The 70,947-nt window shown below is 39.7% G+C and overlaps 6 protein-coding genes, 1 long non-coding RNA gene and 2 pseudogenes across 7 annotated transcripts; 2 read left to right on the forward strand and 7 right to left on the reverse strand.

Annotated features, from left to right (window-relative positions):
* Positions 1-5,691: 5,691 nt before the first annotated feature.
* Positions 5,692-6,364, reverse strand: LOC149098082 (uncharacterized). The gene has a single exon (XM_089278794.1). It carries the CDS (start codon positions 6,296-6,298, stop codon positions 5,789-5,791), a length of 510 nt encoding a protein of 169 aa, XP_089134920.1. The 5' UTR covers positions 6,299-6,364; the 3' UTR covers positions 5,692-5,788.
* A 1,123-nt stretch (positions 6,365-7,487) lies between these two features.
* Positions 7,488-9,061, reverse strand: LOC149098083 (uncharacterized). Its single transcript, XM_089276639.1, has 2 exons — positions 7,830-9,061; positions 7,488-7,705 (listed from the first exon to the last, which is right to left on the reverse strand). Exons 1-2 carry the CDS (start codon positions 8,704-8,706, stop codon positions 7,488-7,490), a joined length of 1,095 nt encoding a protein of 364 aa, XP_089132765.1. The 5' UTR covers positions 8,707-9,061.
* A 658-nt stretch (positions 9,062-9,719) lies between these two features.
* On the reverse strand, positions 9,720-11,872 carry LOC149098084 (uncharacterized; annotated as a pseudogene).
* A 2,441-nt stretch (positions 11,873-14,313) lies between these two features.
* On the forward strand, positions 14,314-30,277 carry LOC149098085 (uncharacterized). The gene is made up of 3 exons (XM_089278154.1): positions 14,314-14,407; positions 17,492-17,807; positions 29,473-30,277. Exons 2-3 carry the CDS (start codon positions 17,514-17,516, stop codon positions 30,097-30,099), a joined length of 921 nt encoding a protein of 306 aa, XP_089134280.1. The 5' UTR covers positions 14,314-14,407; positions 17,492-17,513; the 3' UTR covers positions 30,100-30,277.
* LOC149098086 (uncharacterized) lies at positions 19,452-20,210 on the reverse strand. The gene has a single exon (XM_089278155.1). The coding sequence runs from the start codon at positions 20,208-20,210 to the stop codon at positions 19,452-19,454; it is 759 nt and encodes a 252-aa protein (XP_089134281.1).
* Positions 30,278-33,783: 3,506 nt separating the features above from the next.
* LOC149098087 (uncharacterized) lies at positions 33,784-38,907 on the reverse strand. Its single transcript, XR_016203818.1, has 2 exons — positions 38,581-38,907; positions 33,784-35,714 (listed from the first exon to the last, which is right to left on the reverse strand). It is a non-coding gene; the product is annotated as an uncharacterized LOC149098087 (long non-coding RNA).
* A 2,133-nt stretch (positions 38,908-41,040) lies between these two features.
* Positions 41,041-46,054, forward strand: LOC149098088 (GPI alpha-1,6-mannosyltransferase 2-like). The gene is made up of 4 exons (XM_089278513.1): positions 41,041-41,506; positions 41,576-42,600; positions 44,411-44,543; positions 45,691-46,054. The coding sequence occupies exons 1-4, from the start codon at positions 41,438-41,440 to the stop codon at positions 45,883-45,885; spliced, it is 1,422 nt and encodes a 473-aa protein (XP_089134639.1). The 5' UTR covers positions 41,041-41,437; the 3' UTR covers positions 45,886-46,054.
* A 679-nt stretch (positions 46,055-46,733) lies between these two features.
* Positions 46,734-47,132, reverse strand: LOC149098089 (uncharacterized). Its single transcript, XM_089276640.1, has one exon. The coding sequence runs from the start codon at positions 47,130-47,132 to the stop codon at positions 46,734-46,736; it is 399 nt and encodes a 132-aa protein (XP_089132766.1).
* A 929-nt stretch (positions 47,133-48,061) lies between these two features.
* LOC149098090 (uncharacterized) lies at positions 48,062-49,777 on the reverse strand (annotated as a pseudogene).
* Positions 49,778-70,947: the final 21,170 nt, after the last annotated feature.

Genomic DNA, 70,947 nt, shown 5'->3' on the forward strand with positions numbered 1-70,947 from the left:
CTGTTAACGATCTAAACCAATTTCCAGTGAAATTTATTTCAACATAATGCTATTAATATCTTTAACCAAGAGATTATGATCCAGATCATATTCTGTTGTTTTAATTTTATCAGTTTCGTTATTATCGATATCACATGCCAGTAATGGTTCCCTTTTTCTTTCCAAAAAAAAAAATAATAATTAGTAGTAGAGAGGGGATTAATCAAATACCGTTTCGCAGAGGGAGAAGCATTTCCCCGTTCTACAACCCCCAGCTTTAATTCCGAAGTTCGCAAGCTCGCTTCGGTTGAACCAGGGGGTTGTAAAACGGGGAAATGCTGGGTCCCTCTGCGAAACAGTATTTGATTAATCCCCTCTCTACTACTTGGGAATCGTGAAACTGGGAGGGATTCCAATTAGAAACAAACGACCCCGCTGTTATACCGTTCGAACATAAGCGATGATTCGAGCAACAAACAAGTGTGCGTGGTTGATGCGTAGCCGGAAAGAAAGCTGCGGAAAGAGCTGTGTCGGCGCTTATTGCAGGCAGCACAAATACCAACTAAAGAAAGGAATGAAAATGCCAGCTCCGTGTAGAGGCTGCGGAGTCGGGGTTTTGTGTGATTACCGTCTATGCATTCCATGCGGCGGAAGCGCGCTAAAACAGCGACTTATTCGCAAGCGCAAAAAAGCGAAGAAAACTATTGAACTTGTTTTGCTCGAGCTGAGGTCAGCCCAATTAGAGAAATAAAACCTTCCGTTATACAACAAGTCACTATGACTTCCGTTGACCAAAGGTTTGAAGAAATTCTGAAAGAAGAGTTTGCAAAATTTTGATCCAGCAGCGTTGCAGTATTTAGAGCAATTACTTGCAGAAAACGAGCCCGCTGTTAGAAAGATTGTTCAGAACGTGCTGGATGAACCTATTTCCCAAAACCTTTAATTCCAAAACCTTACCAACCAAGACCCCCTCCCCGACAAAGAAAGGCGAGAAAAGAGCAAGAGCTTCTGAGAGAGTACGACCCTTTTCCTGCGCAGAACATCCGAACAGTGACAGACTACCAGAATGAGATTCTGGATCTGTTCGATGATGCAACGCATGAGGGGAAAGAGAGTAAAGGACGGCGTTATATTCGATGGCGGTTCATCAGAGGTCTGGAAAATACCTAACAACAAACTTTATGGAAAAAATTCGAGGAAATGTTGACACATCGTTTTACCTGAGGCATCTTTTCTCGTACCAGTTGCGCAACATTGAAGATGGAACGGTCATTCTGTACTACACAAACCACGGCTCACCTTGGATAAACAGACTGGCAGAGGCAGAAGAATGGCTGAGTGAAGAAGAGACGAAACGCCTGGACCATGACAAAATCGAAAGACCATCAACAAAGTCGGAGTTTGTAAGCTTTTTTAATGTTGACCTGAAGGTTGTGATCGACCGTCAGCCGTTGTTGGGCGCAGGCTCTTTGCCGGACTGGCTGCGCAACTTTGCCCATGGCGGGGCGATGGCGGCGTTGGATACGTATAAAGACAACTTGTGCCTTTGGCCTGGGCGTGCGAAGTTGGGAAAATCGACGCTGATCCACCGCGAGCCGAAACAAAAAGCTACCCGCACGCGATCTTGTACGATTTCGAGGCGTATGGCGATAATAATCATCGGAAGGAAGCGGCGCCCGCGCTCACGATAGAAAACACGCACGTGCCAATTTCGGTGAGCGTTGGCGACACCCTTGAAAGAGAGCCCACCCACATCTGTGAAAGAGACCCCGCGGAGTTGGTCCGCAAGTTTATGGAAGAGCTGGAGAGGCGCGGAAAAAACATTCGGGACCGCGTTAGAGCGGAGTTTTTGACAGAATGCGTGGGCACGCTTCCAAAAGCGCAGCAACAAAAAATCAACGAATGGTGCGACCAGGTTCCTGTCGTCGGGTTCAACTCAGGCAGTTACGATCTTAATCTGATCAAAAACCACTCCCCCGGGCCAGCTTGCTGACGCAACAAGCAAAGTCAGAGTGGCAAAAAAGGGGAATAAAATCATGTTCTTGCTCACTTGGGGCTTCCGTTTCCTTGACATCTCAACTACCTTGGCCCGGGGACCAGCTACGAGAAATGGGTGAAAGCCTACGGATGCAAGACCGTGAAATCATGGTTTCCGTACGAGTGGTTTGACAATCCAGGAAAGCTTGATTATCCTGGGCTTCCAGACTATCCAGAGTGGTATTAGAAGCTAAAGGGGGAATATTTTCTCACGCTGGATGAGTGGGAGGGGTGCAAGAGACTGTTCAAAGAAATGGACATGCGTACCTTCGCAGACTGGCTGTGTTACTACAACAATGTCGATGTGGCTCCCGGTCTTGAGGCTCTGGAAAAGATGAAAACTTTCTACAGTGAGAAGGGGATCGACATCCTGAAAGACGCTGTCAGCATCTCAGGTGTGAGTTTACATTACTTGCTCCAAGGCGTGGTTGAGAGGGGCGCGGAGCTTTACGGCCCGTGCAAAGAAGAGTATGAGATTTTGAAAGAAGCTGTTGTAGGGGGGCTGAGCCTCGTTTTCACAAGGCGCCACGAAGTTGATGTAACGTGGATCAGGTCTCATCGAGTTAAAGAGCCGCGTCTTTGCAAAAAAGTCGTTGGTTCGACGCCAACGCTCTTTATCTTTCGACCATGCTCAGAGAAATGCTTTGCGGGAAGGGAAGGGTTGTGCACTACAGCGACGAGCTCCAAGCGGAGGCGGGCCCTGTACTAATAAACTGGCTCAAAGAAGGAAACTGGTTCGGATTTGCTGAGGTCGGCGTTGAGATTCCAAAGCTCTTATACGCAAAGTTCGAGGAGATGTGTCCTTTCGTTTACAACAAAGAAGTGCCTATCGAAGCTGTACCGAGACAAATGCTCGATTACTTGAGACGAACCGGCAGAAACCGTGGAGACAGAAAAAAACTTGTGGCGGCGCTGTCTGCAGAACGGGTGTTGGTGTACGCCCCTCTGCTGCTCTGGTATGTGAACCACGGGGCGGTGGTCACGAAGGTTTACAGAACAATCGACTACCAACCGGCCAAGATCTTTCCCTGGTTCGTGGAGCAGGTGACGGAGGCGCGCCGGACAGGAGACGTGGATAAAAGAAAAGCGCCGCTCGCTGAAGTGTTCAAACTGCTGGGAAACAGCGCGTATGGGAAGCCAATCGAAGCCTTGGAGCGGCAAACATACGTCATTTACACCAAAGACGAGAAGATAGTCGACAGGGCCTTGCGAAGCGCGTGTTTCTCCGATCTTGAAGAGCTCGGGCAGGCGTGTGAGTTGGAAAGCCGGAAGCCTCGGATCACAATCAGGCGGCCGTTTCAGGTTGGAATCGCTGTCTACCAGCTGGCAAAGCTGCGGATGCTGGAATTTTATTACGACTTTCTCGACAGGTATGTCGATAGAAGAGATTTTGAGCTGATCCAGATGAACACTGACAGCTTATACATGGCTATCTCTGGCGAACGGCTCGAAGACATTGTTCGGCCAGAGTTGAAGCAAGAATATGAGGCGCAAAAAAATCAGTGACTGTCTTGGGACAAGTGGAGCGGTCGGACCCCAGGTCTCTTCAAGCTTGAGTGTGAGGGCAGCCGGATGATTGCGCTCTGCTCGAAGTGTTATTTCGTTGACGAAGCAGAGGGCGAAAAAAAGAAGTTTAGCACGAAGGGGATGTCCAAGAAGCAGAACGAGATCACGTGGCAGCGTTTTGAGGAAACGCTGGAAGGCGGCAAGGTTTCAGGATGCGGGACGGGCAAATGGTCACTTACGAGCAGCGGAAGCTGGGGCTGAGCGCTTATTACGACAAGCGGTGGGTGCTGCCCGATGGGATTCACACCGAACCAATCGAATTTCACATTTAGTTCACGTCAGCCGGAGGAAGAGTGGTGTTTGGAGGGACAACCAGCAGTTCTTCACGCACGAAGCCGCGCTTGGGGCCGTCGTGCAAATAGTAGAGAACGGGTTGATCCGGTTTGGTGAAATATCTTTCAATGTTGTAAACTTTCAAAGACCAGATTGGATCCGTGGCTCTTTTAACACCGCCTTCAAGCTCTCCGGGTTGGTAGAGATAACGAACTTGGACAAGGGAGGGGAGTATTTTTTCGCTTTTTCGAACAGGCCTTGAATAAGATGTCGATGGCCTTGCATAAACAGCTTTTTCTTTGATAGCAACGGCGGGTTCCTTGCTGACAAGGCTTGTTACCTCGTTGTTCAAAGCCGAAACAACTTCTGGAAGTCTTTTCACCCAGGCAGTGGACCGCTGGCCCTCAGGAAGTCGCATTTCCACGGCGTACTGGTGCTCGAACAAGCGCTCAGCCAGGGTGCGGTTGAAACGTTCAACAATGGCCTGGTCACGGTAAATGTCAACGCGCCCGCGCCGGATATATGTTTTGTGCTTTTCCATCTCTTTTGTTACAGCTCCCATGAATTCGCGACCGGGGTCAACCTGCAGCATTTGTGGCCATTTCAGAGGCGAGCGCTTGTAAATCTTTTGAAAGGCCTGGGCGACCTCATCAGAATTTTTCGAAGTCAAGGATTCGGCCTCTTTGTAGCGGCTGGCCACGTCGACAACGGTCAGCGCGTATTTGAAAACTTTGTGCCCGCGGGGCAGTTTGTCGTGCGGCAGGAAAAGAAGGTCCGCCTGGTGGACCGCGTTGGGTAAGGGAACATCGAATTTCGGCCGAGGAATTCGCCTCGGCACGGGGAGGAATATCTGCCAGAGCGCTTGCTTGATCAGCCACCTTTTTGCGGTTTCTTCAGGTACCTTGGGGGCTTCGGCTAATTTTTTGATCGCGGCGATACCTTTCCAGTAGCCCCCGGGGCCGTAGTATATCTTTGCGAATTTGTCGTCCATAGTGTTCTATAAGAAAGAGTTAAAAAAAGTTTAAAGGAACCGGAAGGCTGCGTAGCCCAGAGCGAGCGTCCCGGCGCCCACGAACATGAGTTCACCATTTTTCTGCTGCTCGCTTGGCTGATAGAAATCTGAGAACTTGGGCTCTTTGGGGGGTATCATTCGTTCTTCAGGATGCGCCTGGTTGTAGAGTTTGAAGGCATAGTCAGTGTTGGTGAAGTTCTGCTTGGCCTCCGCCTTTATTTGCGCGTTGGTCGCAATCCAGTCGAGAAGATGGGTGCGGTCGCGCGTGTATTTGGCGTAAGCCGCTTGGTACGCCTCGAGAGCTTTGTCATGGCGCTCTTTTTCTTCAAGTGCAGCTTTGTCGCCCCCGCCAAGCGCCTTTGCCAGATAATTGCCACCGATAAAAGCCGTGGCGTTCAATACAGTCCCACCAACCATAATCGCGATGCTCGCCATGGTGTTATATAACAGAGTCTTTTTTTAAATCATTAATTTCAGACGCTGGTAGGAAGGATTTTTTGGTCCTCGAGGTACTGTTTGAGCGCAATGCTACCTGCCATGACGGCGGTGAACTTCACGTAATTCATCGCACTGCTGCTGGGATCAGAGGTAAAATTCTCTTTTACAACCTTTTTTGCGGCCAGGCCGATGCCAGTGGCTAAGTCAGTGATAGTAGCGGCGTCCATGATGGTCTTAACAAGCTTGTTGTCGGACATAGTAGCGTTTGATTGTATAGAAATATACAAAAGTTTAAAACAAAATTTAATCTGTATTTTCTGCGTCCTTGTCACACATGTTGCACTGAAAAGATCGCGGCCTGTATGAAAAACCTTTACGTTGAAGTCGTACCATACCAGCGCGATGCCAAAAATGGCGGAGAAAGAGATAAGAATTTGGGGAACGTCAACTTTCTTCATGTTAATCTACTACAGGTGAAAATGTTTAATCCATTTGTCTTAAAACTTTTGGCTGTGTCGCGCGAGCAGGTTGTGGCTCAACACGCGCGGGCTCAGGCGTATTTTTTTTTTTTTTGCCGAGTACGGCCTTGAGCTCTTCACGTTTGTAATAAATCCCGACCAGTGAAAGGACTAAGCTGCCAACAGCAAGCCATTGGGTGGTGCTGAGGCTGCTATTTTTTTCTCCGCTGCACTTTGGGCTTTCGCCTTCTGTAGTCGGGGCTGGCTCAGGGGCCGCTGTGGTGGCTTTCGTCTTGTTGTTTGCGATATAAGCCTCAGCTGCTTTTTTCTGTTGTTCCCGGGCCAGCCGCGTTCTTTCAGCAACCATTTTTCCAGCAGCCACACGCTTGGGATTTTTTACGCGCTGCGTTGTCGTAGTTGTCGCTTGCTGTGTGATATCGACCTGCGAATTCGCCGTGACGGCAGGTGCTGTCTGTGTCTCGCCCTGCGAATGCGCCGTGACGGCAGGTGCACTCTCGGATTGTTCGGTAGACATTCTGAAACAAATGTGTATGCTTAGCAAATATTTACTTCGGCGTTTCTCTCTAAATGCGAGTTAAAATCAATATGTTTTGTGGTGTTCAGCGCCGCGTTGGCCGCAGCAAGAAACCAGCCGCACTTCAAAGCAAGGATGCCGGCCAGGTTCGAGCTGTTTGTTTAAGATGTAGTCGTTTCTGAGTTCTTTTTGATAAGCGTCGATGTGTTTGATTTTAAGTTTAATTCCGACCGCTTTGGTTACAAGAAAAATAAAGTTGTCGATCAAACTTTCTGTTGTCTTTGAGCCCACCTATGTCTCGTAGCGTTTGGTGTATTTCTCGACATTTTTGTCGCTCAGGCGCTTCACCTGCTCGTGGGTTAACTGCACTCCGACGGCGTCTTTAGCTTTTCCTGTGGATACCAGCACGGCCAGCCGCTCACGAAGAGCAGGAATGTCAGGTCCGGTGGCGGTTGGCACTATACCACCAGCTGGCCCACTCGACAGCTCGGCTTCCAGCTCGGATTCCACTGGTTTTAAAACATCTTCTGTCACGACGATCTCTTCTCCAGCCATTGTGCAACAATATATACAGCTTTCATTTTTTTTATTCAAAATAACTTTACCTCGTAGGGGTGGCGAAGCGAGAACACAAGATAAGAGAACTTCCGCTCTTTCAGCTTTGAAACCAGACCTTTGTACTCATCCAGGGAGAGTTCGCCAGCGTAATCATCAAAAATGGCTTTCGTGGTCTTGGCCGAGGGGGTGTAAAAGAGAACGATCGCCGCCACGTTCTCCCGGAAGAAAGCTGTTATGCTTGTCATCTTCTGGGTCAGCACCCAAACGCTGATGCCGATATGCCGAGTAGAAAAGGCGAGATTCACCAGCTGGCCGGTGCGCCCTTTCACATCTTTGGAGGCTGCACAGTCATCGAGTATTATGAGCGTGTTGGTGCCGTCGAAAAGCCATCTCACTATCTTCAACCACTTTTCCACGTCGTGCTGCTCGTATGTTACCACATTCATTCTTGGATCATTTTCACCAATTCGGTAGTAGGTCTTGTTGTGCGCGAATGTCGGGCAGATGAGCACGATGTAGTCGAACTTGAAGCGGAAAGGGCCGTAGATCTGGTCAACCACAAACCTCGATTTGCCTGAGTTCGTCGGCCCCACGATGAGAGCGTTGAAGGGAATCTTGCTGGGGTCCATGTTCATTTTCTATACTGCACAGATTCCAGCTGTCTGTGCAAAATGTTGAACTGGGAGTCGGAGATGACGAATATGTGGCAGTTCACGTTTGCTGAGCCTTCGGCTTTCCGCTCGATTTCCAGCTGAACCCCGTCTGTAGTGTTCACAAGGCGCTTTCCGCTGCCGTGCATTGACTGATCCGCCATGGAGCGCATATCGATCACAAGCCCGAACTTATCACCTGTGTAAAAACTTTGTCAAATTCATGTGCTCGGTTTTATTTTTTTCTTTCACAAAGAAGCTGCGGGCCTCTTCCCACATGTCCTTGCCTTCGATGCCGTTGTTGTAAAGCATGTTGGGCGAGCCGTTGACCGCGACGCTGACTTTCGTCAGATTCGGGAAGATGTATTTTTCTGAATCTCTGCCCCCCCCCCCCCCCCCCCCCCCATCATACGGCTCCATGAACAGGAGGAGGATGGCTTTGAGTGACCTTCTTTGGTGGTCGACTTTGATGTTGATCCTCGTATCAGTTTCTTTTTTGAAAGGCACCACTTTGGAACGCATCACGTGGTCATAAGTGAACTCTTTGCCGGGGTAGTAAACGCTGTCTGCCTCGTCTGCCAGAGTCTTGCTGCGGATCATTTGGTACTCGAGCTGGATGTTGGTCAGCTTGTATTTCAGCTGGGTTGGTTCAGAACTTCTGAGCACTTGTGAAGCTGGTGCAAGGGTTGCTTGGAACATGAGGTCGTTGTAAAGGGCCTGGGGGTAGAGAACGCCGTGGTCAGTTACGATCTGATGGTCAAGCCTGATCCGGTACTTGCTTCCGTATATCTCGTTCAGTTTGTTTTCAGCGTCGACGCCCGAGGTTTTCTTGTCTCCCGCGCCTGAGCGGATCTTGCATAAATCCTCGCTCTGGATCCCTTCGAGAATCATGCCGTCTCGCTTTTCCCGCGAAAGGAAAAAGTCTTCAAAGATTTTGTAGATGTCATATCCAACCGTGTCTTGCAGGATAGCGCCTGCAAACTTCACGACCAGCCTGTCAACGAGCGCTCGCGTGACGTTCTGGACAAGGAAGTTGTTGGCGTGCCCTCCAGAAAGGTCGATGTTAAAGACAAGCGCTAGCGAGCCTGGCACCAGAACCTCGTTCTCGTTCAGCTTGGGCACTGAAACATACAGCGTCTCGCCGGGGATGGCTTCAGAGCGTTCAAAGGTGATTCGCTTGACCTCTCGCTCGGCCTTCATGGCGTTTAATGTCTTTTCGTTGTACGTTGGGCGGAGGTTCTCTGACACTCACATTTCGTATAATATACCGGCTAATATTTTTCTAATTTAAAAAATAACAGGATTGAAATATATTGCAATGGCGGAAGGCGGCGGCGAATTTGATTACGAAGAAGGCGATAATCTCCTGGGTCATACAGATGACCAAGACGACGATGACGAACAAGAGGCTGAAAGAACCCAGCCTTTTCAGCCAGGCGCGGCGTCCACTCCTTACCATGGCGGGGAGACAATAGAAATGCAAACGTGGCAACACGAGCAGACAGGGCTGCCTGAAACCTACGTAAAAGTTACAGACGAAGAGCTTCGAAGAAGGCTGGATACTTTGAGAAACCCCGTACACGGGATTCCTGGATGATTGTGGAATCACTCTGTTGCCCCCCGATTTACGACAAAAAGAAATCGAAAGAGTCAAAAAAATTATCTAAGCTCGGTACCCCAACGCCGAAGTTGACAAGCTGGTCATCAAATTCTCTGATAAAAACCAGATAGTGGTTCTTGGCCCGAAGCAAGGTGAGACCAAAATTGTTTTAGACGATGGGAGCGGTTTCCGGAAAGACTTCTTAAACAAGACGTTCGTCAAAAAAATTCTGGGAGATAGTGCTGAAGAAACTATCCGCGAAAACACTGCTTCAATTCGAAAAAAGCAAAAAGAATTTGAGGAATTAAGAAAGCTAAAGGCAGAAGCAGAACAAAGATTGCGTGAAAAGAATAAATTGGTGATGTCTATTAATGAGCGGTTAAATAAAGAAAATGCCAAGATTGATCAACTCAAAGACCTGCCAGAATATGAAGAAGAAATTAAAAGGAAGAAACAACTGGCAAATAATTTAGAAAAAGATTTAAACGCCGCAAAAAAAAGAAAGAAAAGAGTTCGAAAAAAAAAGTAAAAAAACTGGACGATCAAGAACAAAAGAACGCCCGCCTTGAAGAAAGTATTGCAGAAGAGATAAAAAATAGAAATGCGCTGGAAGAAAGGCTGAACAGCACAAAGCCTTTGGATGATCTAAAAGAGCAGGAAAGCGAGCTGCAGCGCCAAAACGAGGAAGACCAGGCAATCATCCAAGATGAGAATGCCTCGCCCTCCGACATAGAAGCCGCAAGAGAGAGAGTGGAAGAAAGAAACAACGAGCTCGCGCGTTTGCAAACTGAGATTGGGGAAAGGGAAAGGACGCGGCCTCTCTCGGAAAGGGTCAAAGATATCTTCAAAAAATATGGCGTGGCGGTCACTGCTATTCTTCTCGCCGCGGGGGTTTCAATAGGGGTTGTCGTCGGTTCAATCACAAACGCTTTGAAAGCCACCGGAAAAGCTTTGGGAAAAGGCCTAAAAGATATTGGCGCGAAACTTGGTTCTCTGCTGCCCGGGCTGATTGGATCGATTGCGACTTTTCTATTCAAAGCTGCGGGCCAAGCCGTCAGGTTTCTGGCCGAGCACACCTGGCTGCTGATTCTTGCCGCGGTGGCCTTTTTGTTCGAAAAATATTTTAAGAAGCAGCGGTAGCTTACCGCCAAGCCGTGAACAGCAAAGCCGATAATCCTACTACACCGACAATTACCGATGTTTTGTTTATTTCATGTTGCGGTGTTTTATCTGGAGCCTTGGGCTCTATTTTTTGCGCCGTTGGCTGTGCTTGCTGAGTTTCGGTCGAAGCTGATTTCCTTGATTCGGATGTTGAAGCTTTGTGAATCGGGTTGGAAGGATGGCTGTTGGGAGGGTTAATTTTTGACGGGCCGCCTGCCATTAGTTTGAGCGCAGCTTTTTTTTTGTCTGGATTTACCTCGTTGTTAACGCCAAGCTGCATTCCAGGAACCGCCTGTTTCAGCTTGTTGTTGCAACCGACCGTGTTTTCGGTGTTGATTATCATTTGCGCGGGCATAAGCCAGGCCATGGGGGCTACAGCAAGATTGAGCCTAACCTTCGCTTGATCCACCGAGAGCTGGTACCTTAGCACGCTCTTGGCCAGGTCAGGCTCTCTGATCGCGTCTTCCACCAAAACAAGAAACTCGCTTTGGGCTTCTTTTGCTCTCCCTCCTTCGCCAAGAATACTGCTGCGCACATTAACCTGCGCGCCCAGAACGCAGTAAACAAAGGCTTCGATTGACTGATTTATTCTCGACAATCCGGCCTGCGTCAAACCAGATGCTGTGTTTGGCGCGAACCAGTCCGATTGAGTATCAGAAGGGGCGCCCGGCTCGATGTAATAAATCAGGTTTCCTTGAATCGCTTTCCCACCTTCATCACTGAATTTGTTCCATCCCGGGTATAGGTAGGTTAGTTTTCGACGCGCCGCCCGCATAGACGTAAACGCTTCTAAGCCCGTGGTTTGCCCCGTGTGTGAAGCGAAAATCGCTCGAGGGGTCTAAGCCGAACTCGTTGCATAGCCTTTTGTACGAAGCAACGTCATAATGATTATTGAATTGGTTGAAAGGCGGATCTCCGAGCAAAGCGCTCATGCTCTGAATTCCTCCTAGCTGGTACAAAATGCGCCTGACGGTGAAATACACGTGGAAGGTGTAAAAAGCTCTTATCTGCGGGGGGAGATTTATTCCATTGTCAAAGATGTCGCGAGAAATTCCGCACCCCTGTGTCGCGCAGAAAACCGCGAAGTTGAGCTGTTGCGGCCAATATTTCATGTCAGGCCCTCCTAACCAGTGTTTTGATTCGGCTCCAGAAGTGTGCCTGAGTTTGGTTTTTTGGAATATTTCTCTGAATTTTGCTGTGAAATATTGGTCAGGCGTGACGTAGATTTTGATTTCGGCGTTGAATATTTTCTTCAAGCTTGGCGCTTTTCCGTCGAAAGGTTCCGCAGGGATGGGTAAAGAAACTTTTGAACCAAGTGGCGACAATTGATAAGGAAAACCTCGCTGTCTCCCAAACCGAGCGCCTGTTTCATTTCCGCACTCCAATACCGCCTGTCTGAACCGAAGACGCTTTGTAACGAGCCTTCGCTTTCTTTGAAAAACACCTCTGCGGTTGCGTTATTTTTCTCGTCGATGCTTTCTTGTGAAACGAACCGGCTTTTTTCCGCTTTTGGAAAGTGGTTTAAAAAGTTTGTCCACGCCTTTTCCTTTGCGATTGCCGCTTTTTTCACAAACTCAGGATCTTCCCACATATTCGCCATTGTATTTGAACACAATTTTGTTTGTTAAATATAAAATGGTTGTTCTCACTATTGCCACACAAGAGAACGGAGAGACTATCTATTTTGAAGACCCGATACCGAAAGTACATTTCATGAAACTCATATCTTGTAGTTTATTCAACAGCTGGGACACTTTGAAAAAAGAAGGTTCAGCCTCCTTGGGAGATAAAGACAAAGATAAAGCTTTATCAATTAGTAAATTACTCCCAGGGCATTACAATTTAGAAAGCTTGGCAAAAGAAATAGACGGTCTGTTCGACAAATATGGCTATGAACAGTTGGAAACAGAAATAAATCAACCTGTTGGCCAGCTTGTAATAAAAAATTTTGGGACAAAACCGATTGAATTGATCGCGATTTAACCAATTTGCTTGGTATTGTGCGAAAGTTGAATCTTATAACATTCGTAAAAAGGCTTAGATATCCAACTACATATTTTATTCATTGTGATTTGATCGACAAAGAACGGAATCTGTTCAATGGCAAAAATTCAGATGTCTTAGCCCTGTTTGATATAAAAGGGAAGCCTTTTGAAAAGGTAAGCTACCAGGGTTCTCCGCAACAGGTTTTGCGTGACTGCTCTACGGACAAGTTTATAAATAGCATCACTATTAGCGTCAAAGATAAAAATGGCGAACTCTTTGATTTCAAGGGCTTCCCGCTTCTTTTTGAATTAGAGTTAAATTAGATTTCTTTTATATACACGATGTCTTCAGCGAATGTGTTACCTTCCGCTCCTCCTGCCGAGCCTCTTTATCCAGTACTGGCGGCGCCTTCTGAAAATTTCCGCTTGCAAAAGATCAACGAGATTTCCAACACTTTGGACCGTGAGGTCGGCCACTATCGCCTCGTTGCTAAAAAATACAAACGGGCAAGAAAATTAGTTAATTGGAGCGCTGCCGGCTCCAGTGTTCTCTCGGCAGCGTTTTCCAGCGCTAGTTTTGGCTCCGCTCTGTCTTTGGTTGGCCTACCGGCAACAGTTCCTTTAGGCGGCGCTGGGGGGTATTTCGCTCTCGTTTCTTCGAGGCTGATAATCGCCAGCAAAAAACTTGATTCTAAAATAAAAAAACATCAAGAGATTACCACGCTCGCCGTTGCCAAGCGGGATACAATCAACAGATTGCTTTCCAAAGCTTTGTGTCTTCCCACGAGTTTGACACCATCCTTTCCGAGTTTCAACAGTATAACGCACTGAAGGAACAAGTCCGAGCAAAGATGCTTCGCCAACCATCAAATAGAAAGCTTGCTGATGTTGATGTTCAGAAATGGAGAAAAGACATCCGCGACAGACTTAAAGCTGAACTGATAAAAAAAATAACAGACCCCTCCACTTCGAACTGACTTTTAGAAACAGACGGTTTAATTTGCATATTATAAAAAACATGCTCGTCAGTTTCCACTTGATTGCGTTTCTCGTCCACGAATATTTCACATCTGAGTGGCAAAAAAATGTTCCTGATATTACGCGCGAGATTGTTTCTGCTATGCTTGATGCCGATGAGGTTTTTTACTTGGAAACACCCGCCTTTTTTTTCACACTTGTGATGTTTGCTTTTCGCTAACGCTCCCTGCCAAAAAGGAACCATTCATGCCAATCATAACCATCACAGGAGCATACTTTTAAAAAATTCTTGTACTTAGCGCTGTTTTCTATGAGAGGCGGGATTAGCGATACTTTATGAAGAGTTCCCTCACTTTCGAAACATGGGAAACAACAACCCTCGAAATAGCAGTTCGGAAATTCAAAGCAAATTATCGTTGGTACAATCTGCTGCATGTATTGACAGAAAGGCAGTTTTGAAATATGCTCCTGTACCTTTTCCCAGCCCAAATCCGCTCGCCGCCTAAGTTTTGTGGCGATATACGCCCTCAGGATTTTCTCACGAAGCTCTGGAGTGAGGTTTTGAATGGCCTCGGAAAGTTGGCAGTTGTTTGTTCCACGAACCATGGCCGCCTCTCGAACGATATAACGCTGGTGTCGTTGTGTCTAAATTGTGAAACCCCTCTCTAGCGGTATATCAGTAGTATATCCGGAATTAAACAAATAATGTTTTGAATCAATTAGCCTCTTTTTCTTATTTTAAGCCCCCCACCGACCCAACAACCGAGCTTGTGAGGTTATTGGCCGCACACCTCAATCTGATTTCTCTGGGAGTTCCCCGCGGTTTATACCTCCGCTTAGTTTAGATAAAACTAAAACTTCTTCATTATTAAAGAAAAGCCACCCGAGAATTCGTTACTCACAATAAAATATTTTGTGTGTAAGCCAGTATTCAATGTTAACATTTAAAATTACAAGCCATGCAAGGTAAAGACAAAAAGTTAAACACAATAGTTTATTGTGACTTTAAATGTCAAAATCATGCAAATTGGTTGGTTACACGGCATGTTTAGGGATCTATTTTTAGTAAGCTAATTCTACCATTACTGTGCCGGTGACTACGACGGCTAACAAAGTGAGCCAAGCTAAGAAAGGCTTAGTATCAACAGACTGCGATACCGTTCAATCAGCGACTGAGGTATAGTAGCTATGGATTTCCACTACATCCTAAATACACTTAGCCTGCGAAAACAGCCGTGTTTTCTATTCGAATGTTGTTTTTAATTTCCGGCCCAGGCTGAATATTCTTATTCTTCTGACGATTTTAGGCTGAAATTATCCTTATGAATATTCTTAGATTATAGTCACATTGGAGCCAGACTGCAGGCAACAGAGCCTGATATCATAGTTAGTAGAGGGGACTACGCTGATATGCAACTCGTAACGTCTCGTCGAGATCTTTTTGGCATCGAACATCGTCTAGTGCTGTTTTAGTTGTGTTTTGGCTAGTTTTGCTGTTTAGAGTTAGAAAGAATTTTGTACGGTTTAGTTAAAAATATATAATTTTATTGTATTTTACAAATTTTCAACACACCAAATTACATTCTTTTCAAAATCTCAGCCTTTGGGTTTGTTCTAAAGACTTCGCAAATCTCAGCTTCGTTACTCTTATAAAATTAATTGCTGTAAAAAAAATTAAAAAGAGTGCAGCTGCTTCAATTTGACTTCAAGTAATTTCGGTCAATATTCAGATGAAATGACAGACAATTTCATGCAGAGAGCTTTGTTTTTGATAAGTTAAACAAAGGAGATCAAATAAACTCTTCGTCTTCGGAGATCGTAGCTTGATTAGAAATATAACACGAACAGCGGTGATAAAATTTTTAAAAATATGCATTTTATGAACTTGACGTTTCGTATGCTAGTCAATATACCTTTTCAAAAATATAACCCCTTAAAATGTTTTGGAAAGCTATTTATACCGTATCAATGGGGGTCTGGAACCTAGACAGAGAACATCTGCACTAGAAATTTAAGACGTTTCAAACGGAAACTGTCTGTAAATTGACACTATGGAAAAGCTTTCTTAATTGACGTCATTCCTCAGAATTGCATTTTGGTTCTTGCCAGCGTAAGGTGAATGGTTCAAATATAAACGTTTCTCAAAGCAGATAATTTCTGGAATTATGGGGTTTATTGAAGGTCTTCGTGCTCCTAAACGAGTACGGGGACCCCCCTTTTTTATTTCAAATTTTAAGTTCTTTTGATATAAGAGGCCAACAGGTAAAGTTTGAAAAAAAATCTATTGTGAGCTCTATTTCGATGGAATTACCTTAAGTAAAAGCTTTTCACTGCTGACGTTGCATGGCATTCAATGGATTATGCTGGCCGCAACTCCTGAATAAACAAGGTCTCCTTAACATCACAATATGGTAGTCAGTCTTGCCGGTCGCCAAAATGTCAAAATGGTCCCATTTGATGTTGTGACCAGTTGTTTTAACGTGATCAGCAATAGCAGAAGAGTGATCATGTTTCAAAACGGCCTTGAAATGTTCCGTTTTTCGGTGGTGAAGTCTTCGCTTCGTTTTCCCAAAGTAAAAGTCATTGCAGTTTTGTATTCATCATCATCATCATCATCATCATCATCATCATCATTTCTCTTCGCGCCAGTAGGCGCATAAGGCCGTCACGCTTTCCGACCATTATTCCCTGTTCCGTGCCACCGCTTTGGCTACTTCCCAGCTCTTCCACCCCGCCTTGTTTAGTTTTGTATTCGCATGGTGTAAATGAATCCCATTTGGTGTAGAGTCTAGTAAACGCTGCCCAAACAACACTTTCATCACGTCTCTTTACCGGAAGAAGACATTTACAGGACTCTGTACCAATGGGATTCATTTACACCGCGCAAATACAAAATCAACTTTATCCGCACGCTAACCTGTCGATGCTTCCGTATTTGCTCTTCCACTTCATTGTTACAATCCGCTGTCGAGGATCTCAAAAGGCTTTTGGTGCAAAATGGCTACCCTCAGGGCATCTCACTTTTAATATCAATGATGTCCTGAACAAGAACAAGAACAAGCCAAATGAACCCGTAGCAACAGTCCCCAAGAAAGATTTTGTTATTTTATTACCTTATGTTGGTCTCCATAGCAATCATATTACTAAGCGTCTAAAATCTTGTGTTAATCGTTTCTACTGTTCAGTACGTGTTAATGTCAGAGTTATTTTTCAAAACACCCAGCGCATCAAATCCTTCTTCCCATACAAGGACCGTTTCAACCGATCACAATTGTCCAAAGTCATTTATAAAGCTAGTTGCTGGGGCTGTAAAGATGTTTACATTGAGAAAACGAAGCGAAGACTTCACGACCGGAAAACGGAACATTTCAAGGCTTTTTTGAAACTTGGCACGAGGCACGAGCAAAGCCTTCAGCGAATACGCCGGCTCTAAGCCAATCAAACTGAAGCAATTTTACCCGTCATACTACAAGAATCAGATGTCAATGCGATATGTAAAAGCCAACCCCATATGTTGACATTTTGCCGCCAAAATTATCACTAATCTGCCCAATAAAAATTGCCCCTATCAGATATGTGTATTTAACTGGAGTTAAGAACAATTTGATCAGTCTTGCTTGTCAATTTTGCGTGAATCAGATGTCAATGCGATAGGTAAAAGGCAGCCCCATATGTTGACATTTTGCCGCCAAAATTATCACTAATCTGCTAAAGAAAAATGGCCCCTATCAGATATGTGTATTTAACTGGAGTTAAGAACATTTTGATCAGTCTTGCTTGTCATTTTTGCGTGAGTTTTAATGATTTTAACTGAAGTGAAATTTTAAGAGAGCGAATGTGCCACTGCGGAAAAAGTTGAACCACCTCTAACTTGTAAGAGGGATTTGTTAGACCCGGGTGGGAGAAGGAAAGACGGTCTAGGATAATTGTATGCACATGCTCATTGTGAATGTTGTTTGTTTGCGAAGGGGGGAATTTAAAAAAAGGAGAAGCCAGAGATGAACAACTGGGGCAAGGAAGAGACCTAGACAAAATGCTGGGTCCAGGATTTGGACCGACCAGGCCGCATTTGGATGGGTTTGTCGGGGGGGGGGGGGGGGAAGGGGATGGTGGGGAAGCGGTGGTTGGAGCTCTGACCACTGCTCCACCTCTTGTAAGAACGGAAGCTTATCGGGGATTTCGAAACGACGACTTTCCACAAAATGGACAGAATATAAGATATATTTCTCAGCATTGAATATGTTTCCCTGTTTTTTGCCAGGTGTTTTGGAGACAAAGCTAAAATGGTGGGCTTGATGTTCTTGCTTGTCATGTTTGTAACACCAAGTGTCCCTCAACAATGCAGCGAACCTGTACGTTCCATAAAAGGAAAGTACTTGTCTGGCCACGTGATATTAAACGGAAGCGCAGATGGTTTTGGCGACTGCTTGGTCAACTGTTCGCTTAACCCACGATGTAAAAGCGTCAACTTCCGGTTTAAAGACCTGCTCTGTGAACTGAACGAGGCCGATAGATTCACGCACCCATGGGATTATGGGTCGAAAGATGGGCATGCGTACAGCGACTACCCTTTTAAGGTTATATCACTACTCAGGGCCGTTGCCAGAAACAAATTATAACTGAGGCAATTTCCATGAAAAAATTATGACTGGGCAATGTCCATGGTTAAATTCCCTTCCTAGGTATTTAGAGTGTATATGATGACTATAACCAAAAACAGGAAAAAATGACTGAGGCAAATGCCTCTGTTTGTCTGTTACTGTCTACAGCCCTGATGACTATCTTATACTTCATTAGCTCACTCCACTAGCTTAAGGTCTCGTAATAGAAATCTAATACTGTTACTTCAGCCAGGTATAGTCTATTAATAAAGGAGGGAACATAACGATTTATGGTAGAATATAACTGTAACCAGTTTAACACGTTCAATTTTGTGCGGTTTTACACCCGTTGAAAGGAGAACGACAGAAATTCCTTTGCGCGTTTCGGAGAGAAATTTACGTTTAACCATCATGTGGGAGAAATGAGAAATTATAACTATGCCTTAATTAGAATTAATTTTCTTTAATTATTTATGCATTTATGTACGTTTTTATTTATTTATTTATTTATTTAGTTAGTTAGTTAGTTATGTAATTGCATCTATCTACTGTTGGAAATCTCTCTATCGTCTAAACGAGGAGGTGCAGAGAATCTGTTTATGAGGTTTTCATTTCTTGTACTTGTCTTGCACGTTCTCTGTCTAACTTCTACTGCTTCTACTAAATTACTTGACCAACAAATGCACACGCACTTAAATAGCCTATCGGTAGCCATGTGTAGGCCACACGAGACGAATTGACCATGGAGGATTAAACATCCTTTTTAAAATACTAACCTAGGCGGCTCTCAGAAGTGTACTACAAAGTTCTTGAAACAACCAATAGAAACTTAAGTTTAGAGAACAAGAAACCTGAACAGGATCTTTGTGGGAGATTCAGAGCAAGGCCAGTAGACAAAGCCAAACATGACCATTGATGGGGTATTGTCCGGAGCTTAAGTGTTCTCGATAAAACAAGATAGACAACTTTAAGTCACAAGACTCACTGTGTGGGCGGTCGGGCCCTCGAATCAGAGACTAACGCCGGTGGTAACTACAAAATAATAAATAATCGGTGATCAAGAACCAAAATTGAATAAAGATTATTGAGCTTCATAACCTATCTATATTTATGTATTTATTTAATCTTTGTTTATCAAGTTTCAATGTAGTTTTAGCCCATTTTATATTATTGTACCTTTTTAGTTTTTAACACTTTAATTTTGTATGATCGTATATTCATGTAACCTGTGCAATATTGTCAGAGATCGTACGATCGAAAACCTCGACGGCTCTGGATACGACCAGAACAAATGCCTGGTGGGACAACATGATAGACAACAATTGCGAGGTCAGCGAACGGAAAGGAAACTTCAGACTGTCTCAGTCTACCCCTAGCCTTCTTTTTGGAGGCATTTTGTTTCTCGTTGTCGAGGGAACGAATAGCTTGTTAACCATTCCATCATAAATGTTCCCAGAGTTAACGCCAGTGCAAACGGTGAGGAATCCGAATATCCTTTCGTTGTAATCGCCTACGAATCCGAATACTCTAAAACTAATGAATCCGGAAACATTTTCGAATTCGGGAAAAAGGCTCTCCTCTGGTGTGAACGTAGCCTTACTGTGTGGAATATTTTTTACATTACAAACCAGAAAATGGTGACAAGTAAAGGATTCTTTTTTCTTCCTTGATGTGAAGATAGTCATCAAGTCGTTGGCCTTGAATACTTCGCTCTGTCATGTTTCTTTCTTTGCTGCAATGGTGATGGACAATATAAAGGATTTTACACGGGTTCTTTATATTAAATTGTACATACTTTGTAAAGTAATGTATCAGCCCCTGTTCTATCCCCATAATGTTCGGCCGGTTGTCAATGCTATCCAACAGTTGTGAGGGAAGTGGCACGAAATCCCTGAACAAAAATGCATCGTGGGAACCCATGTAGTGTGATGTCGGTCCACAGAAGTCTCCGGTGTTGCAGAGACGCACGTTTTTGGAAGTTTCATGCCTGGTCAATGCGTGCATTCTTTTCCTGTTCAAAATGCTTACGTTTAGTTGCTCAAACCCTTTATCCACATAACAGTCTGCGTTCATTATCATTACATTTCTACGTAGCAAGTTGTCCGAAGCGTACTGGAAGGCGTCTTTGTAGTGCATGCGCCGACCAAGAAAATGAAAATTTAATTTTCTGTCCTCGCGCAAATTCTTGATGTCGTCAGGATCCGTGTCACTTTCACAGAAGATATGGATTTTCTCAACCTGGAAAAAATCAAGGAAATTTACGCTCCATAAGCCACGTGCAGATGGTCTCCATATAAGAATACATAACTCATTTACACCAAAGTTGGAATGCCTGCTGTGATTTCTAATTTCAACATCACAGTTTACCCAGCAGATCATTAGACTCCCCAGAGAAGAGGTCGCATTCTTATTGTAGGTTTTCGACTCGACCTAGCTTGCAACTGGGGATAATACGGAGTAGTCTTTGCAAATGCAAATCACATAAAGAAGGATTCCACCAAAAGAACGAGCAACAATGCAAGTGGACAAAAACCTCGTACTGAAATTTCTGAACAACTCCAAATGTCGAAAACAAAGTTTGAAGTTCATGTGAAACACTTTACCTGTGTTTGCACAATTTCTCGGAACTTTGCAATTTATTTTCTCGAGTTCTCATGGGAAATTGTGTTTGGTGCTATTTCAGGCAACTATAGTAGGCACGACGAAGGCGCCGGAGTCGCGCAAGATGGCGGCCCTACTCCAGCTAATAGGCTGACAGAGACATGCAGCGTTGGTTTACAGCGTCCTCCTTTGAAATTGGACATCCCTGTTGTGGTTAAATGACACCTGTCAAATCAAGGTATCCGCTGACCAGTATCACGTAAAAATATGGCGGGCTCAAGTTTAAAGCTCATCGAGGACGCGTGTTTTTGAAGTTGACCGCTGACCGAGTGCTGGTTTTTGATTGGATCGTAGGCTATTCGGAAGCCAGTAACTCTAACCCAGGGTTAAAGGTTAACCAAAGTATAATTGCTTAATATACAAATGCTTTTCACTTCTTCTGTTTGAGCTCGAGTGTATTTTGAGATTATTCAAACTCAGAACAGAAGGCCAAGCAATATACAGAAAACTTCACCGCAAATTTACAAACTCACTTCAAAATTCTCGCTTATCCTAAAAAATGTAAAAAGAACTGTAATATGCGTAACATTATTCTGATACCAGATTTTTGTCCACAAGGCTGCAGTTGTTTGAGAGAAGTCCAAAAAACAGAATACATTGACCCATGGCGAGTTTAAACCTTGAATTCTCTCACTCGATTCAGCATCGAACATGCTGACATCCGGCTGACACCATTATCTAGACAAAGACAGTGCTCTGTGTGAGCTGTTACGAGAAAGGAAAAACAAGTCAAGATGAATTCGAAAACTGGAGAGTCCACAAAGTTCTTAGACAGCTTTGGGATTTTGTTGACGATCAAAACCACGTTTAGAAACTAAGGGACTTGTGACTGTCTATTTTTTAAGTTAAAATGTCAAATAGTTGAAGATCGACATAAACTTACGTGTGGACTAATCAGGTTTCTTCTGAAGCAATAGCTGTACTCCTTTTGTCTCGAGACATATTCGCCATTTTCTGGTTCGTTTATGCTATTTAACACTGGAATCCGCACAATGAGGTGAAGTCGAGCTCCGGACGGAAGCTTTTCGGAAATAGTTTGTGAGGTAGTTCTGTTTGATAAAGAATGACTGTCTAACCTCTCTGAGATGGAGCATCAAATAAGGAAAAAAAAATTTAAAAAAAGTATAATTACAATTGGCGTTGAGAGACAGTTGTACTTAAAATTATAAGAACCCGTACATTAAATCAGGAATAAATACTTGAACAAAACATGAAAAATCCTAAAACCTCGAATTAAATGCAAAAAAGGTTGTGTTACGACCGCGCTAAGGATGGTGAACATGACTGACAGAAAGGGATACCGTTATCAAGTCCCTTCCCTCTCCAATGAGTTCCTCCCGCATTCTTAAGAACTTTGCCTTTTTTAAACACGTACTCCACCCTGTTAAGCCTCCATCCCATATTCAAGGCAACAATGAAGCCAAGTCAAATTATTAGAAAGAATGATTTTGAGGTACGAATACGTTGTTTGAGCTGTCTTCTCACAACATTTCCGTTGTTTTATTGGAGGTAGCTAGCGTGGCGGCGTGGTTAGGGTGTCAGAGGCCTCACTACAAGATGTGTTTTCTCTAGTCCCGAGTACTACTTCATATTATAATTGGTCAAAATTTCAACTGTCACCTAAGAAATGAATTTTTTAGGTCTGTAAAATTCGCTGATAAATGAAATATTTAATTGATGAGCTTAGAAATCGCCGAAAAACTCAGTGATATCTGAGATTCCAGGACCTATATCGAGATAATCTTCTAGCCAGTCAATTAAAATTCTCATAAAACGTGAGATATACTTTCCCTCTTACCGTCAAGTTTTCTGTTTGGCATCAACGCAAATCCAGCCAAAAGAAGGAAAATTGTTGCCTCGATCATTAGAGGCCGACTTCGGAATGACCCGCACTAAAGAGAATATAGAAAAAGACATGAGATTTCAAATAAATATGTACCTTAACTTAAGGCGAAAGAACCTTCTGTTGTTACGGCAAACTCAAAGAGGTCACCGGCCAAATTTATAATTATTTTTACTAGGGAACGAAAAGAAGCAAGAGGACATGGGGGGAGTAGTAGACGAGGAGTAGCTGATTAGTCAACTCAGTTTAGTGGTTCGCTTGCACCAGACACTCTCCGACGGCCGAGATTTGCATTTTAAGTTTTTCATTTCCGTTGTATAAATACGCCAGACAATACGTCAGATATGCTTAAAGTTATGCCTAAAATAGGACGGTTGAGTAAAGCCCTGGTCAAACGGCGCACGATAGTCAATGATAGTTGATTCTCTCCTAGCTATCATAAAATATCACCAAATATAATTCACATGGTCAAAGGGCCAAAGAAGTTCGTGATAGTTGACGATAGTTCACGTTTTTGAGTCCATTGCGTTAGGCATTAGCCTACTTGTCAAAGTACCGGAGATGTTATTTTTGTGGCTTGAGTGGCGAAGACTTGATCAAATTCTTCGGTTTTAACGGTAAAAACATTCCTACGCCCACAACAATCATTCGATCGGCTCGAAAACGCTAGTAAACCTAGAAAAGGGATTTCTCTATCTACAGTATAGGTATCCAATCCAAATGTGAAATCAGAACAGAAATATAAAGAAAAATGTAAGTTTTACGGCTTTGCTTTCTTTGTAAATTTGCCCTGATTACCTATGATGCAACTAAGAGCGTGAAGCCGTCTATCCGAATGAAATTTCAACCGCTCTTAGATTGACTTAGGCCCGGTTCAGACGCCGTACTTCACTTGAGCCGAATCGAATTCAATGAATTAAGTTCATGTGAAGTTCGGAGTCTGAATCAATTCGAAACGGCTTATTAAATTCGGATCGGTTGAGCCGTTCTTCAGGCCTGGCTCAGCCTGGAATAACGGCAGTGGACCGGCTTTGATTCAGGTCCAGTTCAGACGCCGTACTTCACATGAGCCGAATCGAATTCAATGAATTAAGTTCATGTGAAGTACGGCGTCTGAATCAATTCGAAACGGATGATTGAACTCGGATCGGCTCAGCCGTTCTTCAGGCCTGGCTCAGCCGGGAATAACGGTTGTGGACAGGCTTTGATTCAGACGCCGATCTTCTCATGAGCCGAACCAAATGCATAAATTAATTTAACGTATTTTTAATGTATTTTGAAGACCTGAGTATGCGCAAAAGTATAAATTGTGTGAAGCGCATCAAAATGGTGGGTTTTGCCCGTCAGAGAAGAAGCCGATATATTGAGTTTGTCTTTTCCTTTTTTCGTGTACAGACTAGCTGCTACCGTGTTAAACAGCATCAAAATTAAATGTGCATTCATCATAGTTTTCGTGCTTGTGCTTGAATTACGTGTGAACATTGCATTTGTGAATTAACTTGAATATTGCAGTTGGGCTTTTTGCGCAAATTGTGTATTTCATGCAATACAAAAAGGTTGAAAGTTGAAATTGTATGTTGAAATAAAGTTAATGTGAAGTACGACATCTGAACCAATTTATCAGTCGTCTTCTTGAAGTTGTATGTAAATAGATTGATGTAGTTTGCCTCATTCTGCTCTTTTTTGTCGACTTTTCTTACATTTTTCACAGGACGGCTTTGGACTACGCCTGGTTGTAGTTAACTATGTTTATGGGAGTTCAGCACGTATCTGCGCTGATGCACTGTTATACCCTGTTGAATTTAGTTCGGCTGGAATTGAGATCGGCGTCTGAATCAATTTAGCCGGTCTAAATTGATTTGGGTCGGTCTAAATTCGAATTCGATGATTCGGCTCATGTGAAGTACGGGGTCTGAACCGGGCCTTAGACTTGAACTAAACAGAAAAACATGGAACTCGAACCTTCAGCGGTAAAAACACATTTCTTGGGTAGAGTTAGATTACAGCTTTCAAGACGACTTTAGCTTTCCACTGCTGCTTTTTCTCTCAAAAGAAAGTTCCACCGCTCAAAAAAATTCACTAAACCTCAACCGATCCTCCAGAAACCTTAAGTTCGTAGCCGAAATTACAGCACTTTGATCTGTGACTAACACCGAAAATGATCTGAACAAAGGCAAAAGAAACAATCTTACCTTCTTTGGCAATTAACAGCATTTTTTGAGAAAGAATTCTGTAAAGACCTAAACTTTTCCTCTTGATGTTTTTCTCAACTTGTGTCGCACACAGCCTAAGAATATTAATTTTTCTATGTCTTTTCTTAGCAAAAAACAATCGCCAGGTGATTTGACCAAACTCAACAAACATTCAAATATCTGTTTGCTGCTAGGGATATTAAAAGATGCAGCAATATTAAATCTTGCCCCAGCTAAAACCTGATTTTTCAATTATCAGTCTATACTCGCCCGTCCACTTCCTTATGAGTAGTTACTAAATGAGAACGTAGATCGAACGTTAGAAGTTTAAGCATTTTTAAAAACTGTGGTTAATGAGCTTTCTGCTCTACATATCAATGCAATTAACGCCTTGAGGGCGCAATCTTGCCATCTCCAGACAGTTATTATGCAGTAGGCTGGGGTTAATGTCTTGTAATGTATTATTATGTTGCTTTTCACGACGTTGACTACCTGTCTAGTGGATCAAAACAGTTTTCAACCAGGTCCATCTGGCTCTTTTAACAGTTATCTTGACGAAAATGAGGGGCGCTATTATATAAAGTTTTATGATTCGTACCTCATTAATTTCGAGAACAGATGGCCTCAGCGAGACAAGTATTTTTTGGAGCGCAAGTATTGAAACAGGACAATGTTCTTCGATCGCAAATATAGAAGCCAGCGCAAGTGGCATCCCCCCCAACGACAAAGAAAAGAAAGAATAAAAGAAGGCGAAGTAACCATTCTTGCTTAATTTGCGCCCGAGATCATTCTTATCTCATGTGAAGAACGCTTTTAGAAAGATTTGTGACTAACGTATATGTCAGTCAGCAAATTTTTTGGTTAAGCCATGTTGGCTTGATGCAACCACTGCCAAAATGTAGAACTTGCGAAATTTTTGCCAATATTTTTCTCGCCCAAAATTAGAAAATATTCGAATTCACTCTAGTGCTAGGGTACGAGACACAAACAGAAACCACATCGGGGACTCGAGTGGCGTACTTTCCGTATCCTCACTAGTGAAGATATCGATGATTTCACTGATATCAAGTTTGTCTTTAAATTGTACTTAAATTCGTTGGTGTATGATCGAAACATCTTCGGGTCTTACTCGAAAGTCTTCGGTAATCTTCGGAAATCTTCGGAAAATGTTCGGCAACGTTCCTGTGGCCTTCGGACAAGGTTTGAAGAATTTTCGGAAATCTTCGGAAAGTGGTCGGAAATCGTCCACAAATCGTCAAAATGCCGTCATCAGCAAGTCTATGTAATAAAAAGAACACTCTACCTTAGCTCGAAAAATATCTTCTCACCACTGTGTACTATCCTCTATATATAAAGCCAGAGAGATAGAGAGTTGTCAAACTTTTTACACTCTTAGACAAAATCAGTTTTTAAACTAGGTAAATCTGACTCTTTTTAGTGTGTTTTCCAGTAAAACCCTCGTGTCTATATAATAAGTCAAATTATTAGTCAACCGAGATTAAGTACGAACATGACAGCAGGCTTTTAGTTACAGTACGCTATGGATCGTGCTTTGATTGACTAGAGTGGACGGGAGGCTTGTCCGTAGAAATAAATCTGCGTTTTCAATGTTTTACAGAAACGACGACGGCGACGCCGAAATATAAGCCAAGTAAACAATGAATTCATATTTTACCAGGGAAATTCGCAATTGTTTAGATCTATTCAGAACCCCAATGGCTCTAAAAACGTGCTCAGGCTAAAAATACATTAATGACAGCGTTCAATTCCAAATAGTTATACGAAAACTTAGCCGTCGTTGTTCGCGTCCCTCAGACTACACCGAGAATTTGGTTATTTCACGTTGTTAATTTTCAGAAGAAGGCTAATTAAACGTAGAAAGATTTATAACGCACGCTGTGTACAGGTCTGAAACCTTTTGTTGGGAGACGTTTTCGTTGCCGTTGCCGTCCTAGTCTTCTTAAGCTCTCTAATAACCGTTGTTAAAAGTCGACTCTGACTGCCCATCAACCCAAAATGCTCGACAGAATTTATGGTGTACACATTAGGTGCGTTTTCGCAACGACTGTTTTACACCCGTTGAATTTAGGAGAACGACAGAAATACTGTTGAGGGTCGTGGAGTGAAATTTAAGTTCATAATATCCATCATGCGAGAGAAATGATCGAAAACAAACCGGCACAAACGTTTAAACGATTTAACATGCTAAAAACGCTCACAAGAAAAATAAATGGCTTGTTCTGAAAACTCCCATACTACAAATCTACGAAGTCTTTTTTGGCCGTTTACACACAAGTGGACGAATCGGAATAAAAACTCCCCGGTTTGGTCATGTTTCCAGGTATTTTAAATCCGGACTTTCAAGTGGAAACTTTGAATTTGAAAACTTTGGAATCCGGAGAGTTTTGCTTTGTAAACGATTTTCTCTTGAATCCGGATATTTTCCTCGATCCTGCATGCGAACTTTTGAGTTTGCGGTAGAACCAAAATGGCGTATCGAGTAATGTAGTCAGGCCATGTAGTCACAATCATAAGGGACTTTCAGAAAACCACGACGGCGACGGCAACGGGAACGTCGCTAGACAAAAGGTTTAATGAGCAGAACAGTGGCTGTACGCGTACATAATAATTCTTGGTACGTATACATTTCTTTGCCGTCCTCTGCAAAACCACAACGTGAAATGACCAAAATCTGCGTTGTATGCAGAACGTGAGCCACAAAGCATGATTTTTAAAATTTTACGCTGTGTTCCATATTCAGTTTCGAGATACTATAAATCGTTTTCACGTGACGTCATCAAATTCCAAAATCCAAAACTAAAGAGCCAAAAAAGTTTTTATCCACGTCAGGCATAATTTGATCTAAATTTATATTCGTTTACAACTTTTCAACTCCATAGCTTGCTTGGTTTGGAAACCAGCAAAGTTTGAAGTTCAGAATTATGGCGGTGCGTGACATGCTGCTCCGATTGCGTTTGTGGAAAAAATATCTACACTTATCTAGTGATTTTTAGCCGTTTTAAGAGTTAAAGTGTTAGGAAAAGGGCTTGTGTAAATGTTTGTTGATTTAGTCCAGGTAATCAGTTGCCTAGATAGCCAAAGTTATTTCCAGATGTTTGCACTATTTTCCGGCCGCCATGTTGGTGGAACACAAAGCTCCACCAACATGGCGGCTCCATACTGGGCTCTGTGAATTTGCGCAAACCATTTTGACGAATATCTGAAGTTTGGAAAAACGCAGAGACCCGAAACTTGGAGAAGTGTCTTCTTTAAATATCTCTTGTAACATTAAAATTTCTTGACTTTATCCACTGACTAGTTTTCGATTAATTTCTTCGTTGCGTGACAGTGGAAACAAACTAAATGACTTTAGATTATTGGGAGATTCGTAGGTAAAATATAACTGTAAGCAAGTTCCACCCATGTTGAGTACATTATTACTTGCTGTTATTCTACGCTTTCAATTCCTGCACTGGGCACCGTACGTGTCCAAGACATAAATGACCATTGAAATGTAAAGAAGAAGTCCATTGATCTTATTCGGGCTAAACTGAAGCATTGCATCTCACTAACATTCTGAGAAAGTTCTGCCATAGATTTTCGATAAGCTATTTTTCTCTAAAGCCAAAGAAACGTTTTATAATAAGATAAGTCTCAGGGCGTTTTTGCAAAAAAAACAAAAAAACAAAAAAAAAAAACAGACGAATTATCTAGCTAGTTCTTCTCACAATGGCCTCCATTTGGCCCGAAGATATGCTCGAATATTTGTCCTTGTACATTGTACGTTCTTCAAAGCTCACAGTTTCCTCGGAATCTTTAAGCAGAAATGGGAACAGTTTGCAAAAAGAAGGCTTCAACAGAACTGGTACGGGATAAGTCCTAATGACAACAGCAAAGGAACTGTGCTTGGCAATTGTTGAATAGTTCATTATTTCTGGAAATAAACGGTTTCTTCTACTAGTACCCAGTCCCCCACTAAAAGTGATTTGTCTTTTTAAAAGTTCCTATTTACGTATCTTAACTTTTCCAAGCGCAGAAACGATGTATCTAATGACCCTAAACTCATGAAACTAACATCAAAGTTTAAGGACATAAGAAAAGTGTTCCCATTTAACAAAAGAGATTATTTGGCTTGAAGAGACCACGTGACCTAATTTGCATATTTTCGACATTCCAAATTGATACAAACTGTCAACCTTTTGACCTGGCAAAGTTTCATGCTGCTACAACTAAAGCTTCAAAAGATACACTACCCCCTAACTTTCCGGGTGAATAACTGGAGGCCCTTGCCTTAATTTACTTGAGTATTCGTCGAAATGTTTCGCTGATATTTACAGAGCCCAGTATGAAAACGCCATGTTGGTGTACCTCCGTGGTACACCAATATGGCGGCCGGAAAATAGTCTAAACATCTGGAACTTACTTTGGCTATCTAGGCGACTGATTATCAGTACTGATCAAACAAGCATTTACATAAGCACTTTTCCTAATGCGTTAACTTCTAAAAAGCTCAAAATCATGGGATAAGTATATATTTTTCGACAAACTCGATCATAGCCTTGTGTCACGCACCTCCATAACCCTGAAATTCCAAATGCTCTGGATTCCAAACGAAGAACGCTATTGAGCTGTAAAATTGTAAACGGATATAAATATACCGCCCCTTGTGCCTGATGAGGACAAAAACTTTGGTGGCTCTTTTGTTTTGGATTTTAGAAAGTGATGACGTCACGTGAAACCGATCTATTGTTTATATAATGACTGGAATATTCAAGGATTTACACTATTTATGATATTTGACAATTATTTTAAATTGCACTCGTCTGAAGGCTCCTGCAATTTTGAGAGAATTTTCAAATATCACTCGTAGTGTAAATCCTTATTTGCACTCGCATTCATTCGATTACCTGTACTAATGCTGACATTCTCTGTCTATTCAAAACAGGAGACGTTTAAAGAGTTTTACATGACGCCATTATGGCTCGAGACACATGCGTCTTACATCGATAACTCGAGTGTTATAGCCGCTGACCAAATAACGTTCAACGCAGGATCAACAGACCACGCTCTCCTTTTAAGAATTCCCTTAGTGGAAGCTGGTCTCTTGGAAGATGGAACTCCGCTGAACGTTGAGATAACAGTAGCTAATGACGTCAGTATCGGCCAAAGAAGTGATAGCGATCCTCGTTATGGTGTGTCGGACGGAACCAATTTCATCGGATTTCACACAGTAGACCAAGGTAATTATGACGGCAAACACTTTTTTTATCCTTGTCATGGACTGCAAGCCACGTCCGGGAAGGCTTTGACTGGCAGAGAGGTTTTTGACCGGACATCCCCTACTCAAGTTGCGAAATTCTACCCCGATCAATTTGTCTTCACCTTTAAACTGGACAAGTCTTGGGGCTCGTGTTTCACAGCGCATGGTGGAGGCTTCATCAAGACGGTAAACTATACGAAACAACTTTTTCTCAGCCAAGGTACTTTTCTGGAGGTTTATAAACAGCACAAAAAAGAGAAAGTTGGTATCAAGTATATCGAGGTCACCGTAAGGAAAACTGGTAGTTACTAAGCCATGTTGTTAAGAGTCATATTTGTGTATTAAGATTGTGTCAGCGGTTTTTTTCTCTCATTATGAGCTGTGATACTTATTAAAGTTAACGATGACAGGTCTGCAAGTGATTGTGAATAATCATGTCAGCTAAGTATACAACTGAAACAGCTGAGAAAATAAAACCTGAAAAAAATAATTTTTGGTCTGTACGGTATTTGAACCATCAAAGCACCGGAAGCTAGTCACGTTGGGAGTTCGTGTAATATACCCCTAGATGGTCATGGGTTCGAATCCCGTCCAGGCCTAGATCTTTTCAGGCCTAATTTTCACAGTTGCCTTAGTTGTAAACATAACAGCGATCATCATTCATGTTTGGGGGCCGCGTCTTAACGACATCAGGTCCGTTAGCTGAAACTGCTTTAAAACATTTGATGTCATATAATATTACGAATTTTGATGAAACTTTAACCGGTTGGAATTAAAGTAAAAACCTCAATACCTGTTTCATACGGTTTGGAGCACTACGGGCGAATTATTGGGGACTTTAAGATACCCTACGGCGAGGGGAGTGTCTAATCAGAGCGGGTCGCGGGTCGCGGGTAAATTGATGCGGGTCGTGAGTGAATTGGCGCGGGTAGTGGGTGAATTGGAGAGACAGGGTCTCATGTAGTAGGAAGATGTCCTGAGTTAAGCTAATTGTCGTAAAATTCGCTTTGTGTGCATTAGTATTTTATGTCCAAGCAAATGGTGGTCAATCTTATATATCTTTAACTCGCCCCTCCTACGCTTTTATCATATTGAAAACCTAGAAATTAATGTTTTGAGTAAGACATCACTTTGCTGGATCAACTCGTATTTGAAAATGTGAAAGCAAGCCGGATCCGTCAACCGGATTTTCTCGATATTTCCTGTGTAATGTGAAAAGTATAACAAATTCTTTGTACGTGACTGGTTACGTTATCAGTAGCCCCGTTTAAGTACCAATAGGACAATTTACGGGTCATGCTTGTAACACCCTCTGGTTTAAAAATGGTTAAAATTAAGCGTTCCCTAGCGTACATAGGCGTGATTTCTTTCCAAAGCCCTTTACGCTCTCTCACGAACCAAAAACCATTGCTACGAAGGTTAAACGTTCCCAGGATGTCCCATCGGCTGACCTATTCATCAGACTAAAAGAAGTGGCAATAAATCAAAGTATTTTTGAAATACTTAACTACCCAATGATGTACAAAATAATTAGAAATCTAGCACTAATTGCCTTGGTTTAGAAGACCTTCTTGTCAGTTTTAAAACAGTCACCGACGCGCCGTGTTTAATGTTAACCTTGAATGAAAATTAAGGCTCCTTTGAAGAAAGCTTCTTTGAACACAAGCTAACTTAACGAAATGGAACCGTTCTGGATTTGTAAGCGGGCTTGATGTTTGCCCGATTAACGTTTTAAAAACAGAACAAATAATGCTAACTTGGCAAATTCCAACCAAGATTTGAGTTAACAAGTTCGAGTTAAGAAGCTGCTCTATTGGTAAGCCATCCTCTTTTAACTAATTTATCGTGGATTCAGTTACTGACAATTTTTCAACCACAATACTACGGGGTGGGAGGGGTGTAAATTAGTCCAAGAAGGTATGCTGTTGACACAAGTCACGCTCGGGCAAAAATAAAACATATTTTCTGTTACAAAATATTGACCGTATGGGCGTACGACCCTTTAACACTAATTGACTCTCCCTCATTTTGTAAATTTCTACAACCTCGACATCTTGACACAGTTCCTCTTTTCTTTTCCTTTTATCCCCAAAGTCCAAATTTGTGCATACTGGTTTCTGGTGTCTTCTCTCAAGAGATATTCTACTATTGTTTTCCTGGATCTGGGCGGTGTTGTATTTGTATAAAGGAGATGCTCCGGGATAACCGTTGGTGTATTACCCAACAATAGCAAAACTTCAATGTTGGTTAAGGAGAGTTGCTGTGGAAGATGACTGTTCTCCGGCACTCCATCTTTTTAAAGTGGCTTCAAAGGGCAAAGCAGTAGAAGGAGACAATTAAAACTAAATCAAGTTCTTCGCAGTCGTCTCTCGAAAGGACTTTTATTGCAGTTAATTCTAAGAGTCAAATTTCCGGTTACAAAGTTCAATTTGGAAATAATCCCTCTTGCAAATGCGAGGATTTTTCAAAAAATTGGGGCAAAGAACTATGTAAACACATCATATGGACAATGCTTAATATTTGAACGTGCTCGAGCACGAGAAATCCGTGCTGTGCTTAAAATGCATTACACTGTTCAAGTTCTGCATGTTTCATGATTTTGGTTCATTAGATTGTACAATGTGACGAGAAAAACACGCTCTCCAGTGTCTAATGTAGCCTGCCAGCAGGCTCACCTTTGAGTCACGCGCGCGCGAGCGGCCAAGAGCAATGTCTCGTCTCACACTCGATATCAGGGAGTTTACGAAACCACGACGCACTGGAAAAGTTGAAAATTTACAGAGTATGTAAATAACATGTAATTAACATGTAAATAATCAAAAAGAGACTGTAAAGAATAATTTACATGATTTTTCCCCTTTTACATGTTTTGGAGGTTTCATGTAAAAAACATGTAAATATTTCAAGTGAAACATGTAAATGATGAAGAAAACACTGTAAATGTTTCAAAGCAAAGGGCTAAGATCATGTAAATAACATGTAAACTGTTCCAGCAAATACTGTAAATAGCCTGTAAATTTCTTGTGATTCGACCTGGAAACCCGCAAATAACATGTAAATTTAATACAGAAAGGCTGCCATAATACTGTAAATAACATGTAAATAAAAAAGGGGAGGCTGTAAACAACATGTAAATAAAAAAAGGGAGGCTGTAAATAACATGGAAAATGAAAACAGGAGCCTGTAAATAACGTGTAAATCAAAAAAGGGAGGCTGTAAATAACATGTAAATCGAAAAAGGGAGCCTGTAACTAACGTGTAAATTGAAAAAGGGAGTCTCTAAATAACATGGAAATCAAAAAAGGAGCCCATAAAGAACATGTAAATCGAAAAAGGAAGCCTGTAAATAACATGTAACTCAAAAAAGGGAGCCTGTAAATAACATGTAAATCGAAAAAGGGAGCCTGTAAATAACATGTAAATCGAAAAAAGGAGCCTGTAAATAACATGGAAATCGAAAAAGGGAGCCTGTAAATAACATGTAAATCGAAAAAGGGAGCCTGTAAATAACATGGAAATCGAGAAAGGGAACCTGTAAATAACATGTAAATTGAGAAGGGGAGCCTGTAAATAACCTGTAAATTGAAAAAGGGAGCCTGCAGATAACATGTAAATCGAAAAAGGGAGCCTGTAAATAACCTGTAAATTGAAAAGGGGAGCCTGTAAATTGAAAAAGGGAGCCTGCGAATAACCTGTAAATTGAAAAGGGGAGCCTGTAAATAACATGTAAATCGAAAAAGGGAGCCTGTAAATAACCTGTAAATGGAAAAAGGGAGCCTGTAAATTGAAAAGGGGAGCCTGCAAATAACCTGTAAATGGAAAGAGGGAGCCTGTAAATTGAAAAGGGGAACCTGCAAATAACCTGTAAATTGAAAAAGGGAGCTTGTAAATAACCTGTAAATGGAAAAAGGGAGCCTGTAAATAACATGTAAATTGAAAAAGGGAGGCAGAAACCCTGTACGATAAATAACTTGTAAATAATAACTTGAAGAAAAATGCATGGAATTTACTGTTTTATTTTAATCAAATCTGCTGATCTTAATTATAACAGTAGAAAATATGCAAATTTATACAGAATCAGAAATTTGTTGCAATCAGAACAAACTCAGTAAAATTCAAATAGTTTTTATATGCCATGAATAAGGTTTACAATGTATACATTGCAACAAATAAAACATGTTTTCTTTTCTTTGTATCCATAACAAGACGACTTAAATGTAATTTTGTGCATGGCCAAAATATTTTAAAATACCATGACTGAGCTCCTTTAACCGAATTCAAGCACTTTTCAAGAAGACTACTAAAATTCAAGACCTTTTCAAGATTGTGCCAAACCATGTCATATTCAGCTCTATTTAATTCATAAATAATAACATGATTAAGAACTATACTGTTGTCAGCTACAACTAGTAAAAATTTTGCAATTTAGGTGTATTACTAAATTAAAATTGTTTGCGAATGGATACCTGTCTTAAATATATACCAAATTCACAGAGTCAAATGTAACATAATGATAATACCTTTGTCATAAAATGAATGAATAAACTGTTTTTTCTTACTAAGTAATTAATGAAGGATTAAATTAGCCTTAATAATAATTATGAAAAATGTGGGAGGCACGATGGCCTCATAGTTACATGTAGTGCGCTCAACTCCTGATCGAGCGGTCTGGGTTCAAGCCCTAGGCGGGTACATTCTGTTGTGTTGTTGGGCAACACACTTTACTCTCAGTGCCTCTCCACCCAGGTGTATAAGTGGGTACCAGCGAATTTAATGGTGGGGTAACCCTGCAATGGACTGGCATCTCATCCAGGGGGAGTAGAAATAGTCCTAGTCGCTTCCTCCTACAGAAAGCGGGATAAGCTCCAGTCTGTTGGGCCACGTGGCTTGTATGCAGACTTTACCTTTACCTTATTATGAAAATTACTGCAATGTAAGTGTGAAGTATTGATCAACTTTTTTCATAGTGAATTGTTCTTTTGAAATAACAGAAAATAGGGAGAAACATTTACCACAAGATAGAGATTGACATTTTAAATTCATCATAAAAACATTCATGCCAAAGCAATACAACATTGCATAACATAAAACAAGGCTTCTGACATCTTTTAGGCTATGTTTACAAAGTCACAGTTTCCTTCTTTTTCCAAAACTGTACGGAATCCAAACAGTACAAACATTTTGGACCCCTGACAAAACATTCACTGTAAACAATATTCAAAATTTTACTTTTTCTTTTTGTGATAAAAAGAAAACTGTACTGAAAAAAAAAATTCATAGGGGCCTGTTGAAATTGAAAGGCCTATCTAGTACCATAGTTCCCATAACACATCATAAGTTAATAAATTATGGTTCTGGTACTACATGTATGTAAACATAGCCTTTGCTTTTTATGATGAAATCTTATAGCTGTTGTATTGAACAATAAGTATCAACCTAGCAATCTAAGATATTTAAATTTAATGCCAATTCACTAACACAGGTACAGTGTAGGTGATACTTCAAAGTATTAAAAATGTTTAAAGTGGTTGAATTTATGCCAGAAAGTGTTGAAGGTCACCATGTTAGACTGTAATGCCCCATGGGCCCATTTCCGGAAGGCCCCAAAAAGTTTTCGCACCCAGAAAGCCATACCAAAATCTGAAACCTTATGCTTACAGAGCTGTTTTATTCGCTTATTCTCAATATGAACAGAGGTTTCCTTCACACAAGAAGTTTCAGGCATATACAGCTCTTAGTTTTTAGACACAGCTCAATTAAAGATGGCTTTGTGGGCCCGAAAAGTTTCCAGGGCCTTCAAGAAATGAGCCTTGGACCCCTTATAGAGTCATAAGTACTGTAGACTTCTCAGTGGCTGATTTTTTTCCTGATCAAGCATCAATGCCAAGGAGTATGCATGTATTGACCACTCTCAATTTTACTTCATCCTAAAAGTAACATAAAACATTTTGTTAAATGAGATAAGTTATGTCTGAGTATGAATCAGTAAATTCTGTGTATGATATCAATCAGCGAATTTTACACTGGAGTTATTATTTTGTTTCTTATCATTCCAATTTATACTGTGACCTTTGAAATCGGACTGTAGCCGGTCATGTTGACCGGCCAAAGTAATTTTAACTCGGTCACGTCTCATTTCTGACCGGTCAAGATATTTACGAAAAAATCAAGTACACGTAATGTGAGCCAAATTAAACCCACAAATATACATGTAGTTTGTTTGTTCCAGTCACTGCTACACTGTTTAAAAATTGGCTTAATATTTTTCTGAACGGATTTAACCCCAGTCACCCGAATGGCATTCCTATCGATCTTGAATGCATGAAAAACAGCAAGCGAATGGTCTTTAGCAGTTCGAACAGATACATGTATGCATTGGTGTATGTTTTCATAAGAGGTCATAATAAAAAAGAGCTTAAAACTCTCAGATTTACAGTTGGGGATTTGACTGTTTATTCAAGAATGAACAATGTGACCATCTGAACATGACATGACTGGTAAACATGACCGGCTAGTGAAGTTTTTGGCCAGTCAAGTCACCATTCTGGCCAGACATTGTCCATTGACTGGCCATTATTTTGAGCCCTGAATATTCATCAATCAAACAGATCTTACATCTACATCTGTAGCTACTGTGTGACAAAAAATTTGCATCTCTGATTGGAAGGCACTGAATGTCAGAGGATGTAGAAGAACTAAACTCAAAATCTGTGGCAGTAAATATTCAATGTTCACTATCTCCTACATTGTAATATTCATGCACAATAAATCAAACTCCTATCAAACAATGTTTAAATAATAAGTCAAGTTATTTGCAGGCACGATTTGATTGTTTCTTACGCACACTTATGCTCTATTGGTGGACAAAGGTACAGATGTCATAAACGTTTGTTTTTGTTTCTTTGTTATGTATTACGAAGCAGATGGATTTTATGTTGTCATGCATCTGTTCAGTAATAGATCACAGAAGACATCAAAATGTGGTAAGAACATCAGTGACACACGCCTGAAAAATTCACAGATTCTGTGACACACTCTGGTAATGGCTTATGTGAATATTTTTTGTTTTTACCGCATTTTGATGGTATCTGTGATCTACTCAAGGCAGGAAAAAACCTAGGTCTGATTTCCTCAGCCAAGTAAATTTTGCTCTTGGGCAAGTGAAAATAGAAGTTCGGTGGCCCAGTGGGCAAGTGAAATTACAATGTAGCCTCAGTAGTCTTGTGAGTCTGACTAAAAATGCCAGCTTGATAAATGATAATTTCCAGTCATCCCATTTCAAAACTTAAGACCTAAAGATTAGTTAATTATTAGGTTGAAAGCAAGAATTAGTTAGGAATCTGAGTGTACTTCATTCGCATTTGTCCTCTGATTTCCTTACTGGCCACCACACTGGCAACTAATATTTAAATGGGGGCAAGTGAAAACTGAAATTGACTAGCCCACTGGGCAAGTGACTTACAATTTTTTTTCCTGCCCTGCTACAGATGCATGAACAGATGCATGACACATGAAACCTACATGTATTTGGTAAGAGCCGAATTTTGTACAAGTAAAATGTACAGCTGTAACAGGGCTCTAAAGTGCTGTCTCATCATCCCAGGGCAAGGCAATCGATTGAAATCGATCCATAAATTGATATAAATCAATAAATTGAAGTTAATGTAAGTGTTATCAGTGCTATCAATCAATTGATAGAAATTCATACTCACATGCTAGAGAAGTTCCAAGTTATCGATTTGATTTTACCAAATTTATCAGTCATTACAGAATCAATTGAAAGTTGGTCTCTCTTTGTTAGTTCACATAAACTGTAGAAAAATTGTGTCCCTCAACACAATGTTTGATTGTAACTTTTTTATGTAGATTTCAAAGGCACTACCAAAGACCCCCAAAACATAGTCCCTGATACATGTATGCCAGCAAAATATTCTGTTTACAAGATACGATGTTATGTTTTAATGCAATTGTACTCATGATTTCATATTTCACTTTATATCTTTTGTTCATTTCTTTCTTATTAAATGTTGCTTAAAAGATAAGCTAGTATCAGCAAAATTGATAATGCTTATTGAAAATTTGATCCCAATCGATTACTCATGACAAATCCTTTTATTGATTTCTGATATCATTGACTAATTTCTATTGATTGTTATGAAATAATCGAATGACTATACTGTGTCGTCCAAGACAAGTAGATTTTCCTGCCTGGGCAAGTTACTCTTCCTTTTTTTCAAGTCCTGTGTAGTTTTCATGACAGTTTGAGGTAAATGTATACCTCTTTATAAAGTATCATAGTGTTTTTTTTTTTTTGTGAAAGAAAATTCCACAACATTTAACTTACTATCAGCACCAGTGGGTGCAATGTCCATGTACAGTTGTGTATAACAGCATATTGTAACTTGCATGTAGGTACAACTGTAGACACTTGAGTAACTTCAGAATACTTGCTCTAGCATAAGAGAAATCTCTCTGCTGGAGATGGCACATTACAATTTAGCTTACTAGCATTCACATCAGAGGGCAACATAACCTTACAAGAGCATGCATCAGAAGGAATCATAAGGTGCATATAAGCCAATAACAAATGTCGCATGCTCTTACTCAGTTATCGAGAACAGATAAAAACAGATAATAAAACTCTTTATGCACGGCAGCTAAACATCACCAAAGTCGATTCCACAAGCAATGTAACTTCTCCTTGATAATGACACATTCACAACCAAAGGCAAAACGAAATGTATCTTGACGTTACTTTACTCTACCCGTTCAATTTATGCAAAACGTGCTTACCTGTTGTTGTTGTTCGTCTGTAATCGCTATCTTCAGCTTCTGGGTAACGGAAAACTTTGCCTTGAAACCGTGCACGGTGACGAAGCGAAGGTAGAGTGGATTTTGGCCCGCTAAGACAGAGCTCGAGTTCGATCCAAGTTCCAACGAACTGCCAAACATGGCGGGAGAACCGAGAGAACCTGGTACCTAACATGAAGACCGCTGATTCCTGCTTGTTGGAGATCGGGCACTCATAAGGCTAGTATGCTCTTATAACGGGACTGGGATAACAGTGATGGCAATGAAAGCACAAAACGGTAGAAATCAAACAAACAAAACAAAACAAAAACAAAACAAAACAGTGAACATGCAAGGGCAGACTTTATTGTATTAATCTTACTGGTAGAATGTTCATGTTTCGGAATATTTAACGCTCTAAATCGATGATATTTCGTTCATTTTCAACGGTTCAGGGGCACAATTGTGACCTCGATCTTTCGTGATATGAGAAATTTAATGTCTGTTGTTTTCGGATTGTTTAAAATGTCATTTTGGGTACCGAAAAGAAGTCAGCTGTCATTTTCGGAAAGGCGGTAAGACGTAACGTTTTCGGGAAATGGACAAAAAAGCCCTAATAAGTTCGAGAATACTCAAGTTCCTATAGAATAACCGAACAGATAAATTCTTTTTTTGCACAACCTAAAATTAACCTACAGAGCTTTGAAAGTACTCCAGATAGCCTAAAACAGCGTTTAAAAGCATTCGAGAGAAAACGGTCGTTGGGTGTCCCTGACGGTTCCCTGCCTAACCTAACTCCGTGTCGGTTCAAACTCGGTCACCAGAGCTCTTTCCGTCTTGAACTCACACCGCACGTGACGCTTTCATGGACCTTCATGAATAAATACGTACGTGTCCGAGAATTAATTTTTCTCTTTTCTAGAGACGTAAGCTTGGGACGCCTGCATGTGCAGTAACAATTCTAGTTTTATTTTGTCGTTGTGGGTGCGCGGAAAGTTCACAAGAAGACAGCTTAGAGTAGTGTCGATCAATGCGGCGATTTAGTTTGCTGCATACCTTTTAACCCAACTTCAATTTAATACACACTATTGCACACACTTGAACTTTAGGGAAGTTCAAATGCTTCAACGTAAAAGGCACCTTAATGGAGGTTTCAGGGTAGGTTTACGGAGCTTTACGGTGGTGTTACATTTTCACTTTACGCGCCTTTAAAAGGTCCCATTTATATGTTCTCGGTTGCTCGAGACAAACCTTTCTCTCCCCCCCCCCCCTTCCCCTCCCCCCAAGTTTACCCTGGCCGGGGTAGCTTTTCATTTATTTCTTCGCAAAATCCAACCAACCGTTTACAAGAGGATCGCGAACCTGTCGGTAACTTGGAATTTACATCATTTGAACAGTCTCCGTTGGTTGAACCGTTACACCAAAGTTATATTAAATACGCCCACTTTTCCATTACATGGTTTTTGCAAGGTTTGAGCAGGCCTTCTCTTAAATTTAAATCTTTTTTTTCTAAGAGTCTCCATTTTACATTAACGTGGTCTTTCCAGTTTTTCGAAAAGCCCCCATTATCTCATTTAAATTGTCTTCACAGCCTTTGCAAGGTCCCCCTTTTTAATTTACATGATTTTAACAGGCTATTTACAGCCCCCCACCGCACCCGTGCAACTTCTAGGTTTTCCATTTACATGGTTTTTAGATGTTTCTTACAGGTTCCCTTTCTTTCATTTACATTGTCTTTACATGTTTCTTACAGGCCCCCTTTTTTCATTTACATGGTTTTTACATGTTTCTTACAGGCCCCCTTTGTTCATTTACATGGTTTTTAAATGTTTCTTACAGGCCCTCTTTTTTCATTTACATGGTCTTTACAGGGTTACAAACATAACATTTCCAGGCTTTTTACAGCATTCGGTTGAATTATTTACACGTTTCTCACATGGTTTAGCAAAGCAATTTACATGTTTTTTACAAAGGCAGATACTGTAAAAGTGCGTAAAATATTTTACAGGTTTTTACATGTTCTTCAAATGATCATTGTTGACAAAGACAATGTAAATCACTATTTACAGAACATTTACATGCTGTACTAAAAGCTGTAAATTTCCTGTAATTTTATTTTACAAAACCCTAACATGTAAATTGTAATTTACAAAAAATGTAAATCAAGATTTACATCCTGTAAATTAAAATTGACATGTCCATGTAAATTTTCAACTTTTCCAGTGACGGCAACGGCAACGAGAACGTCACTGAACAAAAGAATTAATGAGCAGTACAATGGCTGTGCACGTGTGGTGTAATTCTTAGTATATTTCTTTGCCGTCCTCTGCAAGACAACGACGTCAAATGACCAGATTCTGCGCTGTCTGGATAACGTGAACCAAAACGGCTAATTTTTTAATGTTTTATTTCAAATTTATCGCTGTGTTCCGAATTTAGTTTTGCAATAGTTTTGACAGTGATAAAGAAAGTAAATGACTTTAGAGTATCGCGAGATTCTTAGGTAAAATATAAATTCATTTTTTAATCGACGTTGTCCTCGACGTCGCCGTCGTTGTTTCGTAACTACTCCCCGATTTCGATTCGCGCGCGCAGCGTAGCCGCGAGCGCGAATCGAAATCGAGCGGCGAAATGGAGTGCCAGTATGTTATTTTAGAATTCGTAGTACCTCTTAAGGGTGAAAAACATTTCAAGCCATGCCAACAAAATAGGATCTTGCTACCTCTTCATGGGTTCTTTCCAAAAATTCCGACGAGCACCCTGGTTTGAAAGCTGTACTGAGTGGTTCGTCCGCAGGTCCAGTCAGTCATGTGATCGCTTTTGAGCCTGCTTTGTAAGCGGTATCACTAGAAAATTCAAGATGGCGGACGAACTTGTGCAAGTTGTTCGCTTGGCAATATCTTCAAGAGTTCTCTTACTTTTCGTTCAGGTAATCAGTGATAAGTGCCTGTGGCAATCTGGTATGATCTCTGTCAAATTGTCGTACGTTATTTTGTAGGTTGTGGTGAATGAATTCATCTCTGACTACGATACTTCGAGTTTTATCGATGAAAACAGAATACAAATTTCAGGATGGTGCGACTGGACTCTTGAAAAGATTTTTGGAGGATTTGGCAAGTGGGACGCTGTATATTTTCTGAAGATAGCAGAACAAGGATACAAATACGAGCAATACCTGGCTTTCTTTCCGTTTTACCCTTGGTTATTAAGGATCTTGGCTCGGACACTACATCGAATGCTTCAATATTTTGTGAGCGAGCGAACTCTGTTGCTAGCTTGTGGATGGGTATTAAACACAGTTTTCTTTACATTAGCAGCTGTGTCGCTTTACAGATTGACTCACGGTTTGTTTGGGAAAAGGAATGTAGCTTTGGTTTCGACGCTTCTTTTCTGCTCTAATCCTGCAAGTGTATTCATGTCAAGTCTCTACACCGAAAGCTTGTTTTGTTGTTTGCAGTTCACTGCCTTGTGTTACTTGGAAGAAGAACGTTCAACTCTAGCAGTATTACTGTTTGGTTTCGGTTGTGCGACTCGGTCTAATGGTGTTATATCTTGTGGATTCGTAACTCACCAAATAATAAAACACTTTGTTTCTAATGCAGTGGATTCACTGAAATCTACAGCAAGCTTTTTTACCCTGTTGAATTTACGCAATGCAGTAAAGGCTTCCTTGAAGCTAATCATCTTTAATGGCATTATACTTGCTCCATTTATCCTCTTCCAGTTGTATGGATATGTGTCATATTGCATGCCTCCAGCAGATGTTACTCATGATACAGCGTATAGCCCATGGTGTGACAAATTGATACCTTTACCTTACTCATATATCCAAGACAGTTATTGGAATGTCGGATTTTTATGTTACTTTGAGTTGAAACAAATACCAAACTTCCTTCTTGCTACACCAATGATTCTTCTCAGTTCATATGCAGTAGTGATTTACTGTTGTAATCGAGAAAACCTTGAAATTGTGAAGACACTTGGTCTATTACAAAAAAGAAGCAAGCCTGATAATATGGCAAGGTATGTGCAAGGAATGAACTTGAGAACAAGCAATTGTCCTGCCCATTTTCGATCTCCATTTATTTATGCAATTGTGAGAGGCACGGGGGGCCTCATGGTTAGTGCACTTGTTTCCAGTTTGAGTGGTTTGGGTTCGAGCCCTGACCTGGGAACATTGTGTTATGTTCTTGGGCAAGACACTTTACTCTCACAATGCCTCTCTCCAACCAAGTGTATAAATGGTTACTGGCAAACTTAATGCTGGGGTAACCCTGTGATGGACTAGCATCCCATTAAGGGGGGAGTAGAAATAGTCCTAGTCACTTCATGATGAAGAATCCCGAGATAAGCGCTGGCCTGATGGGCCAGGCAGACTTTTTATTTATGGAATGCTGGAAATAACAGTCGAACATTATGTGCAGGGTTCTCAGTAGAAGCTGGCAGCCAGTGGAATTTTGCCGGCTGTAATGACGAATGTAGCCACCTGTTCCGGTTATTAAAATTTGCACACATCCAACAATAAATCAAGACTTACAGACTGACTGAGATCTTTCAAGAAGAAAATAGCATTTTAAAAAGGTGAAACAGCACTACTTGCTATGTCAAAATGTTATGATCATAAACAACTCATTTTCCGTAACACTTTTCCCATCTTTGGCAACCTACAAACTTTTCTGGGGGGGGGGGGGGAGGGTCTAGGTAGGCTCGGCTCTTCACGCCTTGCTTTACACCACCTGTTATGCTTTTTTGGCTGCTTATGAAAATTTCTACTGAGAACCCTGTATATAATCAAATTTGTAAATTGTCCAACTAAGTTTACACTATGTTTGGACATCATCACTGAGTGCCAAGATGATTTTTAGTTTTAATCATGAAGATCTTGTTTGTAGACCCAATGTTTACTTTGTAACACAAACACGAATTATACAGATCTGCGGTTTGTTTTACTTTACACAAGTACCTCTCTAGACTTACATAAAACTTGAAACAAAAGCATCTGTTGTGAAAATCACCCCATAATGCATTGCTGAGCATGCTTATTACTTTCTACACATGTATTATACCCACAAATTGAGTCATCAGAAAATTTGTGTACATGTAAAGTACATAATTAATGTCTGACCGAACTGGTATTATTTCCAGCCAAAATAGAAATTTGAAAAATTATTTGCAGCTCAGTTACAGTATACATGTGCATTTAATTTAAGTTCTGAGACTTTTTCATGCAGCTCATTATTATTATAGGAGAGACAAAGATTCACTAAATCAATACACCAGTGCAAATTACATGTACTTTACCTCATTTTTCTTAGTGACAGTAAGTGTGCATCAGGCTGAAGTGTCCAAGACTGTCAGAGCTTTTCCTGGTTTCTGTAATACTTATTACTTGACCCAGAGTGCTTGCTCTGCCCTATGGATGGGTGCTAGTCCATTGGCAAATCACCCAAGCATTAAATTCACTGGTGCCCATTTTCAGTGGAAAGAGGCACTGCAAAAGTGAAGACAGTCTTGCTTAAATGCATAATGAAATGGTGTTTAAAAATTACACCCCATTCCACAGTTTGGTGATATTCGTGGTATTCTGAGTGCCCAATATCTGCTAACAGTTAGGCCACTACACTTCTAGCACATACAAACTTCCTCTACATTTAGTTATTTTCTGTCTATGTTTTCATGATCTTCAGAGACCTTGACTTTAGTCTTGTGCAGACACCTTCCTTAGTTTTCATGTTTACTGGGCCCAGTGTTGTACAAAAACAAGACCTTCTAAGGCAGTCAAAATTTAAAAAAAACTTTTGAATTCTTACAGTGTGCTTCTTTTTTTTCAAAGGAGACCGATTCATCTAGCGATTGGAAGAAGTCAAAAGAAAGACTGTGATTTCTACCACAGCCCTTCAGTCATAGTTTATACATTCCATCTTGCTTTCATGACAGTGTTTGGCTTCTCATCGATGCATGTCCAGGTCAGTGTCAATAAGTTCTTGATGCAAACTAAGGTCTGTAAGTTGCTCTAGAGAAATGAATGTTGAGACATGGTCAGGATTATTAAAAAATGATCTCCATGCTTTTACATGACTTGTACAATAGAGCATCAAACTACATGTACAACTAAGCAAAGTCTTGGGACAAATTTGCAATTGTCAGGCTTTTTCACACAAAATGCAAAATCAACAGTTCTGTGCAAATCCAGCTACACTACTTGTCACACTTTCCCCCCTCCCCTCCCTCCTCCCCAACAACAATGTTGGAAATGTGTTTAAACCACAATTTCTCCTTAGTTTCAACATGATACATGTCCATGTACATAAGTGACAATGTGTGCACTAATAATCTGAGAATAATTTGAACAATAGGAGCAAGTCTATGGTTGCCCATGATTAGTTTAAAGACAGATGTACATGTATAAAAGCACTGTATGGGTTGTGTTTCCTTGTTATCGTTCTTTGTTTTAATTGCAGTCCACAATGTACATTTGCTGCTATCACTTTTTTAGTGTAATTTTTAAATTCAATCGTCAGCCTGGTCAAAAAACGTTATTATGCCTGTACAAATGGTGATACACTGTATGGCATGGAGTTTTTTTTATCTTAAATGAAGTCAGAAAGTTGATATTTTTTAGTAGCTGTTGTGGAAAGGCATAGAGGTAAATTATAACTTTGCACAGAATACTGTACCTCACCCAATAAACATTGTAAACATTATCCTCACTGCCCCCTCTCCACCACAAACAACACCAGTAAGTGGAGATCTTCTTCATATAACCATAACGTTGCCTAAGGGACGGGCCATTATTTTTTGACTAGGGGAGGGTATGGGCAATTTTCTAGGGCATGAAATTTTTTTCTCCTTTACAAAAGGAGGTTTTGCATAATTTATTTTTGGTGGGCAATAGCTGGTCCAAGAATTCTATTTTTAGAAAAAAAGTAACACAGGACCTAGTTAGCAGATAGCACTTGCTCTAATTTTTTACCCCGTCACTCCCCTTGCACAATTTTTTTTCAGCAGTTTTTGCTGTGGCGGAAGTTCTTGGAAGAAATTGCTCAACCCCCCCACCCCTGTCAAAAATGGCTCATCACTAATTCTGATGTATTTGATAAATTTCTTGTCTAGGTCATCACAAGATTCATTGCTTCTGCATCTCCTCTCATTTACTGGTACTCTGCACATGTCATCATCAAAGATACTGCTGACCTAACATACAAGCAGTGCAGTAACAATTGGAGATCTAAGTTTATCGTGGGCTATTTTTTGTTGTATTTCTTCATTGGAACGGTGCTACACTGCAACTTCTATCCATGGACTTAGCTGTCTACCCTCAGGAGTCTGCAAGTGTCAAGTCGATAATGATATTATTTATATCTGTCTGGATTTATGAAAACAGTGTTAAAGAAATCACGCCCTGCTCAAGCGTTTTTTTTTTTCTCTCTTCTCTAAAGTAGACCATATAAATTAAATTAAAAGGAATGTCAGTCATTTTTCTTTTGCACTTTTGCACTTTTCTCGCTCTCCTCTCCCCCCACCCCCCCCCCCCCCTCCCCCTTTGTTTTTTCATCGCTTGGAATGATTTTAAGGCCTTTAGGAGTTGTGTGATCAAAGTGCATTTTTACCACAATTGCTACTTATCTCGCAATCTGATTGACTAATTTGCCGTTGTCGATAAGAATCCAAACAACGCTGACCCGAACCCTGACTATCGATATCGCACGCCAATGTATAGTTTAATAAGTTCTTATTCTTCCTTTAGGCTGGTTTTCACTAGCACATAAGCATAAGCAGCAAGTGAGAACACCAGAACATAAACATAAGAGCATACGTAGGCGTAGTATTAACAAAATTCCTCGATACCAGCTTTCCTCAACTACAATCAAGATGGCGGATGAAGATGAAATATTTCTCTTTGCGTTGCTTGTAATATACCTCTGTCGCTTTCGGTCTAGGATCGGAACGAAAAGGTTGTATTTTGAATTTCTTAGATTATGTGAGTGAACACTGGATGTAAACTTAGAAACACTATTCAAACTAGTCGGAAAAGGATTATGGAGAGCCTTCAACAGAATAATTGCTTGTTGCTTAGAACGCCTTCGCTCTTGATAGCACTGAGCAAGTAACTCTTCGTTTGAGATGGTGCTTGGCCAGAAAACTCTTTTTATTATTCACAGGTTCCTTGTGTAGAAGACTGATATTTTGGTAAGGTTACTTACTGTCATTCTCCAACATTCTGAGCCGTACAGAAGGGTGAAGAAGACACAGCTCTGGTTCAGCCTTAGTTTGGTCTTGATGCTGTACTGTTGAGACCTCCATATGTTGTTAAGCATTCTGAATGCATTCCTGGCCTTGTTTAGATGGCTGCTGATGTCATTGCCTGCTCCTCCATCATGCCTGACTATGCTGCCTAGGCATGTACGCTCCTCGGTTGTTGGGAGATCCTCTCCATTGACTCGGATTGGTGAAGGATTTGTGATATTTAAAATCATCAGCTCAGTCTTCTTCTGGCCGATCTGCAGGTCAATCTGCTGTGCATAGTTAGTTGCCGAGGCATAACGTTTTTTCATGCATGTGTTGGTGGCTTTGGGAGATCAGAGCCAGATGGTCGGCAAAGTCAAGATCTTCCAATATTAGAAGGGGGTCCATCGTATGCCTCTTGCTTTGTCCTCAGTTGTTCAGCGCATTACCCAGTCAATGGCTAAGTTAAAGAGGAGTGCCGACATCACGCAGCCCTGCCTAACGCCTGTTGTCACCTTAAGGCTGTAGTCACTGCTCCCAACTCTGCATGAGAAGCAGGACTATCTCTTAAGGAATTCCATATGTGGCAGTATCCGTCAGAGACTGTCTATGTATGCTATCGAAAGCTTTTTCAAAATCCACAAAGTTGATGTAAAAGTTGTCTCTGCCACTCTGTACATTGCTCGATGATGTTACGTAAGGCAAATATTTGTTCAGTGCATTCCCTCCTTTCCTAAAGCCAGCTTGTTCCTGTCTGAGCTGTTGGTCCACTGCGCTCGATATATGTTGGATGATGATCTTTGCCATTATCTTATTTGGAACTGACAAGAGAGTGATTCTGCGCCAGTTGCTACAATTCCCAAGGGTTCCTTTCTTGGAGATCTTCACAATTGTGTCCTGTGACCAGTTATCCGGTATCTTCTTTTTCCATATGGCTGTAAAGAGTGGTAGGAGCACCTTTGCTGCAATTTCGGGGTCTGCCTTAAACAATTCTGCGCTGAGATCGTCTTGTCGTGCAGGGACTTATCCGTTTTGGAGGGATTTAATAGCCGCGACAATTTCTTCTTTTATTGGGGGTTGAATGTTGATGTCAAGATCTATCTCAGCTGTCTCATGTATATCAGCCTCTGTCATTGGCGGTGGTCTGTTCAAGAGTTCCCTGAGATGCTCTGACCATAGAGGATATGTTGAAAAAGCTTCTACCTCACTCAGCTCAGACATAAAACTTCTGCTAGCAGTTTCAGGGTACCTAGAAGTTACATAGCTAACATGTACAGTATTAGCGTCTTGAGAATTACTCTTTAATAAGCGGGGAAAAAATCACATTGTTTATTTCCATCTTGGTTGTTAGTCCTGCTTGTGTTGCCATCTTTCTCAGTTGGGCAGCAATTAGTTCTCCAAAAAGACATTCTTCATCTTTGTGTTCTCTCTGACTGCCTCTACTTACACGGTGATTTCCAGTAGATTTGAGAAAATCTATTTCAGCTCCTTCATTAGCTTCATTATTTACTCTAGGACGTTTGGCATGCAGGTATTTTGGCCGACCAGTTACTTTTGACTTAAATGACTTTGGCTCAAAGCTAGGGTCTGGAGTGATGCTACTACCAGAGCTGCTGTCTAGTGGAGTGCTTTCATCCTCATTATCGGCATCATCTACTTGTGAGGTTTCGTCTATCACTACAGTGTTACTTGAAGAGCGACGTAGTTGAACATATGGATCCAGCCATGCCAAAAACCTGTACATGTCGCTTGTTTCACTTTTGGCATCTGTGAGAGATTGTGTATTCGTTCTACTGACTTAAATACTTTGTAATTTCTTTTTGTCTCTTGAGTATCTGTTCCTTAGGTTTTTGAAAGCCGTTTCTGCATCTTTACCTAAAAATTATAAGTATCGATTCTTAGTCTATATTGGCCTTTAAAAAACCTCAAACTACTTTACACACAACGATGCCTAATAAAGATCAACCATGTGATTCATTTTATCAAATGATATCCAGCCACAAGAGACACAGCGTGCCATTTCGGGTGAATTCTTCTATTGTACTGATTTTTTTGTGTTACGTTAAAATTATCACTATCAATTTCATGAAAACGTTTCATGAGGTAAACCTGGGTAAGTTTAAACTTAAGCCTACAAATGATGTCAGATAAAAATAATGACCTGAAGGAAAACCAGTCTTCCGTGCGACGTCTTGCCATGCCAACCTCTTTCTGTTGCGGTCTTTAAAATCTTTACTTGCTTTAATTACTCAGGCTTCCGAAGGAAAGCCTGAGTCTAAAAATGCAAGCCGTTCGTCGTCGTCGTCGTATTTGGTTGCCAAATGGGGGGTCATGGTCCCAGGCGTTCTTAGCGTAGTGCGAGGAAACTGGGGATGAGAATGCGACAGCTCTCACTCTTCGCCGGTGAGAATGCTGTGAGTATCCAGGTAGTTTTCAGAGCTTTCTTCTCCTTTGCGAAGTCTGCAGCAGCTTGTGGTGAAACTTGTTCGCATTTGATTTGTTCCTCCTGACGACGGTGTACAAAGCAAGCGATAAATGAGAGAAAACTATCAAAGAAAAGTTGAAAAATGAAAACAATGAACTTGCGACATTGGTTATGATTTCAAACACCCGAGAAAGGTTTTGAAGAATAGCTGGGCAACATGGGATGACCCAGGAACTAACAACTACATTTTTTAAACGAAGCCCCATAACAATTGTCATATAACGAAAAGTCTACTTCATAGCTACAAACCGTTCGATACTAATAAGTGTAAGATGTAACAGAAATGCAAAAATAGGAATAAATAACATCAGATGGGTCGCTTCGTAGTATCGGCAGTATTCCGATAGAGATAAACCTTTTATGACATAAACATTCCCCGCTATTAAAATTCGGCTGGGAAGCCGCTCCTACCAGCAAGTCTGTTCCAGCCAAACAGGCCAGCAAAATGTTATATTTACTTTGCAATCTGGGTCTTGTCTTCACTGCCATTATTACCAGCACATTCATCACGATCGTCACAGGAAAGCTTAGATGTTCAGGATTATTGCTGTTATGGCGAAGGCCATCTTTTCCACATGGTACTCTTGCTTTCAAACCATTGGTCACATTATAACCAAGGATCCTGCTTTAGCTATGGCGAGTTTTTCAGCTTGCTGTATTTTTTCAACCCGACACGACATGTTTTTTTTTTTATGAAATATGCCTAACTAGATCACAGTCTATATCCGAAACTAATTACAACGAAAACAGTGACCACAAAAAGTTCATTTATGTAAAACGTCATTAAGCAATATTTCACGAAGTATGAACTAATATTTCGCAAAGTAAAGTGAAGTAACTTTTCGGAAAGAACCTCGAAAGATTATTTTAAAAAGCAAAACGCCATCTTTCTCAAAAGTGGAAAGTAACAGTTCGCCAAAAATCTTAACAAATATTTGTGTCTGTTAAAGTGACAAACACCATTTCGCAAATTACCAATTAAAATTTTGTAAATTCTATTGAAGGTTAAGACTCAATCAAAACACGGAAACAAATGCTGATAATTATTATTCGTTAAAATATAGTTTTTGTCTCGCGCTTGTTCATTGAAAGCGGCAGCTGTCGGCTACTGATTAAAAGTCCGAGTGACTCCGGATTATTGAAATTCGAGAAGGAATTTGATTTCAAATGCAGGAGAAAACTTACTCTGCTTTAAAGTGTAATACTCTCACTTGAGAAAATTAAAGTATCTCTTTCAAGAAGGAACTTCAGATATTATGAGTTAAAAATTTGACACCTTCAAGTACAGTGACACTTGCTTTTCATTTTGCCGTTGATTCATCAATATGCACGACAGCGAAACCTATCTTTCATAATGCAGGATTTCCGATTAAAATGAAAGCCGTCTGAAACTAAAACAAAACAACTCTGAGTTGCGGCTGAACAGTAACCCGCCATGTTTTAAAGTCTAATTCTCTCCTTCAAAAAAACTGAACACACTCTGAATCAATTTCCAATGAAGTTTATTTCGTCGTGTTCTTAATAATTTTAATTTTAGCAGTTCCAGCATTATCGATATCACACGCTAGCAATGCTATTTTTTTTTAACAAGTTCTTACTCCTCGTTAAAGTTTTTGTGCAGTTCATCCTAAACAGCTCCTTGCATGTCTTTCGAAACATCTTATTTCACAGTCTACAAACGTCTATATGCGAAATTAATTAGAACCAAAACAATGAACACCACACAAAGTTCATTCAGGTACCACGTCATCAAGAAATATTTCACGAAGTATGAAATGACATTTCTTTCGAATCTCGAAGGATTATTTAGCAAAGCAAGACGCAATGTTTCTAGAAAGTGGAAAGTAACATTTCACCAAGAATCTTAACAAAGATATGTATCTTTGAAAGTGACAAACACCATTTCGTAAATTACGAATTAAAAGTTTGTAAGCAATATTCATTGAATTGAAATTTCTTGAATTATAAACGTTGAGACTCAATCAAAACACTGAAACAAATGTTGATAATTAGTATTCGTAATCGGAGCCCTCGTTAAAATATAGTTTTTGTTTTGCGCTTGTTCATTGAAAGCGGCAGCTGTCAGCGACTCATTAAAGGTCCGAGTGACTCAGGATAAATGATATTAATAAAAGGAATTTAGACTAATTTCAAATGCAAAAGTAAACTTATTGCGCTTTAAAATTTAGAACTGTTAGATGATGAATTTTAAAGTTCATTTTTTTAAGAAGGAACCTTTACCAAGTTTAGATATGCGTAAAATCCTTCACGCCTTCAATTGGCACTTGCTTTTCAGTTTGCTGTTGATTCATTGATGGGTCATTGATATGCATTTAATTCATAGTGCAGAATTTGTAATGAATATTTACGTCGGCTGATACTGAAAACAAAAAAAGAAACACTGAATGGCAGTTAAACAGTAACTTGCCATATTTTTACGCTTGTTTCACCCCTTCAAAGAAACTGTTAACAATCTAAATCAATTTCCAGTGAAATTTATTTCAACATAATGTTATTAATATCTTTAATCAAGAGATTATGATCCAGATCATATTCTATTGTTTTAATTTTATCAGTTTCGTTATTATCGATATCACATGCCAGTAATGGTTCCCTTTTTCTTTCCAAAAAAAAAAATAATAATTTATTAAAATAAGCTCTTACCCCTCGATAACGTTTATGTACTTCATTCTAAGCATCTCCTTGCATGTCTTTAGAATCATATTATTTCTATAGCACGACTAATAAGCAGTGACTAATAATTGTCAGGTGTAACAGAGATGCAAACTGAAAATAGGAATTAAATACATTTGATGGGCTGCCTTATGGTATCGGCACTATTCCGACAGAAATAAACCTTTTATGACATATTTATTCTGCAATCTGGGTCTTGTCTTCACCGCCATTATCACCAGCACATTCATCACGATCGTCACAGGAAAGCTTAGGATGTTCAGGATTATTGCTGTCATGGCGAAGGCAATCTTTTCCACCAGGTTCTTTTGCTTCCAAACCTTTTCGTTCATGGGAGCTATTATAACCAAAGATCCCGCTTTAGAATTACTTATATTCATGGCGGTTTTTTCCGTCGATGTTTAGCATGCATGCGATACTTTTTCAAGTTGACCCAAAATGTACTTATGAAATATGCCTGAAAAGATCACAATCTACATACGAAATTAATTAGAACGAAAGCAATAAACACCAAACAAAGTTCATTCAGGTACCATGTCATCAAGCAATATTTTACGAAGTATGAAGTGACATTTCGCAAAGAATCTCGCAGGATTATTTCACAAAGCAAAACGCAATCTTTCTCAAAAGGGGAAAGTAAGATTTCGCAAAGAATCGTATAATAATTATATGTCTCCTAGATTTGCAAAACGGAAAACATTGTTTCCAGCCTCAATTTTGTTTCCATGTTGCAAATTATTTTTCCGCTAGATGGCAGAGAATATTTAACAAGAAAACGAGCATGCGAGCAGTTGCAAAACTTTTGCGAGCACGAGTATACGAGCACTCACCTAATTTTTGCGAACAATTCGAGCAAAGGCCAAATTTTACGAGAACTTTTAAATTGAATGGGACTTTTCAATGCCCCTCTAATTCAGTCTTCAAAGAATCTGACAACACTCTAAATAAATTTCTGACGAAATTTATTTCATCATGTTATTAATAACTCTAATATTAGCAATTCCAGCATTATCGATATCACACGCCAGTCATGTTAATTTTTTTAATAAGCTCTTACTCGAGCTCCTAGTTAAAGGTTGTGCACTTCATTCTGTGTGTCTTTCGAAACATCTTATTCTGTGGCAGTATATGATTGAATTGCACAGAGAATTGAGGGATGATTGCGTTTCGGAGACGGGATGAGACAAAACTATTACATTCACAGTGTAATTGCTATCCTTAGAAAAGACGTTCACAAACTAAGTATACATATTTACGGGCAAAAGACGTACAACCAGAGCCATTGTAATTATCCTGGTAGTTTTCAGAGCTTTCTTCTCATTTCCAAATTCTGCAGCAGCTTGCCGTGAACCTTTTCAAATTTAATTTGTTTCTGGGGACTACTGGTTAGAACGAAAGCCGATAAATAACGGAAGGGTATCAACAGAAATTAAAAAACAAACAAACAAACAAACGATGAGATAGCGCAATAGGCTAATTATTTCAAACTCTTCAGAAAGACTTAATTCTGAAGCAGGAGAAACCTTCACGAAATTCAGATATTATGCCTAAAAACTTTGAGACCTTAAATGACACTTGCTTTTCAGGTTGCTGTTGATTTATCGATTTGCACGTCATCTTCTTTTATTCTACTTAAAATTTAGTTATTAATTTTCACTTAGAGAAACCTCTCTTTCATACTACTAGATCTGAAATTAAAACAAAACTAAATTGCGGCTACACAATAAATCGCCTGGATGTTTTTAAGTATATTTTTCTCCTTCAAAGAAACGAACAACACCCTAAATTACTTACAAACAAAAATTATTTCAACAATAATAACTTTAGTATTAGCAATTCCGGCATTTTCGATATCTCACGCCAGTAATTGCTCTTTTAAAGAGTTCTCACTCTTCATTAAAGTTCGTGCACTTCATTCTAAGCAGTTCCTTGCATGCCTTTCGAAACATCTTATTTCTATAGCAGTATACGATCGGATTGCACAGAGAATTTAGCGATGTCAACCATACGGCAACGGGATGAGACAAGAGTATTACGTTTCCAATGTGACTACTACCCCCAGAAAAGAGGAACCAACAAAAAACATACATAAAGAGGGGGAAAAGACATACAAGCAAAGCCATTATAATTATCCTGGTAGTTTTCAGAGCTTTTTTCTCCTTTGCAAAGTCTGCTGCAGCTTGTAGTGAAACTTGTTCACATTTAATTTGTTTCTCGTGACGACGGGTTACAAAGTAAACCGATGAATGACAGAAAACTATCAACGAAATGTTGACAAACAAAACCATTACAGCTACGACATTGGAGATAAATCCCAATTCTGTAGAAAGACTTCCCAGAATAGCTGGGCAAAATGCGAACACCCAAGAACTAACAACGGCTATTTTTAAACGAAGCCCCGTAACAATTGTTACATAACGAAAAGTATACTTCAGAGCTACAAACCGTTCGATACTGATTAGTGTCAGATGTAACACGGATGCAAAAATAGGACTCAAAACCAGAAGGTTGGTCAGCTTGTGGTATCCACAGTATTCCGACAGAGATATTCCTTGTATGACATAAATCTGCCCCAAGATGTAACCTGGCTGTGAAGCGGCTCCTACTAACAGGTCTGTTCCAGCCAAACAGGCCAGCAAAATGTTATAGTTACTTTGCAATCTGGGTCTTGTCTTCACCGCCATTATCACCAGCACATTCATTACGATCGTCACCGGAAAGCTTAGGAGGTTCAGGATTATTGCTGTCATGGCGAAGGCAATTTTTTCCACCTGGTACTCTTGCCTCCAAATCATCCCGTTCATGGGACATGTTGCATCGAAGGATCCCGCTTTAGACTCAGTTACGTTCATGGCGACTTTTTCCAGTGGATGTTCGTCTTCTGGTTCTCTTAAAACACGACACAAAATGATCTTTATGAAATATGCCTAAGTAGATCGCAGTTTACATACGGAATTAATTAGAACAAAAACAATGAACACTACAAAAAGTTCATTCACGCACCACGTCATCAAGCAATAATTCACGAAGTATGACTTAATGACATTTCGCAAAGAATCTCGAACGATTATGTCACAAGGCAAAACGCAATCTTTTTCAAAAGTGAAAAGTAACACTTCGTCAAGAATCTTAACAAAGATGTCTATATTTTAAAGTGACAAACACCATTTTGCAAAATACGAATTAAAAGTTTAAAAGCTATATTTAATAAAGTAACATTTTTTGACTTATAACATTGAGACGCAATTCGAACACTGAAACAAAAGTTGATAATTATTATTCGTAATCGGAGCTCTCGTGAAAATATAGTTTTTGTTTTGCGCTCTTCCATTGAAAGCGGCAGCTGCCGGCCACTCGTTAAAAGTCAAAAGTCAAGGATAAATCAAATTAAGAAGAAATAATAAATAAAAAATTAATAGAAAGAATTTAATTTTTAAAAGCAAAGTAAACTTATTGAGCTTGAAAATTTAGTACTGTTAGATGATAAATTTTAAAGCATTATTTTAAAGAAGCAACCGTTTCGAAGTTTAGGTGTGCGTAAAATCTTTCACGCCTTTAAATGGCATTCGTTTTTTTAGTTTGCTGTTGATTCATTCATGGGTAATTAATATGCACTTAATCTTCATTTATTCTCCTAAAAAGTTAGCTAATTTTATTCTAATTTTTAGCCAGCGAAACCTTTAATTCATAGCGCAGGTTTTGAAATTAATATTTACGTCGTCTAAAACTGAAATAAATAAATTGAATGGTAACTATAGCTAAACAGTAGCTTGCCATATTTTTAAGTTTATTTCTCTCCTTCAAAGAAGCTGACAACATTCTAAATCAATTTCCAGCGAAATTTATTTCAACATAATGTTGTTAATATCTTTAATCCAGAGATTATGATCCAGATCATATTCTGTTGCTTTAATAGTATCACTTTCGGCATTATCAATATCACACGTCACTAATGTTTTTTTTTTTTTTTTTTTTTTTTTTTTTTTTTTTTTTACAAACAAATAAAATACGCTTACTCCTCGTTAAAGTTTGTGCACTTCATTCTAAGCAGCTCCTTGCATGTCTTTCGAATCATTTTATTTCTATAGCACTACTAATAAGTGAAATAATAATTGTTAGATGTAACAGAGATGCTAAAATAGGATTTTTGAGGAATTAAAAGATCACATAGGCCGCCTTTTGGTATCGGCAGTATTCCGAGAGAGATAAACTTTTAATGACATAAATCTGTTCAACGATGTTACTTGGCTGCGAGGCGGCCCCTACTAACAGGTCTGTTCTAGTCAAACAGGCCAGCAAAATGTAATATTTACTTTGCAATCTGGGTCTTGTCTTCACCGCCATTATCACCAGCACATTCATTACGATCGTTACAGGAAAGCTTAGGATGTTCAGGATTATTTCTGTTATGGCGAAGGTAATCTTTCCCTCATGGTTTTCTTGTTCTCAAACCATCTCGTTCATGGGACATGAACGAGTTGTTTTATAACCTAGGATCACACTTTAAATTCAGTTACGTTCACGGCGTTTTTTTTCAGTGAAACTTTAGCATCTGGCTCTTTTTCAACACGACACGAACTGTATTTTATTTAAGAAATATGCCTAATTAGGTCATAATCTATATACGAAGTAAATTAGAACAAAAACAATGAACACCACATAACGTTCATTCACGTGCCACGTTATCAAGCAAGATTTTACAAACTATGAAGATACATTTCGCAAAGAATCTCGAAGGATTATTTCTCAAAGCAAGACGCAATCTTTCTCAAAAGTGGATAGTAACATTTCGCCAAAATCTTAACAAATATATATATCTGTTCAAGTGACAAACACCGTTTCGCAAATTACGAATTAAAAGTTTGTAAGCTATATTCAGTGAAGTAAAATTTCTTGAGTTATAAACGTCGAGACACAATCAAAACACTGAAACAAATGTTGATATTTATTATTCGTGATCGAAGTTCCCGTTAAAATATAGTTTTTGTTTTGCGCTTGTTCATTGGAAGCGGCAGCTGTCGGCGACTCATTAAAAGTCCGAGAGACTCTAATACAAAAAAGAAGGAACCGTTACGAAGTTTAGTATAGATAAGTGTAAAATCTTTCAAGCCTTTAAATGGCACTTGCTTTTCAGTTGGCTGCTGATTCATTGATGGGTAATTGTATGCACTCAATCTTCTTTTATTCTCCTAAAAAGTTAGCTATTTTTTGCTAATTTTTAGCAAGCGAAACCTTTCATTTACAGTGCAGGTTTTGTTAGAAATATTTACGACCTCTCATACTGAAAACAAAAAAAACCTGAATGGTAGCTATAGCTAAACAGTAACTCGCCATATTTTTAAGATCTTTCTTCTCCTTCAAAGAAACTGACAACACTCAAAATCAATTTTCAGCGCAATTTATTTTAACATAATGTTGTTAACATCTTTAATCAAGAGATTATAATTCAGATTTTATTCTCTTGCTTTAATTATATCAGTTTCGAGATTTGCCAGTCTTAACTTTGTTTTACGAAAAAAAAGAAAGAAAAAGAAATGAAATAAAATACTCCTTGCTAAAGTTTGTGCACTTCATTTTAAGCAGCTCCTTACATGTCTTTAGAATCATTTTATTTCTATAACACTACATGTACTGATAAGTGAAATAATAATTCTTACATGTAACAAAAATGCAAAAAGAGGAATTAAAACCATCTGATAGGCCGCCTTTTGGTATTGGCAGTATTCCGACAGAGATAAACCGGACCATATCTGAGATAAATCTACCCCACGATGTAACGTGGTTGCGAAGCCGCTCCTACTTAAGGTCTGTTCCAACCAAACAGGCCAGCAAAATGTTATATTTACTTTGCAATCTGGGTCTTGTCTTCACCGCCATTATCACCAGCACATTCATGACGATTTTCACGGGAAAGCTCAGAATGTTCAGGATTATTGCTATCATGGCGAAGGCAACCTTTTCCACCTGGTACTCTTGCTTACAAACCATCTCGTTCATGTAACATATTATAACCTAGGATCACGCTTTAGATTCAGTTACGTTCAAGGCGAGCTTTTTTTCAGTGGAAGTTCAGCTTGCAGTGGTTTTTTTTTTTTTTTTTTTTTTTTTTTTCTTTTTTTTTAACCTGACACGAAATGTTCTTTTATGAAATATTCATAACAAGATCACAGTCTAAATACTAAGTTAATTAAAACGAAAACTATGAACACCACAAAACGTTCATTCAGGTAAAAGGTCATCATGCAATGATTCTCAGAATATAAATTGAAATTTGGCAAAGTAAACTAGTAAGGTATTATTTCGGAAAGAACTTCGAAGGATCTTTTCACAAAGCAAACATCAATCTTTCTCAAAATGCAAAATACGATAAATAATATTTCGCCAAAAAATAGTAAGTAGTTTTTCTTAAAGCGACAAACACCATTTTGCAAACTACGAATTTAAATTCTGTTAACTATCCTGAGGTAAGCACTGAAACACAATCACACCACTGAAAAAAATGTTAATAATTAGTATTCTTCATCAAAACTTACGTTAAACATAAATTTTGTCCTGCGCTTCTTTATTGAAACTACCAGATGTTATCGACTGATTTACTGTCCGAGTGATTCAGAATAACATAAATTCGACAAGGAAATTAATTTCCATTGCAAAAGATAAAATTTTGCGCTTTTAACTGCAATACTGTGCATGTTAGTCAAGGAATTTTAAAGTATCTTAACCTCCACGAAGTTCAGATATTATACGAAAAGAACTTTAAGACCTTTAAATGACACTTGTTTTTCAGGGTCCTGTTGATTCATCGATATGCACCTCAACTCCTTTTATTCTCCTTAAAATTTAGTTATTAATTTCTATTTAGCGAAACCTTTCTTTCATACTACTAGATTTGCAATTAAAATTTACGTCGTTTGAAACTAAAACAAAAAGACACTGAATTGTTGCTAAACAATAAATCGCAGGGATGTTTTAAGTTTATTTCTCTCCTTCAATGAAACTGACAACACCCTAAATTACTTTCCAAGAAAGTTCAGTTCAACAATAATAACAGTACTATTAGCAATTCCGGCATTATCGATATCACACCACAGTAATGTTTTTCTTTAATAAAGTTCTTACTCCTCGTTAAAGTTCGTGCACTTCATTCTAAGCAGCTCCTTGCATGCCTTTCGAAACATCTTATTTCTATAGCAGTATATGATCGGATTGCACAGAGAATTCAGCGATGACAACCAGATGAAAACCGGATGAGACAAAATTATTACATTCCCAGTATAACTACTACTCTTAGAAAAGGCGAACCAAAGAAAAACATACATAAACAGGGGAAAAAGACATACAAGCAAAGCCATTATAATTATCCTGGTAGTTTTCAGAGCTTTTTTCTCCTTTGCGAAGTCTGCAGCAGCTTGTGGTGAAACTTGTTCACTCTTAATTTGTTTCTCGTGACGACGGGTTACAAAGTAAACCGATAAGTGACAGAAAAGTATTAGCAAAATGTTGAGAAATAAAACCATTACAGCTACGACCGAGGAAATAAATTCCAACTTTTCAGAAAGACTTCGCAGAATAACTGGGCAAAATGCGAACACCCAGGAACTAACAACGGCTATTTTTAAGCGAAGCCCTGTAACAATTGTTATATAACGAAAAGTATACTTCATAGCCACAAATCGTTCAATACTAATTAGTGTCAGATGTAACACGGATGCAAAAATAGGACATAAGACCAGAAGATTGGTCAGCTTGTGGTATCTGCAGTATTCCGACAGAGATATTCCTTTTATGACATAAATCTGCCCCACGATGTAACTTGGCTGTGAAGCGGCTCCTACTAACAGGTCTGTTCCAGCCAAGAAGGCCAGCAAAATGTTATAGTTACTTTGCAATCTGGGTCTTGTCTTCACCGCCATTATCACCAGCACATTCATCACGATCGTCACAGGAAAGCTTAGGATGTTCAAGATTGTGGCTGTCATGGCGAAGGCTATTTTTTCCCCCAGGTATTCTTGCTTCCAAACCATCTCGGTCATGGCACATGATGATTCCGCTTTAGATTCAGTTACGTTCATGGCGAGATTTTCAGTGGATGTTTAGCTTGTGGTTCTCTTTCAACACGACACGAAATGTTCTTTATGAAATATGCCTACCTAGCTAGATCACAGTCTATATACGAAATTAATTAGAACGAAAACAATGAACCGTGACCACAAAAAGTTCATTCAGGTACCACGTCATCAAGCGATAATTTAAGTGTGACTGAGTGACATTTCGCAAGGAATTTGGAAGGATTATTTCAAAAAGCAAAGGCAATCTTTCTCAAAAGTGGAAAGTAACAATTCGCCAAGGATCTTAACAAATATATGCATCTTTTAAATTGACAAACACCATTTCGCAAATTACGAGTGAAAAGTTTGTAAGCTATATCTTTGAGGGAAGTACTATTTCCTGGCATGAGTTATAAACGCTGAGGCACAATCAAAACACTGAAACAGATGTTGATGATTATTATTCGGAGCTCTGGTTAAAATATAATTTTCGTTTTGCGCTTGTTCATCAAAAGCGGCAGCTGTCGGCGACTGATTAAAAGTTCGAATGACTTGAGATAAATAACATTAATTAACACAAGGAATTTTCAAATTTTTATTTTCAAATGCAAAAGTAAGCTTACCGCGCTTTCAAATTTAGTACTCTCAGATCATAAATTTTAAAGTAATTTTTTTTAAAGAAAGAACCTTTACGAAGTTTAGATATGCGTTAAATCTTTCACGCCTTCAAATGGCGCTTGCTTTTCAGTTTGCTGTTGATTCATTGATGAGTAATTGATATGCACTTAATCTTTTTTTTTTTTTATTCTCCTTAAAAGTTAGCTATTTTTATTTTAATTCGTATTTAGAGAAACCTTTCATTCATAGTGCAGGATTTGTAATTATATTTACGTCGTCTGATACTGAAAACAAAAAAGCTGAATTGTTGTTAAACACTGAGTATAACTTGCCATATTTTTAAGTTTTTTTCTCTCCTGCAGAGAAACTGACAACACTCTAAATCAATTTCCAGCGAAATTTATTTCGACATTATGTTATTAATATCTTTAATCAAGAGATTATGATCCAGATCATATTCTGTTGCTTTAATATTATCACTTTTGGGATTATCGATATCACACGTCAGTAATTTCCAATAATTAAAAAAGTTCTTACTCCTCGTTAAAGTTGTGCACTTCAATCATTCTAAGCAGCTCCTTACATGTCTTTCGAATCATTTTTTCCTATAGTACTACTAATACTTGAACTAATATTTGTCAGATGTAACTGAGATGCAAAAATAGGAATTAAAAACATCAGATGGGCCGCCTTATGGTATGAGCAGTATTCCGACGGAGACAAACATTTTATAACATAAATCTGCCCCACAATGTAACTTGGCTGTGAAGCGGCTCCTAGTAACAGGTCTGTTCCAGCCAAACAGGCCAGCAAAATTTTATATTTACTTCACAATTTAGGTCTTGTCTTCACCACCATTATCACCAGCACATTCATCACGATATTCGATCGTCACAGGAATGCTTACGATGTTCAGGATTATTGCTGTCATGGCGAAGGCAATCTTTTCCACCTGGTTCTCTTGCTTCCCAACCATGGGACATATTATAACCAAGGATATTGCTTAAGATACAGTTACGGTCATGGCCCGTTTTTTGAGTGAAAGTTGAGCATGTGGTTCTTATTCAACTCGACAAGAAATGTTCTTTATGAAATATGCCTAACTAGATCACAGTCTATATACAAAATTTATTAGAAGAAAAACAATGAACGTCACTTAAAGTTTATTCAGATACCACGTCATCAAGCAATATTTCACGAAGTATAAAGTGACATTTCGCAAAGAATCTCGAAGGATAATTTCACAAAGCAAAACGCAATTTTTCTCGAAAGTGGAAAGTAACACTTCGTGAAAAAATCTTAACAAATATATGAATCTGTTAACGTGACAAACAGTCTTTTGCAAATTGCGAATCAGAATTTTGTAAGTTATATTGAAATACATTTCTTGATTGATAAGATTGAGACACAATTAAAACACTGAGACCGGCCAATGTTGATAATTATTATTCGTAATTGGACCTCTCGTTAAAATATAGTGTTTGTCTTGCGCTTGTCTCTAGATAGCAGCAGCTGATTAAAAGTTTGAGTGACTCCAGATGACTGAAATTCGACAAGGAATTTCATTTCAAATGCAAAAGAAAACATATTGTAATTTAAAACGTAGTGCTGCTAGTCGAGACATTTTTTCAGTAACTCATTTAAAGGACGAACCTTTACAAAGTTTAGATTGCGTGGAAACTTTGACGCCTTCAAATGGCAATTGTATTTCGCCTTGGTGTCATTGATGGGTTATTGATATGCTTGTTATCTTTTTTTTATTCTCCTAAAAATTTCGTTATTTTTATTTTTATTCAAGTTAGCAAAACCTTTCTTTTATAGTACAGGATTTGCAATTAAAATTAACGTAGTCTGAAACAAAAACAAAACAAAACTGAATGGTTGCTAAACAGTAACTCGCCATGTTTTTAAGTATGTTTCTCTTCTGCAAAGAAACTGACATACACTCCAGTAAATCAATTTCTATGGAAGTTTATCTCAACACAATGTTTAAAAATTTTTGTATCACCAACTATATCAGTAACTCCGGGATTAGCGATATCACACGCCAATGTATAGTTTTACTAAGTTCTTATCCCTCCTTAAAGCTTCCGCTCTTCATTCTAAGCAGGTCCTTGCATGTCTTTTGAAACATCTTTTTTCTGTAGCTAGCTAGCAGTATAGATTGGATTGTACAGAAAATTGAGGAACGATAACGCTACGAAACGGGATGAGACAAAACTATTACGTTCACAGTGTAATTACTACCCTTAGAAAGACGTTCAAAAACAAAATATGCATAAACAGGGGGTAGAGACATACATTCAAAGCCATTCCAATTATCCTGGTGGTTTCCAGAGCTTTCTTCTCCTTTGGGAAGTCTGCAACAGCTTGTGGTGAAACTTGTTCACATTTGATTTGTTTCTCGTGACGACGGGTTGCAAAGTGAACCGATCGATAAACGACAGAAAAGTATCAACGAAAAGTTGAAAAATGTAAACAATGAAATTGCGATATTGGTTATGATTTCAAACTCCTCAGAAAGGTTTTCAAGAACAGCTGGGCAGCATGCGATGACCCAGGAACTAACAACGGCTGTTTTTAAACGAAGTCCTGTAACAATTGTCATATAACGAAAAGTATACTTCATGGCTACAAACCGTTCGATACTAATAAGTGTAAGATGCAACAGAGATGCAAAAATAGGAATAAATAACATTAGATGGGTCGCCTTGTGGTATCGGCAGTATTCCGACAGAGATAAAACTTTTATGACATATTTATTCTGCAATCTGGGTCTTGTCTTTACCGTCATTATCACCAGCACATTCATCACGATCGTCACAGGAAAGCTTGGTCTGTTTACGATTATTGCTGTCATGGCGAAGGCAATCTTTTCCACCTGGTGCTCATGTTTCCAAACCATCTCGTTCGTGGGACATAGTATAACCAAAGATCCAGCTTTAGATTCAGTTTCGTTCATGGCGAGTTTTTCCGTCGATGTTTCGCTTGCAGTACTTTTTCAACACGACACGAAATGTTCTTTTTGAAATATACGTAACAAGATCACAGTCTAAATACTAAATTAATTAGAACGAATGCAATGAACACCACAAAAAGTTCATTAAGGTACCACGTCATTAACCAACATTTTACGAAGTATGAAGTGATATTTCGCAAAGTAAAGTGAACTAACTTTTCGGAGAGAACCTCGAAGGATTATTTCAAAAAACAAAAGACACTGTTTCTAAAAGTGGGAAGAACATTTCGCCAAAAATCTTAACAAATATATCTATCTGTTTAAGTTACAAACACCATTTCCCAAATTACGACTTAAAATTCTGTGAGCTATATTAGGGAGGCGTGGTGGCCTCATGGTTAGTGCGCTCGTCTCGGGATCGAGCGGTCCGGGTTCGAGCCCTGGCCGGGGACATTGTGTTGTGTTCTTGGGCAAGACACTTTACTCTCACAGTGCCTCTCTCCACCCAGGTGTATAAATGGGTACCGGCGAACTTAATGCTGGGGGTAACCCTGCGATGGACTAGCATCCCATCCAGGGGGGAGTAGAAATACTCCTAGTCGCTTCATGCTACAGAAACCGGGATGAGCTCCGGCCTGATGGGCCACTTGGCTCGTATGCAGACTTTACCTTTACCTATATTGAAGTACCATTTCTTGAGTGATAAAGGTTGAGACACAATCAAAACTCTGAAAGAAATGTTGACAATTATTATTCGTAATCGAAACTCTCGGTAAAATACAGTTTTTGTTTTGTGGCTTGTTCATACTGAACTGAAGCGGCAGCTGTCAGTGACTGATTAAAAATCCGAGTGACAAAGGATAAATGAAATTTAATTTCAAATGCAAGAGAAAACAAATATTTTGCTTTAAAAGGTAGTACTACTAGTTGATAAATTTTAAAGTATCTTTTTATAAGAAGGAACCGCAACGAAGTTCAAATCTTAAACGTAAAATCTTCGACACCTTCAAATGACACTTGCTTTTCCGTTTCCTGTTGATTTGTTTGTATGCACGTCATCTTGCTTCAGTATTTTTACCAAAATTTCACGAAACCTTTCTTTCACAGCGCAGGATTTGCAATTTTAAAATTTACGTCGTCTGGCAAAACTGAATTGTGGCTATAAACTTTAACTGGCCTTGCATGTCGTTCGAATCATCTTACTTCCGTTATTTCTTTAGCAGTATGTATGATCGGATTGCACCGTACAGAGAACTGATTGACAAGTCACGAAAACGGGCTGAGAGGCAAAAACTATTACATTCACAATGTGTCAATACGCCCTTAGAAATCAACATAAAACTAATCAGGGGAAATTAAAAATACTTTTAATTTAGTTTTCAGAGCTTTCTCTCTTTGCAAAGACTGCAGCACCTGGAGTGAAACTGGTGTTTACATTTGATTTGTTTCTCATGACTGATGAATGAGAGGAGAGGAAAGTATTAGAATTAAGAAGAAATCCGATTAAAAATCGAGCAATTTCAGTTTTTAGTGGACAAAAATCTGGTACCAGAATAATTTTAAGTATTTTACAGTCCTTTTTACATTTTCTTAAAGCTATAGATATAAATGGTTGCCTGAAATAACACCGAAAACAATTTTCCATGGGAGCGAGAAAAAAATAAATTTCCATAAATTAAATTGTGCAAACGCAGGTAAAGTTTCATCCTCCGTTTCATTTCACCAGTACTTTCAAGTGTTTCGTACGAAGTTCAACATTTGTTTTCGACATTTGGTGTTGCTAGAAATGATTTTTTTTTCTAGAAGATATTTAAAACAGTCGTACAGATGCTTGCAATACGATGTAAATAATCTTGGTACTACGTTTTTGTCCACTTGTTACTCGAACTTCTGGTGGATTCCGTCTTAATTTGCGCGCAAACAAATAACTTCCGGCCCTAGATGGCTTGACTGATAACTTCGCCCGGCGTCTTGGCTTGAACCTCTGTATGATTGTAGCGAAATATTATATATTTATTATATGGCTAGCTCCGTGAGCGGGCAAGATGAATCAAATCAAGATGAATCAAATCCTGCTCTGTGATTGGCTACCCGAGCGGGCAAGATGGAGCTATCTTGCCCGCTCGGGACTACCCGCCGTGTCTCGCAAGAAAAATTTCCCCGAAAGCCATATAATAAATCCTTTATTGACTAAGCTTGTTCGGTCAAGATGGCTGGATATTGGCCTCGTTCTTTTTTTGCGAGTTTATGGACCGAGACGTAGTCGAGGTCCATAAACACGCAAAAAAAGAACTTGGCCAATATACAGCCACCTTGACCTCACACTTGGTCAATAACCCATACATACTGCTTGAGGAAAACCAGCAGAGTTTTATTTTGATGCCCTCCTAGCTATTCTGGCAAGTATAATTAAAATAGAGAAACATAAATCTAAGTCACAAATAAATCTGTAAGAAAGCTACCTATTCTAGCTTTCTGCATAGATAAACAGGATATTTCTTTTCTTTTTTTCTTTGCTTAACACTGTGTGTTAATGCTTGGCCAAAATAATATAGCAAAGTAGAAACAAAAAAAGAAAACAAGCAACAAATAAACAACCCAATTGAGACCCTGTTAATGATTTGAAACTCTTCAGAAAGGCTTTGCACGAAGAATGCAATAGGGTTTTAAATGAAGAATGCATTGCAAAGAAAGGTGTCCTTACTTTTATATTTTTTGCCTTTTCTGGAATACTTATAAGTTCGCTGGCGAGAACTTATCAGCACAATTGGTTTCGCTCCCTATTCTTCCGTTGGGCGACTTTCTCTCGGCTTTGCCGCTTATTATCCCAGGCTCGGGAGTACATTGGTTTGTAGGAAAAACCGCTCAAAACAGAAGGTCAAACAATATAAACAGAAAACCTCACAGAAACTCAACAACCTGAGAAAACTCAAATCCCGATACTAATATGACTGAATAGATCATCTCGCGAGGTGATCTATTCTAGTCACAATAGTATCGGGCCGAGCAGCCGTAGACAAGAAAGCTTGGTATGTTCTAATCTGAGCTATAATTGTTTACTACTCTTCAGAATGTATTTTATTATAATCGAAAGTTTTGTGTTTTCGGGCTTATGACGTAATCGTTGTACGAACAACCTGTCCGTGTTGAAATCAAGCTTTTTTATATCAGCGTTTATATTTTGTTTTGTGGTTGAGATTACAGGCGGTTCTATCAAGTTCTAAAAGGCAAATCTGAGTTCTGGGAGATGTAAGACGAATACAGGAGAAGGAAATCGTTGTCATTAATCCAGCCTATTTCGTATGAAAGTAGAATAATCTCTGGTTTCCTTGAAAGTAGTCATTTTTGTAAAGACACGTAGAGACTGCACATACCATTGCTGTACAGTAAAATCTTAATCATTTGAGTTTGGCGGGTAAAACACCGTTGTCAGCCTAGTCCCTCACGGCCTAAGTAGCCGTAGTAGCACCTCGCCGTAGTAGCACCTCGCCGTAGCATATCTTAAAGTCCTTATGGTCACTTCTGATGCAACTGAACCACTGAAAAAAATGGGAATCGCGAGGATAGTTAGGAAAACTGACACCATACGAAACTTCGCCGGGTTTTCATCACTATAGGCCCTTTGCAGCTAAGCCAGCACGTGACCTTTTTTTCGTAAAATTATGGACTATAATACCAGAAATGGAAAAAGCAGGTCGAAAATATCAAAATGGCCAAGTTTGAAGCTCCCATCATCAAAGAAGGAGATTTTATGACGGTCGAATTTTTAAAAGAATACGAAGATTTGTATGGAAAATGCTGCTGGAGAGCAAGACCTTGCTTTCCGGCAACATTTTACATACAAATCCTTCATATTTTCCGAAAATTCAAAGTGTTGTATAAACTTACTCTTTAATTCCAGGGGCCTCAAAGTTGGCCATTTTGATATTTTCGATGCGCTCTTTCCATTTCTGACATTCTTTAAGTTATAGCCCATAATATAAAAATTTTCTAGGTAAAACTTGGTCACCTGAACCCAGCTGCAAAGGGCCTATTTCACAGTTTAAAGCGTTCTGGGCCTTTTCTGTTCAAATCTGTCCCATAAACTTCCCTCAATCGACAATATTCCGCCCCCGGTGCCAAGTTGTGTAAGAAAGTGAAAGTTTGTTGATTACAACTTATGGATGAATGTTCAAAGTCATAATTTAAAGTTAGTGTGAACTGCTGAGGCGATCTAAAGAGTCACACGCAGCGTTAATGAAGGATATATTCCAACAGCTCAATTGAGAAGTGGTAATTATGCGAGGGCTCTCAGTGTTGCATTCATTAAAAATTTATCGCGTTAGATCAGTTTAATAAACCTCGTCATTATCGCGTTTTAGAAACTTGTTTCAAGTCAAGCGATAAACTCAGCGGACAAGTTCATTGACTAAGTTCGTTAATTTCGACCTGAATTAAAATGCAAAGACTTTTGGCTTGGCCCACTTTTAAAAATTCGCCCTCAATATAAGGTACCCGGTTTAACGGTAATTAAGAATTTACGTCGGAACAGTATAAGTTTCGCGTGACGTGCACTAGAAATAAAAGGACTGGACACACAGTATGGTCAGCTGGTCAACATCATCGGTAACCTAAGAAACGAAGGGGCGAAACTGTTTGCGCAGCAGAAATCGTTTCTTGGTGGCCTACCCCAGAAGAGTTTTACCGCTCTCTGTTTGGTTAAAAATCACTGGATGTTTATCGACTTTCTTCTTTCGTCACGTGCCGGTTTTTTTTTTGTCATAGGTTTGGCCGGTGACTTCGGTGATTAACTGATTTTTTAACATGGCACTTAATGAAAACCGCTCCATATTTTATTTGGTTAATATAAAGGCAGACTTGTCAGAAATAGCATACTGTACTTGCAAGTATAAACTGAAATCATGCATTACTCGGTTTATTTTGTAATGCAGCGTTCTTCAAATTAAACATAACGCGTACGTCCACCCTGCTGAGGACAAATCAGACGTTTAAGCTTACCATCTCAGACTCCTGCACAGTCGACTACACCGTGAATTTTAAAGACTCGAATCCCGTCGAAAATTTAACCAATAAGCAGAAGACTGTTTTTCACGCGTATGCCAGTGCAGGGAATTATAACAGTTTAGTCTACTCTGATAGCGCACCCTCGGGATGCCAGGGAGCTGAACGATCTGTGGAAGTCAGAGATCCAACACAGAACATGGTGAGACATTTTGCTTTTAAATGAAGTCACTATTTGCAGTTGAGGCTTTAGTTTGCGATTACAAACCTGCAGTGCTTAACTGTCCCTCTGCTTCAGTCTGCGGAAAAACCTGTGAAAAACGTTTTGTCAAGACTTTTTCCGCGAATTGATCTTGATAACTTCGGCGATAGCCTTGTCAGTCGGCTAAAGAGATTAATTCCTTCACGCGGGAAATACAAGGGAAATGAACATGGTGCGCATAATGATACACGAGGAATCTTCCCTGGAAAAGTTACAGTAACTTTAATTTTAAGCGAAATGTCTACCTAAAATAGACTATCCTACCGATAACTTCTATGCATGTAAAGATGGAAGCTGAACTCTCCTAATTGTTCCAAAGCATTTTATAATAGACAGCCAAACTGGCTGAGCTAATGGTATTTTGAGTCTTGGATCTTAGATTTTATGGTTTTAAAACGGGGGAAATGGCTTTGGGTTATAGCTTGAATTTGTTTCGAAGGAAAGATAGATTTTTTTATCAATTACGGGAAAGATGGAATTTTGCTATTTGCTCTAAGTTACCGTCATAGGGAAATAAAGGATCCCTATGGTTAGAGCTAGGCGGTAGAAATCGAAGCTTACGCAGTGCTTATAGCAGATTTTACTTTTCCGATAACTTTTTAACACACAGCCAGAATCAGAATTTGTTCCTCATTACTTAGGCCATCCCCTTTTTTTTTTCTCTGTTTAGAGGCGTCCGACCGACCCACATTTTTGCGTTTTCAAAAAAAAAAAAAAAAAAACGTTACGCAGAAGGCATTATTTCAAACAATTGTCACTTTAATCTGAACCATAAGCAATTTTTTGCCTACAGATTTTTACGTTTTTCCCTGTTCTCGTTTGATTTTAACAACGACGTCGACTTTTTCCTTCCTCCATTGCCGCGATGTTGACTTTGTAACCACACCTTGTTGCTTCCGGGCTCCACGGATATTATGCTGAGGTACCGGACCTCCTACCTCCAGACTCCTCTTCCAATTTTATTTTTGTTTTCTTTTGTTTTCTTTTGTTTTCTTTTGTTTTCTTTTGTTTTCTTTTGTTTTCTTTTGTTTTTTTCCTTTTCCGACCGACCGACCCAAAATAAGAAAACGCATTCGACAATAAACGAAAAAAAAGGGGGATGGCCTTACGATAATGCAATTTATGACCAAAATCGACCCAAACTCGTTCCCAGGGCTTTTAGTATCAATGGACAACAACAGCAACTTTATTTATTACTCATACATTTACAATTTTACAAAAATATATACACTTTACTCTTAACATTTTATTATTAAAAATAATTAAGTTAAAAAGCTTGACTATGACAACAGCGTGAACCCGCAGGTAGTCTAATCTAATCGAGGCGGGCCACATCTATATTTATACAATAAGATAACTATTCAACCACTTAGACAAAGATTTAAGAAACTGTTTAGTACAAGTACATTTACATATTTTGATTGATACTAGGAGCTATGACCAACTAGAGATAAGCTAAACGATGGTTTGACATCAATCAGGCACTAAATTTAGGAATTTGAGTCCGGATGTCGACTTCAACATGGTCATTCCTATCTGAAAGAGTCTCAAATAAAAATCCGCGAATTTTTTTCTTAAAGATTAGTCTAGATATATCTCTCCAGTCTGGAGAAATTTGATTCCATAATATCGCTCCAGTTCTCGAAAAAAAGGCGTTTGAAAATTTCCAACTTAACTTCTCCCTCAGACGGCATCATTGAACAACGGCCTTTGCAAGCTTGGCGACTACATGGATATTCTTGTAATGTCACCCCAGTCTCCCACGTATCAGTATACTGGCGCATCAATAAAACTGTCAACTGGACCCAGGCCCCCATCCAGTATTCTGTTCTCGGAGAGAATGATGTGTTCGTGTTGACGGAGAATGGCGTTAGCGTCTCCAGTAGAGAGTGTTTTGAAATATTAACAGGTAAGCAATCCGACCTTACAGAAAATGGCGTAAGTTAATCTTGTTGGCGTCAACTCGTTAAGATTGATTCTGAACGACAAATATTAAGTTTTTAAAATAGTAAAGTTAATTGATCTATAATAATAATAACAATAATGAAGATGATGATGATGATGATGATGATGATGA

The sequence above is a fragment of the Orbicella faveolata genome, unplaced genomic scaffold (assembly GCF_042242905.1).
Source record: "Orbicella faveolata isolate gen_17 unplaced genomic scaffold, um_ofav_v1 contig_46, whole genome shotgun sequence".
In the NCBI taxonomy this organism is placed as follows: Eukaryota; Metazoa; Cnidaria; class Anthozoa; order Scleractinia; family Merulinidae; genus Orbicella; species Orbicella faveolata.

Bases quoted from the DNA above. Each gene is read 5' to 3' on its own strand.
- LOC149098082 (XM_089278794.1), bottom strand. From the start codon at position 6,298: ATGTCTACCGAACAATCCGAGAGTGCACCTGCCGTCACGGCGCATTCG.
- LOC149098086 (XM_089278155.1), bottom strand. From the start codon at position 20,210: ATGATCTGCTGGGTAAACTGTGATGTTGAAATTAGAAATCACAGCAGG.
- LOC149098088 (XM_089278513.1), top strand. From the start codon at position 41,438: ATGGCGGACGAACTTGTGCAAGTTGTTCGCTTGGCAATATCTTCAAGA. The intron at 42,601-44,410 runs GTATGTGCAAGG...TTTTTTTCAAAG, and splicing joins AAGCCTGATAATATGGCAAG to GAGACCGATTCATCTAGCGA. The intron at 44,544-45,690 runs GTCAGTGTCAAT...TTTCTTGTCTAG, and splicing joins TCTCATCGATGCATGTCCAG to GTCATCACAAGATTCATTGC.
- LOC149098083 (XM_089276639.1), bottom strand. From the start codon at position 8,706: ATGAAGGCCGAGCGAGAGGTCAAGCGAATCACCTTTGAACGCTCTGAA. The intron at 7,706-7,829 runs GCTCGCCCAACA...GTTTTTACACAG, and splicing joins AGTCAGCGTCGCGGTCAACG to GTGATAAGTTCGGGCTTGTG.
- LOC149098089 (XM_089276640.1), bottom strand. From the start codon at position 47,132: ATGAAAAAACGTTATGCCTCGGCAACTAACTATGCACAGCAGATTGAC.
- LOC149098085 (XM_089278154.1), top strand. From the start codon at position 17,514: ATGGTGGGCTTGATGTTCTTGCTTGTCATGTTTGTAACACCAAGTGTC. The intron at 17,808-29,472 runs GTTATATCACTA...TATTCAAAACAG, and splicing joins ACAGCGACTACCCTTTTAAG to GAGACGTTTAAAGAGTTTTA.